This window comes from Garra rufa, chromosome 12, assembly GCF_049309525.1.
Source record: "Garra rufa chromosome 12, GarRuf1.0, whole genome shotgun sequence".
In the NCBI taxonomy this organism is placed as follows: domain Eukaryota; kingdom Metazoa; phylum Chordata; class Actinopteri; order Cypriniformes; family Cyprinidae; genus Garra; species Garra rufa.
The window spans coordinates 31,208,912-31,281,000 of NC_133372.1; the positions used below are offsets into that span (position 1 = coordinate 31,208,912).

The 72,089-nt window shown below is 36.3% G+C and overlaps 2 protein-coding genes across 3 annotated transcripts; both read right to left on the bottom strand.

The window, feature by feature from the left end:
* Positions 1–15,774: 15,774 nt before the first annotated feature.
* ptger3 (prostaglandin E receptor 3 (subtype EP3)) lies at positions 15,775–23,161 on the bottom strand. The gene is made up of 2 exons (XM_073852491.1): positions 22,256–23,161; positions 15,775–20,602 (listed from the first exon to the last, which is right to left on the bottom strand). Exons 1-2 carry the CDS (start codon positions 23,105–23,107, stop codon positions 20,246–20,248), a joined length of 1,209 nt encoding a protein of 402 aa, XP_073708592.1. The 5' UTR covers positions 23,108–23,161; the 3' UTR covers positions 15,775–20,245.
* Positions 23,162–26,295: 3,134 nt separating this feature from the next.
* Positions 26,296–34,293, bottom strand: zranb2 (zinc finger, RAN-binding domain containing 2). Of its 2 annotated transcripts, XM_073851437.1 has the most exons (10): positions 34,052–34,293; positions 33,430–33,482; positions 33,187–33,295; positions 30,467–30,549; positions 30,309–30,385; positions 30,006–30,140; positions 28,605–28,747; positions 28,154–28,219; positions 27,454–27,606; positions 26,296–27,233 (listed from the first exon to the last, which is right to left on the bottom strand). In XM_073851437.1, the coding sequence occupies exons 1-10, from the start codon at positions 34,105–34,107 to the stop codon at positions 27,179–27,181; spliced, it is 930 nt and encodes a 309-aa protein (XP_073707538.1). In that variant the 5' UTR covers positions 34,108–34,293; the 3' UTR covers positions 26,296–27,178. The 2 variants fall into 2 exon arrangements, with proteins under 2 accessions (XP_073707538.1, XP_073707537.1); XM_073851436.1 differs by having other exon boundaries at positions 26,296–27,606.
* Positions 34,294–72,089: the final 37,796 nt, after the last annotated feature.

Below are 72,089 nucleotides of genomic sequence, written 5' to 3' on the forward strand. Positions count from 1 at the left end.
AGAACAAGTGGGTAGTGAAACTGAATACACAACAGTTATTTTAAATTATTAATCATGGCTGCTGCAGTAATGTTCATCCTTGAAGTAACCTGAACATGAACAAAGGTTTGCAATCCATTTCCCAGTTTGTGACTACACTGAAACAAACGTGGTGTACTAACAATTTTCACTCAGAAATTGCAAGTAAATTTCATAAATAGCCTATTCATAAAGAAATAGCAAGTTACAAAACATTGAATTAGACTTGAAATAGTATTTTTTTGTAAATTATACTCCAGTAAAGTTTTGTGTCTTATTTACAACTCTTTACAACTTTTACAGTGTAAATAAGAGTTATTACTATGTGTATTTTTGCGATTTGGAGCCCTTTAAATATAAATAAATATATCACAATCGTACCTACAGTGAATACACGTGTATTTGTTGTTGCCGTAAAGTAATCGGCCCTTTAAAACATACATGGTACATATTCCCAGAACAGATATTTTTTGAGGGAGAGAGGAAACTAAACAGAAGCTGTTTGTTAGTGTTTTTATGACGAGTCATCAATTGTTCATATTGGCGGCACCAAATGTAAACAATGCCACTGAACCGAAACTGAAACTTGCATATTTTGTGAATTATTACTGCTGAAAACGGCCAGTTATTTTCATGTTTTTTGCTGTACTGATCAGTCGTACTGGGAAAAACATTTAGAGTATTATAGACAGCCAAAAGTTATAACAAATCAAGGAGAAGAGTGCAAAAAACTGTCTAAGGAACAAAAGACGTTTGTGGTTGGCCAAACTGAACCAAGATTTCCAGAGCAAAAATCTTGACAACACTCCTGTTTATTCTTATCATTTCCAGTCAGGTAGGCACATTTATTAGACTAATATCTAATTAATACTGCTTGTATGTATCTTTACCCCCTATTAACTGTAGTTTGTCAAAATATTGTGCCCTTTCCTGCTTACTAAGTCCTTCTCTATATGATTTAGCAGCATCCACATGTTTTTTTCCGTCATTTAGACAGCATAAATTAGGAGAACAAGGAATTTAGTATTACATTAACTGTGCAATCCATGCTGTTGTTGGGTAACTGACCAAGTCATTATGCAAGTTCAAACCCTCTATTAGATTTCAGCGTACCTCAGAATGATTTGGAAGCTGATATTTTGCAGTAAAAACTTACATACAGTTCCTGTAACTTGTGTTTATTGGTTCATTTTGTTTGTGAACTTACATACCAGAAAAACTAGGCAGAGTCTAGTTTTCAGAGCAATGATTTGCTGAATTCACACTATTCCAGTTGTAAATAGCACCTTTCAGTGGTTCTTGCAGCCTGACTGATCTGAAGAAGCTGCACTTGTGTCTCAGTAGTCTACATCTAATTGCTTGCAGGCCTCTCAGCAGCCTGGTATTAATTCTTTCTGACCCCCTGAGCCATTGATTCCACTCCATTTGTCCTTTTCCTTCTCATTAGTGTTACTTTCTAATTATGTAAGACTTACTGGCAACTGAAGGGCTTTTAGTCCCTCCAGAGAACCCTCCAACAAAACATGGGTTTAGCAAATGAGCTCTCAGGATGTCTGGGGAAGCATTGTAACACACAATACTGAATTATGGAGACTTGGCAAAAAATTATACACATGTGCGCACAGTTCAAATGCCGATCTACCACACAGCTGCAAGCTCTGACAGCAGGAGAGAGCTAGCCGCGAGGTCTGATTAACAAGGTCAGCCGAGGCGCCGCTATGGTTTGTGGGCCCCCTGAACATCATATATTGACTTGACCCTCTCAAATCGCATTTTGGGGTTGTACGTGCTCAAAAAAGACCTCACCTGTGTGGAGCAAGAAAGAAAAAATTAATTCTAAAGGTCTCTCCTGAATAAGCTCAGCTGGTCCCAATTTGAAATCTTGTACATACAAGCGGGATGATTTGCTGTTTGAGGAAAGCTATGGGCTAAAAGGTCTGCTCACTGGTCTGTTTTTAGTTTACTGCATTTTCTGTGTGCATGTTCTTTCACTATGCTAATCAAAAAGTAATAAAATCAATTTTTGATAGTCCTCTGTGGTCTGGCTATAGTGGAATGTGTGGTGAATTGAGACAGTTTTTACTTATGGTTTGTTTTAAATGAGTACATAGTACATGGGTCCAACTTAAATATGTGCATACAGTTGAGGTGTAAAGTTTGCACACACCTTGCAGAATCTGCAAAATGTTAGTAATTTTACCAAAATAAGTGAGGTCATTTATTTAGTACTGACCATGTATAAGATATTTCACAATAAAGATGTTGAATTAGTAGTTGAATTTGTAAAAATTAAAAAAAAATAAAAATAATAATTTGAAGATCCGGATAAATTATCCTTATTTTGTCTTCTAGAAAACATCTTCTGTAGCTTCTGAAGGGCAGCACTAAAATAAAAAAGCTTGATAATTATACAAAATAAGAAAAATGTACACATCTTTATTCTGTTCAAAAGTTTACACCCCTGGCGATGCACCCCTTAATGCATTGTTTTTCCTTCTGGAGCTTCAGTGAGCATTTGAACCTTCTGTAATAGTTGCATATGAGTCCCTCAGTTGTCCTCAGTGTGAAAAGATGGATCTCAAAATCATACAGTCATTGTTGGAAAGGGTTCAAATACACAAATATACTGAAGAAGGGCAGAATTCTGAATATTCTGAAGAACAGCAGGCAGTTTAATTGTTCAGGACAAACAAAGGGACTCATGAACAACTATCACAAAAAAAAAAAAAAAAAAAAAAAAACTATATGTGGACTATATGTAAACGTCTTTTATGTGAAATATCTTTTTCAGATCAGTACTAAATTAAAAATAACATGCATTTTGTTTGATCCATCTTATTTTGGTAAAACAATTAGCATTTTGCAGATTCTGCAAGGTGTATGTACACTTTTTACCTCAACTGTAAATTTCAGGATGTGGTTCATCCTTGGAAATAATCACTTAGAATCTAAAATTAACTGCTTTCAAAATATGGCTTTCCAAAAAAAGTTGTCTCTTGGATTAACTTGCCCCCATTGAGTGTTAAAGGGAGAGAGTAAATTGAGCCACTTGGGGTTAACTGTGCTATTGATTATACTGAAGAAAAACTGAACATTTTTACCTCAAGCTATATGAAAGGAAGAGACATTCAATAAAATATCATTCAACTGATCAGATTCGCCTTTACATAATTGTTCAGAGGCATGAGGCCTTGAACATAAAAATCACTTTGAACAGCAAAAAGCATTTTTTTTTTACTTAAATGTAGTTACCAGTTATTCAATGGGCCTCTCTGTGACTGTCAAAGGATGAGCAAAATAGATAACTCTACATATATTAGTGGTCACATGACATTTTTTTTTTGTTTAAGGTTGCCTAGAAACAAGGAGTGGCTCAACTTCCCGACAGGCCTTCTTCTTCGTCTTCCCTATTTGCTCAATGTGGAGACAGCATTTTTTTAGGGATTTATTAAGTCATCAGTATTACAATATTGTTGTAAGCATTCTTATTGAAATCTCACGTTTCACATTTTTTCACACAAAGGATTTTGTTGGCACTGAAGGTTCCTTTCTCTTTACCCAGCCTACACAGTAGAATATATTAAAATATAAAATAAAATCTACTGTACTCTATAATGAATATATAATGAATATGGAATCAGTTTGAAAATTATGGCAAACATATCTGGTACATATCAGCTGTCATCTCATCAACTGCAAAAGTTTATTGACTGCACTGAACTGAGTCTATTATTAGTAGTTATTGAAGAGTTAATTACTAGTTAATTACTACTTTGAAGAGTAAATAAAAAGTTAACAGAGTAAAGGTTGTTTTATGATCAAACTAAAAGACATATAGATGAGAAAGGAACCACCGCAGCAGTGACAAAGGCTTCATTTAGCCCACTGTTCTACAACCCATTGTTGTTTATTCGTTTTGACAGTCTATTCATGGTCTTTATTACTGACCAAAAAAATGGCAACATCCTCTTCTTTGGAAAAGTTGTCAGTCTGGCGGAAAAACAGTAATGTGACATTCAAGATGTCAACATTAGCCAGAAGGTGGCCAGGTCTTAAACAATTGGTGTTCCATTATTTTCCGACTCTAAAGTTTGCATGTGTTGATATCAGTGGCGGCTACTGGTCTGTCAAATAGGGGAAGCTCATTTTCGGTCTACATCATAAAATTGTCTATTTATTTAAAAGTAAATTCTGCCCTACGTTCCTTCTCAAGAAAATGGTCTGTGACCCTGTCGTACCAACTAGGCGTCTTTTCCAGTGACTTTTCGTGTGCAGTTTCATATGAATGAATGATCTAAAAAAATATTAAACTCTGTAAAAGTGAAACAAGGAATGTGGTGTATAATTGTGTGAAATGTATGATGAAAATCAAGCAATTTCGCCAAGCAAATATAAAGAAATAGGTTGCAGCAGTTTTTATTTCGACTGAACTTGAGAAATCCACGATGGGACTGAGCGCAGAGAGCGCGAACGAATAGCTTCAGCGATTCCTTATAGGACAAAATCGCTGTCAGTCAAAAGGAGATGCAATCTTTCGACAGACCCTCCAATCATCACGCAGAAGCTCAGCGTCCAGGCCAGCCCACTCCTCATTCACCCCCAGAGACGCTGAGCGTCCGTGGGCGGGACATAATCGCAGCGTTTATCCAATGACCGTCTAGTTTCAAAGCACTGAAAAAAAACGTTCAAAGCAGCCCCATTGAAGTCAATGGACGCTGGGCTTCAATGGGGAAATGCACTGTGACGCTACGGGAATGTATGAGAAGAAAATCAAGTCAGCCGACCTGCTATATCTAACTGATTCTGAACGAATTCGTCTTTGAGATGAACGTTTTCTAACGCATTTTTAGTCAATAAAATGTTAATACAATAGTACGTAATTTGACCATTAATTTTGTGACATTATAGGGGAAGCTGAGCTTCCCTTGCAGTCTTAAAGAAATCGCCACTGGTTGATATACGACAGGCGTATACTCCATCCTTCTTCTAGAAGTTCACCTTCTTGCAGAGTTTAGTTCCAATGCATATCAAACACCTGAACCTGCTTATCAATGTCATTGGACTGAGTCAATTGGAAACAAATGGCAGGAAAGTGGACCTGAAAGATTGAGTACTGACACACTGGCCATGGCTAGATCTGTTTCCTCTGGTGAATGTATACTTTTCTGCCAAGTGGAAACTTGTTATATGTAATTTGGAAAGAGGTGGAGTAAAAAGTTTAGTAAAATTCAAATACTGGCAAAACTGGCCTTTGTCTTACATAACGTTAAACACCACGTAGTTGGCGTAAAGATCAAAATGGGTGTGTGTGTCCATTTTATTACCCATCTCTGGATAGAAAACACCAAAGAAATTAGTGAAGTGAAAGTGAAATAAGTGAAATAACACAATTGTCTTTCGAACAAACATATTTCTATTTGAACATAGCAGTATGCACACAAAAAAAAAACATATTTGCCTAATCTTATAGTCGTCCTTGCACAATAAGTCAGAAATGTTTGCACCTTAAAAAATAAACACAACCTCTGAAACTTTCATCCGTCATAACACAATTTGGATTGGGTTCAATTTTCTGCATGGTTTTTGCATCCGTAACAATCATTTTAAGAAGTGTTTTGACAATTCTAAACCACTGTAACATTTTGTGTGTGACGAATTTTGGCAAATACGAAAAAACACATCCAATGCAGGAAGGACGCAAGGACATTAACTCAGAAATGTACAGCCATTCAGCAACAAGTCTAATCCTTTGAGTCCTTGTCTGTTGTCTGGAGGAAAATCTGTAGAGATTATTAATACAAACACAAACAGAAGCAGTCACACCTGCATGCAAGCTCACTAGAGAGCTGAGGCCCAGCATTACTCAGATGTGAAAAAAATTGAAACAAAAAAAAAAGACACTGGATTGGCACAACTTCACACAACTTGGCTTAAACACATTTCCTTGGCATCGTCCTAACCTTCCCCTCTGTTACAGCATCCAGAGATCAGCCGCCCGTGCTTACAATGCTTACCATGTGATGGGAAATTGAATAAATTGGTTAAGTAAAAAAGTCTGAACAACAGTGAAGGAATTTCATAGCTCTTTGCAGGTTTTATTATTCCCTTGACTAAAATTGAGGAGCCAGCAGCATTTTGCTTCAATGACTGGTTTTGATTTGTAATGTTACAACTTCTCATACTGGTAAATTTCCAGAATAAATTTACCAGTATTTTTGAAAAGGTCCTGTTTACATAGATAATTACCAGTAAAGACTGTATGTGAAAGGGGCCTCCACTCATTGGACGGTTGCCTAAAATATAAATATGCGGACGTATTGGCTATGTTCACACTGTCAGTTTTTTTTGGACGGACAACCACATTTACTTACAGGTGTGAGTCTCGAAATGTCCCGTTCACACTGCAACTTACAGTTTCGTCTCGAATACTGTCTGTATGAATGTGCAATGGGAGTCATGCCAGTCTTCCTTACAAGCCTAACAATAGTGACAGTGACTATAAAATATTAAAGATGGCAACGTCCATAGAACTGAAAGTCTTATCACTTTCTGACAAGACAATCCAATCGAGTCCAATCGAGCCTCGAGTTCAAATCTTCATTAACCGACAACACTTTTCATATTTGGGTGGAGAACGGAGCATTTCAGAACACTAAACTGACAGGAGCGGCTCCAGTGGAGAAAAATGGACTGAATCTAAAACTCTCAGATGACACACGGCTCGTATCTCCATCACTGTAAGTTACCGAAAACATGCAAGACACAGTAGATGCATTTGTGCAGCACAGCAGCGGCTCTGTCTCGCATTTTATGGTGGAGCAGCTTCTCAAATGAGAAAAATGTAGGGCAGTACTTGATTTTGTCCATTACAAATTAGACCATTGTTGCTGTTGGATTGATGTCATGCCACTTTCAGTTGTCTGAGCGATCTGTTATATTTGTCATGTACAGCAGCTTATTGTAACATGGGGTTTTGTTTTGTCTTGGGTTTTCATGTTCATGTTTTCATGTCTTTTATTTTTAAGTTTTGTCATGTTTCTTGTCCAGTCTTGCTTCCCTTTCCCTCATGTATTTCTGTCATTGGTTCCCTAGTTCCAGGTGTCATGTTCTCATTGGTTGTCTTAGTCATGTGCCCTGTTTTCATTGGTTGCTATGCTCTTGTTCCTTGTTTTCCATTGGTTAATTCTTTTCATGTGTCCCTCTTTGTTTAGTATAAGTAGGCCTTATATTTCAGTTGTTTCTGGTCGCGTATGTTGTAATGTTGTAAACCTTCTGTCTGGTGAATGTCTGTTCAAGTCAAGTCTGTTCAAGTCAAGTCACGTCTGTCAAATCAAGGTTATGTCAAGTCATTGTTTGGATTATGTTTGTTGTTTGGATTATGGATTCTCGTCAATGTAAATAAAACTGCACTTGGGTTCAACTACATCTCACTGCTCAGTGGACTCATTGTTACACTTGTACAGTGAAGAAATGGTGTATACGGAGAAAATTTACAATAACAAGTATTGAATTAAAGGTTAAATTATAAATTATAATTAAATTAATAAAGTAGAAAGCCTAAAATGGTATTTTCTTTAAAAATGTGCTTTTTGATTTATTATTATTTTTTTTTATAATGACTTTACTGCAAAAAGTATCTTTTATAACCTTGCAAAATCTACTGGCCACAATTGACCAATTGTGTATTTCAGAGAGTATTATACTCTGTAAAATAGCTGGCATTGTGTGATATAGGAACCAGCAGCAAGCAATTAAATTAAAGTGATGCATGGACTGTTCAAGGCTCAGCTGCATTGAATCTCGTGGCACGTGAGTCTAATGGCTTTATATTACTTTCATTACTCATGCTCAAACATTGTGGCACACATCTTTCAAGCTGTAATCAGACACACTATACTTGAATGCATGATGAAACATGTTATTTGTTTTCTGTTTTTCTTTTAAAATGACAAGTATTGCATTGCATGGAAATTGGAATGCCAAGCCAACCAGCATTTGAGCAGGCGAGAGGGTAATGATATTCCAAACCACTGTTATGAAGTCAGACAAACAGTAATGTGATTAGTTAGAGGTTTTATCCGTTAAATGGATGTCATGAAGGTGGGGAGAAAAGCAGCAATGGCTGATTTTGTCTGTGTGTATTCCCCACAAATAATATACAGAATGCACTTGCAAATAGACATATCTGCGTAAGCAAGTAAGTGAAAAGTAACTAATACAGACAGGGTTTGTGGCAAGAATCAATTAAGGATACATTTGTACTAAACACTGAATACATTTGAGTTTCACTAATAACTGTTTCTTTTTATCACCATCTGTTTAATGAATAGGCAAAAGCGCCAAAAAATATTCATGTTTAACTATCACACTAGCGTTGTTTAGTCTACTAAGTGTCAAATCTTGTGTAGTCATCGGAAACCATTTGAAAATAAGCTTTGCTGTGGAAAAGTTGCTCAGTAACCACAGAGAGCTTCACAGGATATGCTGTTGTATAACAGATTGTTTTGGCAATGCTCTGAAAAATAAGTCCACCTTTAAAATCTTAAATCAGAACCTCATGGTCTTTATGTACCCAATCTGCCAACATTTGTACCGCAAAGAGCAAAAGAAAATGGGATGAATATTACTTTAAAACTGTACTATTCAACTCTAAAAAGTGATTTGGGATTTTTGTTAATGGTATATTTCGACTCAATTAGACTAAATTTTCTGTATTCTACAAATATGTTACTGTCTTTGCAATACTTTCAGGATGTCCAGACTGTTGTTTCCTGAGGCTAAAAAGGTGGTTTTTAATCAGTGACCAATGATGTTACCATGACAATCGATGACACTGCAGTAAGTGTAATTGATGGATGCTGTGTTCTTAGGCTACCAAATAAGGAAAATATTGACTTTTTGTAAATTTAATCAGTCTTTCCTCTCACTAACTGCATGATGATGTCCACCACTTTTAAAATCATTTAATCATTTTACATTTTTGTTGCTTGGATTTCGCCATGATATACAGCAGTTCATGTCAAAAATGGGAAGCTAAACCATTGCTTTTTTAACATGGCAATCACTAATTTTAAAGGTTTAAAGGGATAGTTCACCCAAAAATTAAAATTTGATGTTTATCTGCTTACCCCCAGGGCATCCAAGATGTTGGTGACTTTGTTTCTTCAGCAGAACACAAAGATTTTTAACTAAAACCAGTGCAGTCTGCCAGCTATATATTGGCAGTGGATGGGCACCAGACCTTTAAAAGTAAAAAAAAAAAATGCACAGACAAATCCAAATTACACTCTGCGGCTCGTGACGATACATTGATGTCCTAAGACATGAAACGATCATTTTTTGTGAGAAACTGAACAGTATTTATATCATACCTTTGATACACAGCATTGTCCAACTGTCATGAGCACAAGTTTTTCATCCAGCTTGTTGCATGTGTACGCAAATGCTGGAAAGGGAAATCGGTGAAAAGTCAACAGTCCCGGATGAGTTTGCGCAAGCAAATTTAATCTTTTAGCTTTAAATCGGTTTGAACAATCAGGTTAAGCGCAAGTAATTACCGTTTTGAATAGCCACTATACACACAATCTCTGTGCACTGTGTAAACAATGAGTGTCCTATACACGCGACAGATCGCTTTCGGTGTTTGCGTATACTATGCCAGAGCGCGTACACACGTAACGAGCCAGATGATGAGCTTGTGCTCAGTTGGACGTGGTTGTGTATCAAGGTAAAAAATGATATAAATACTGTTCAGTTTCTCGCAAAAACCAATCGTTTCGTGTCTTAGGACATCAATTTATCGTCACGAGCCGCAGGGTGTAATTTGGATTTGACTGTGCATGTTTTTGTTTACCTTTAAAGGTCTGGTGCCCATCCACTGCCATTATATGGCTGGCAGACTGCAGTGGTTTTAGTTAAAAATCTTCGTCTGCTGAAGAGTCACCTACATCTTGGTTGCCCTGGGGGTAAGCAGATAAACACCAAATTTTAATTTTTGGGTGAACTATCCCTTTAAGGAGGCATTGTATATTGGAAAATATTGGATAAGAAAAAGAAACAGCAGCTAGACTAATTTATGACTAACAAGGTCAATATTATAAAATACAACATTAAAAAGTGTATAAATCACTGTTTTTTCTAAAGAAACATTGTTTAACAGCAACACCAGCAGGTAAAGTCAGAGTAAGAGACCGCATCTCTATCGCCTTCCCTTGGTTTTTTTAGATCATTGGGGAAAATCACGTGAGAGGAGGCAGCGCCTCCATCGCGATATGATTGGATATGACTAGTTGTGTTCGGCTGTGATTGGTTCATGCGATAAATCCCGCCTCTTGTGTGCACCCGCATTTCACGTTCGCAAATCAGCCTAAATTATAGTGATGGGAAGTCCGGATCATTTTACCGACTCAGATCTTTGAGTCTCGTTCAGCAAAATGAACAAATCTTTTTTCGAGTCATTTCGTTCATTTTACCAAAATATAAAAAAATACTTCCATAACACATGTACTGCTTGTACAAACGTTGATTACACTACAAACAAAACAAAACTATAATACTATTAGAAAAAGAAAAGTTTAATTCATTGTTCACCTGGGTCTTCAGTCTATGATTAGCTCCCTCACCTCTATCTGTAGGGGTTTGAGTCGTCCGTTCATCACGTGGCAGCCCCATACGCTTTACCTATGCTGCCTGAGCCGGAAACAGAATTGATTAGTTCATCTCTCGAGTCTTCTGGTTTGAGTCGTTCGTTCATCACGTGACAGCCCCATACGCTTTACCTACGCTGCCTGAGCCGGAAACAGAATTGATTAGTTCATCTCTCGAGTCTTCTGGTTTGAGTCGTCCGTTCATCACGTGACAGCCCCATACGCTTTACCTACGCTGCCTGAGCCGGAAACAGAATTGATTAGTTCATCTCTCGAGTCTTCTGGTTTGAGTCGTTCGTTCATCACGTGACAGCCCCATACGCTTTACCTATGCTGCCTGAGCCGGAAACAGAATTGATTAGTTCATCTCTCGAGTCTTCTGGTTTGAGTCGTTCGTTCATCACGTGACAGCCCCATACGCTTTACCTATGCTGCCTGAGCCGGAAACAAAATTGATTAGTTCATCTCTCAAGTCATCGGGTTTGAGTCGTTCGTTCATCACGTGACAGCCCCATACGCTTTACCTATGCTGCCTGAGCCGGAAACAGAATTGATTAGTTCATCTCTCGAGTCTTCGGGTTTGAGTCGTTCGTTCATAGTTGCGCAATTGCGCATGCGCGACTGAACGAATCACTCCCCGAGACGACTCGTTCTTCCCGAGTCACATTAAAGATTCGTTCAAAATGAACGAATCGTTCAAGAACGACCCATCACTACTAAATTAACAAAATAATGGCGGAATGGGAAGACTAATTACGAAAAGTAAGTACACACACACATCGATTTAACTTTGTTACGTCAAAATAAGACTTAAAATGGCATAAAAACATGATTTTGTGGGAGTCTTTAGTGTGGTGAAATTTAAAGAAAATCTCTGTCATTGACCAATACAGTATATACTGTGCTTTGATGACTGATGATCCAAAGAATTCAATATATTGTTTAAATTGTTACTGTCCTGAGTTATTTTCATAAATGGCAAATGCTTAAAAAGTACTTGATGAGATTCATACATGGCTTTAATGAATAGAACATTGATTACATTGGTAAAGTAAAAATATAAAATAGAATTGTTTTCTTTTTCTTATAGTGTAAGTACTGTTTATTTAACTAAGAGAGAGAGAAGCTGATGGAATTAAGGCAAAAAGAAATTGCAAATTGCACACAACATAATTAACTTATCATTGCAATTCCTGATTATAGTTAACAACAACCTGCATACTATGCTCCTCTACTTGTACATTCTACTTGTTAATAGCGCCTGTAAATTAGTAAAATTAGTGCACTTATAACTTATAAATTATACCTATATCCTGCACTTGCTGCTTATTGCACTCCTGGTTAGACCTAAACTGCATTTCGTTGCCTTGTACTTGTACATGTGTAATGACAATAAAGTTGAATCTAATCTATCTAATTTAAATCTAATTTATAGAATGTAATTATAAAACTGACTACAGTAGATAAATACTTGGAGAACTTTTGTATAAACAAATATTTGTACAGTCCCCATGGCAACAGACTCAACCTCTTAACAGTTTTTAATGGACAAAAAGCTCATGAGGACAGAATATTAAAGACTCGGGTATACTGGGAAACTTGGGTGATAATGGACAAGGCAACCTCAGAGAATGTTGCAAAACAATATTACTCAGACGAGGCAACATAATCAAATAATCAAGATTAGCATCTAAAGATAACATTTGCAGACTCACCACTTGAAAAATAATGAACACATTAAGGAAAATTCAATATCAGAAGAAATATGAATGTATGCTGATTGACCTATAATGAAAAGTGTATTTTTTTATTTGAAAATCTCATTACAACTCTCAATACTTTAATATGTAAATTGAAGAATCTTAGATTTTTTTTATATTAATGTCTGGCAGACATCTTGGTACATGTACAGCTGCAGAAAGCCAGACTGCCAGAGGGCCATTATCCACATTAGCTGGTTGTGCAGTATGTTGGATCTTCACTATAGCCACTAATGGATTGAACGGCCTCTTTGGTCTGTTATCTTGTAATGCAGTCACTATTTTTGTTCCAGCTTCTAAAGGATCACACGAAGTGCCTGATACCTGTAGAGATGTATCTCTCTGCATTAAGTTAAAAAGACAAAATAACATTTCAAAAAGCATTCAGCAATGAGAATCTTATACTACATAGAGTATTTCAGCTACACTGCTTTTAGAGACTAGATTATAGTAATTACTCAAATTATAGTATTATTAATGAAAGCAACTCATGAGACCTCTTTAATCTCATTACATCTCATTTAATTTTAGATTGCAGTGAACAAATTAAACAATTGCTAATTGACTGGTAGATGACCAGAGGGCATGTTGTCTTGTGTTTTTCAATTACAGAAGCATTGCCAAACTCATTAACACTCAGACAAAAGACAACAATTATGATTACAAAGCTGATCAGAATTCTGTAATTAATGGAAAATGCTTTCGGCACATCAAATGTAAACAGAAAAAAAAAAAAAACAGAGAGAGAACAAAGCATAAATAAATAATACATAAATATCTGTGCCTGCAGAGATGTGTGAACTTTTGGGTCACAACACAAAAAAGGTTAGCACTTGCAATACGTTCTCACATAAATAGTGGTCATGACATGATCTAAAAGTCTGATTGTGAACCTCTGGGAACAAAATGTCAAGGAGCTGTTTGACCCCGTTAACTCCACCAATAGACTTCAATCCAGTTTCAAGCAAGAGATCTGACTAAGTGCTTGTTTTATTAGTAATTAAAAGCAATAGTTCATCCAGATAAGACAATTCTGTCATTATTTACACTCCCTCATGTCTTTGAAACCCACATGGGTTTCTTTCTTGTGTGAAACAGAGACGGAATTATCTAGCAGAATTGCAAGAAAGACATGAGGGTGAGAAAATGATGACAGAAATGTTCAGTTTTGGTTTTTTAAATAAACTGAGAGCTGCATTTTTAAAAGGTTCACTTCTTTTCCCCCCTTTTCCGTTTACTCTTGTCTTGTTTTTAAAGCAATAACTCATTCTTTGTGAATTGTTCCTATAAGGCCCTGTTTACACTATCCTCGTCTACACTGGCGATTTTATTGAATTTCAGAAACTATCTTCGTCTACACTACACAACCGTAAACACATGTCACATGACCATTCAAGCTGCATACATCAAGTGTAAACATAGCCTAAGGCCCAGTTAACACTAGTGCGAAACCGATCCTCGTCTACACAGACCTTTTCACTGCATTTCAGAAACGATCTTTGTCTACACTACAAAAATGAAAACTCATGTCACGTGAACATTCAGGCTTCATACTTCATCAAGGATGTCTTATTTAAGAGAAGTAAATGTAATAAAATAGACTATTATTCCTTGGGGTGTAAGTCTCCGTCAAAAGTAATGCATTTTAAAATTAAAACGCACTAGTGTAAATGTACCCTTAGGCCCTGTTTACACTTGTGCCTTTTCGTTTTAAACCGACGTTTTAAAATAAAATGATCCTTGTCTACACAAACGTTTTCAGTGCATTTCAGGAACAATCTCTGTTAACACTACTCAAATGAAAACGCATGTCACGTGAACATTCAGGCTGTATAAGTCATCATAGTATTTTTTTTTACTTTTTCAAAAGTCTCTGTTTTGGTCCGTTTATACTGAAACGCAACCCCGGGTCTGCAGAGTTTTCGAAAGGCTCCTTTTTAGAGGGTCGAAAACACTGGAGAAGTGTAAACAACAGGTGCAACCGTAGCAAAAGTTACGCATTTTAAAACGAAAACGCACTAGATTAAACATAGCCTGAGGCCCTGTTTACTAGTGCATTTTCGTTTTTAACCCGAATAAAACAATCCTCGTCTACACTGACGTTTTCACTGCGTTTCAGAAACAATCTTAGTCTACACTTCACAAACGAAAGTCACGTGAATATTCAGGCTTCATCGTGTCATCAAGGATGTCTTACTTAAGAGAAGTAACCATAATAAAATTGACTATTATTCCTTGGGGGGTAAATTACTGTAATTTCTTTTTTTATTATTTATACTTTTTCAAAAGTCTCCATCTTTGGTTTCGAACGCAACCCTGGAGTTTTTAAACTAAAAACGGGTCTGCAGTGTTTTCAAAAGTCTCCATTTTCAAGAGTAGTGTAAACAACAGGCGTAACCGTAGCAAAAGTTATGCGTTTTATAATGAAAACGATCCTTGTATACACTGGCGTTTTCATTGCGTTTCAGAAACGAACTCCATTTAGACTACACAACCGAAAAAGCATGTCACATGATCATTCCCTGATAGGACGCGTACATCTCTGAGATATCTATTTCACGTCTGCATTTACATCTGGAAGAGGTATTTTTTTTTGAGTGTTTGCTCATCTGCAATACATCTATAGGACATTTCTCTTCAGATGGCAAATAGACGTCTGTTAGATATCTTTAAGATGTTTATGATGTAAAATGTATGTAAAACTGACATCTTACAGACGTCTGTCAGATGTTTGGACACAGCAAATGCTTTCCAGATCAAGTAATCTTTAACAGACATCTTGCAGACGTACGCGTGCAAGATGTAATAATTGACTGTTACTCCTTGGGGCGTAAAAATTCCATTATTTTCTATTTTTTTGCCTAGCAATTTAACATTTATTTTTCTTAAATGAGCATCTGAAATTAGATGCAACAAATGAGCACTAATACCTATACTAGTGCGTTTTCATTTTAAAACACATAAATCCAGATACATATGAAAACTAAGTATTTGTTTAAAAAAATCTTCAGTGTTTTCCAAAAGTTTCTCATCCACACTGAAACGCTGAATCGTTAAATTCACCTTACTGCACATTCATACATACTGCATGCAAAACCTCATAAAATCTCACTGAGATGATGCAGACTAAACAAAGTTTTCCTTGACAGTTTCCTTGAGTCTCAGTGTGAACGGAAGGTCAAAAGATGCGTTTTCAAACGGAAATATATTAGTGTGGACATGTCCTGAAACACAACCCCAGAGTTTTTAAACTAAAAGGAGGTCGAAAGTCTCCATTTTCGAGGGACGAAAATGCCATAGTGTAAATGTAGCAAAAGACATGCGAATCAACTCTGATGAAATCAACTCAATCTGATTACTTTATTTTTTATTTTCTCTCTCACTTTTTACATATATCAATAGGGACTGCGTTTTTCAGTGTTACTGATTGGAAATGAGAAAGCTGTCTCCCTTTTAGCCAAATAACAACTATGATTTTTCATGTATCCACTAACAATCAGTGACTGGTTATGTTCTAGCTATAAAGAGAACACATAATTTGAACAATTTCCTGAACAAAACAGTAAATTGAAATAATTCCTCAGTAATACAACTGATGGAAAATGTGGCGACCATTTCAAACCACTTGTGCAAAATGTGGATGGGGGCGCTTAGAGAAGCACTTTGGTATACCCCAACCCCCTACCATATTAAATTATCATAATGACATGAAACACAGTCCATCCCGGTGAACGGAAAACACAAGCAGCACAGAATCAAATAATGATACACTTTAGAAGCACCATTACAAGGCAAGCGCATCAGAGCAGTTAGTCGACATGTCAAACAGTTGCAAGCATATGCAAACATTTCTTATCAAAAACACACAAGCAGCGCCACGACCATCTGTTGATACAAGCTTAATGACAGCTCTAGCTGTGAACGGAGTCCCAGAGCTGTACACGTTGTCTTACACCATAAATAAATGTAAAACTCGAAATACATTCATGAAACCCTGTTGTTAGTAATGCAGACTTGCCACACTTCGTGGCATCCGTAATTTGGCATCTGGCATTAGGACATTCACAGGTGGGTTGTGATCGAAAATGATTTGCTGGTGGCTTAACATGCAAACATCACCTGGCAGCTCTTATTGCCTGTACATATATTACGAATTATGTTTATGATTACAGATTGACTTACACCACTTACAGTGGCCAAAAGACATACTGACACTTAATTACACATAAAAATATATATGAAAGTCTTTGCATAAAATAATACAATAACAAGAAAGAATCAATTCCAAACTCATACATTGTACATTTCCCCCGTCTGTACATAGCAGCAGCAGTTTGGAAAATGGATAAAGGGATGTGTTTTTTTTTTTTTTTTTTTGCAGAAGAGTGACCAGAGCTTCAAAAGGTACTCACAAGCAACATGAAAGTAGACCATACAATGTTTGCATTAATTATATATTTACTCTGAAGCCATACATAGCTTTGTATGATGAGCAGATGTGCTTTTTTTACTTTTATGGTGCTTTTACTGGAACCTTAGAAGCTCTCCCTCAAAAATAAAGCCAAATGGGAGTAAATGATGAGAGAATAAAATATTGAATAAACTTTCGATATGAAAGAAACTCTCTGAACAGTATTAGTGTAGACTGTATCACTGTAGACTATATATAAATCACCGAAAGCACTGAATGGTTACAAGCCAATGTTCTTTATCAGTTCAATGCACCGTTGAGCTGACAGTAGACCTGCTTTTGTACTCACAGATACACTGGAACTTTTAATTTGCCAATGAAATATGCAGTCATTCTATTTTCCATTGCCCTATTCAGCAGCTACCCAAGCGGGCAACAACAAGTTAAGCACGACTTGGCATCTGACAGTGCAGCCTGAGCCACATTCATTTCACTATTAATTAAGTCCCATGTCAGTTTCATTAATTTTACTCTAATCACTGCCTGAAAGCATATGTCAAATGTTAAATCCCACTAACAACTACGCAATAAGAAGTCACAGTATTCTCTGATGTTTATTGGTGGAAACAGAAAACTAGCAATTTCTCATTCGCTTATGCAATCTTCTAAATGTATTTACTGGTCACGGCGCCTTTTCACATCCACCGATTTCATAGAGCTCTGACCTCTAGGAAAATACATTACAATGCCTCTCCCTTTTTTCCAAGATGCTGCCTTTGCATCTTCCTCACTCATTTTCTTTTAATCGGCAGGGTGTAAAATCATTGGCGCAAACATTTTCAGTGTCATGGGGATTTAAGCTGGTTTGCAAGTGTTTGAAACACAAAGACAGTGCTTTATATTATATATTATTATTTTCCTATAACAAATTACTGATCGTAATTATTCTTTAAATAAAATAAAAGCTTGAAGAGAGTACACCAAAAATGTTGTTCCAAACCCGTAAGACCTTTGTTCATTTTCGAAACACAAATGAAGATGTTTTTTATGAAATCCGAGAGCTCTTTGACTATTTTGTCAATGTTCTTGGTACCTTTCTGGACCTTGGACGTGGTAGGACTTTTTCTGTCTATGGAGAGTCGGTGACCTCTTGGATTTCATCAAAAATATCTTCATTTGTGTTCTGAAGACGAACAAAGGTCTTAAGGGTTTGGAACGACATGAGGTGAGTAATTAAAGAATTTAGGATTTCTCTTCATATAATGGACTTCTATGGTGCCTGCAAGTTTGAACTTCCAAAATGCAGTTTAAATGCAGCTTCAAAGGGCTCTAAATGATCCCAGCCAAGGAAGAAGGGTCGTATCTAGTGAAACAATCTGTTATTTTCTTAAAATAATTTTATATATATATATATATATATAATTTTAACCTCAAATGCTCTTCTTATCTAGCTCTGCGTATTCCGGTTCAAGACAGTTAGGGTAGGTCGAAAAACTCCTATCTCATGTTCTCCTCAAACTTCAAAATTGTCCTACATCACTACAGAAGTACCAGCCCAGTGTTTACAGATTGAACATGCAGAGATGATCAAACGTCTTTTACAAAAAAAAAGAAAAGAAAAAAGGGTAAAACAGTGATGTAGGATGATTTTGAAGTTGAAAAAGAAAATGAGATGGGAGTTTTTAGACATACCCTAACTGTCATAAACCAGAATACAGGATTGCGGTTAAAAAGTGTATAAATTGTAATTTTATTTTTTTAGAAAATAACAGATCGTTTGGATAGAATGGCCTTCTTCCTCGGATGGGATCATTTAGAGCCTGTTGAAGCTGCACTAAAACTGCATTTTGGAAGTTCAAACTCGTGGGCACCACTGAAGTCCATTATATGAAGAGAAATTGTAAAATGTTTTCCTCAAAAAACACAATTTCTTTACGACTGAAAAAAGAAAGATGAATATCTCGAATGACAAGCGGGTGAGTAAATTATCTGTAAATTTTTGTTCTGGAAATGAACTTCTCCTTTAATTACAGAATTTAATATATATAACCTGCTGTTTAGCATAAATGATGATCCATGGGTCCACTCTATAACAATGCACCGTGCAAAAATATAATATGCTAAGATCATGTTCAGTCACACTCGGTAAGACGCATAATTACAGATGTGAAACTCAAGTGCCCAATTAGAAGAACAGCTTCAATCATCCTTGTCAATAATTTATGTATGTTCAATTAAAAACCAACAAACAAAAATTAATGCATGCAGTGTTGTCATCCAAGAATGATATAAAACAGCTGCACCAGTTGTATAGCTCATTAAATATTTCTCATTAAATGTTACATAATTTAGCACTAAAAGAATGCAAAATAAGAACAAAGCAAAGCTTTAATAGCCGCCTGACAACAACTGGTATAAAAAAAGCATATTTTCATAAGTGCCTAATCATCATCTGTTGAAACTGCCTTCCATTTGAATTTTAAAGTCTTTTTAGTTTATGACGCCAATTGGTATGATCAAGAATATTGCACATAAAAAGATGCAGCACTTTGAATTACTCGGTGAGTCAAAAAATTGGCTGTTAAAATGAACACTCTGAATGGACTGTCTCAAGGCCAGAAAGTATCTCGCTAAACTATTGAATTAGTTCCCACTTTTACATTTACTTCAGGAATCCAAATGAAAAACTCAAGCATGGAATTCAATTAAATGTGCCCACGGTTGCGGTTATCAGCATAAAAAAGAGCTCTGTTGGCTTGGCATTGAGAAATGCACACAATAAGACTAAACAGAAGTTAAGAGTTTAAGAGAGAAGGTTTTAAAATGAGCCATCAGGAATTTTGAGGAAAGTATTTGAGACCATTCAGTGCTTTACTGCACAAAAAACATGTTACATAACAAACCATAAATTAGCATCAAGAAATATTCCTTCATATTTTTTCTTGGAGTTGGCAGGTGAATAAAAGAATTTGCTATGTAGTACCAACACTGAATGTAGTTTAAAATAATCAGTCTCCATGGGAGCTGTTATGATTTCGCTTTTGTTTATCCAAATTCAAATTGAAAATATTGCTGTTGTATATGCAGGATTCCCACATCTTTTGAACAATTCGTTTCCATTTGAAACTGCGTGATATTTTTAAATTATTCCATGACATGGGGAAAACCTGCATATGTTGCCATTTTGTTTCATTTCAAAGGTTGATGAGCAACCATGAACAAATTTCTTTGAGTGTGTTGACCGTGACAGCAACACAAGAGTGAGGTGTTTGCGTGGTAGCATGCTGAATCACCCTACATCAATACAATCCACAAATACATCTGGAAAATTTCCAGCTCGTTATTTTTCTGACCGTCGGTGACTATACCCTCATTTTGGAAAATTACTCCATTTTTGTACCACTCTCAAGTCACTGTTCCTCATTTCCCCCATTCAAATTACTGTTCTCCATGTTTAGGGACTGTTTGTGAACATTGCCACTCTGAATGGCCTTTTTATTTAGGGCGGCTAGAGGATACTGAGTTTCCTTTTGCGTGTCCAGCGAGCACTTGGATACTGCGCTGGCCACCTGGCAGAACTTTCTTAGGAGAATCTCTCTAAGGAGCAGGTAAACCCACGGATCTAGAATCTGATTGAGTGAGGCCAGACGTATGGCTGTGAGAAAGAAGTTGCAGTCCATCTGTAAGTCCTGGGGTGAGAGAGATACAGCAGCAGAATTGCACTGATGGGAGGATGTGTGGGTAGAGATCATCTTCAACATAAGGACCTGCAGAATGAGAGGAGACACACCACAATGGCACAATGAAAAATTGTATATGCATGTGCTTAAAGACTGCTCAGCAGATTTCTGTTGGATTCTAAATGGTAGTTTATCACAAATTTTACACCTCTTCAGGTTTATTTTTTTAAATATTCTGGGCAATTTACCAGTAAATAATCTACCAGTAAATGTTCCATGCAATGAAATATTATTAAAAAATATATAAATAATTTAATAAATTGACATCAATTTAGGATACACTACCAGTCTGATGTTTTTGAACAGTAAGATTTTTTATTTTTAAAGAAGTCTCTTCTGCTCACCAACTCTGCATTTATTTGATCCAAAGTACAGCAAAACAGTACAATTTTGAAATATTTTTACGATTTAAAATACCTGTGTTGTAGTTGAATATATTTTAACATTTAAATTATTTATGTGATTTCAAAGCTGAATTTACTCCAGCATCATTACTCCAGTCACACAATGCTTCAGAAATTATTCTAACATTCAGATTTTCTGCTCAGAAAACATTTCCTATTATTATTTTGAAAAAAGCTGAGTAGACGGTTTTCAAGTTTCTTTGATCATTAGAAAGTCCAGAAGAACTAGAAATCCCTTGTAACATTATAAATATCTTTATCATCACTTTTGATTAATTTAAAGCATCCTTGCTTAATAGAAGTATTAAATTCTTTCCCCCAAAAAATACTGACTCCAAGCTTTTTAGAGACAGTGTATAATGTTACAAAAGCATTTAATTTCACATAAATACAGATTTTTGATCTTTCTATTCATCAATGAATCCTGAACAAAATGTACTCAACTGTTTTAAAGATTGAGAATAATAATAATAAATGTTTCTTGAACAGGGAATTTATTTTATTTTAAAATTACATTTTAAAATATATTCAAATAGAAAACATTTTAAATAGTAAAATATTTCAAAATGGTACTGATTTTGCTGTACCTTGGATCAAATAAAGCAAGCTTGGTGAGCAGAAGAGACTTCTTCTGTTTAAAAACATTAAAAATCTTAATGTAAAAAACTTTTGACTGGTAGTGTATGTATTGATTAAAATTAAATATTTAATTGTGTAGTAATGTATTTCCTCTATTTTTACATTTAGATTACCTTTGTCATCATCTAACACCTAATACTGAAAAACAAAAACTGAAAAACACTGAAAATGTAATAACTCTTCAATTTGATCTTTAGCAGATCTCAAAATGATTTTCCATTTTTCATACATTTTATTTTTTGGGTCTTATTTTTTTTCTTATTTATTTAGACAAAATTGTATAGAAATGTCTGCCATTTATAATTAACACTTACAACATCATAAACAGTTTTAACCAATTCCGCAAAATTCCGCTTATTTTTTTAACTCCCACAGTCAGAAAGTATTTGCATATTCCATGTGGGCCTAGCTATTAAATGGCGCAACTGGGAAGAAATGACATTTCTGCAGAATGTCAAATAATACCCTGCATTGACAAAAGAGTCTTCTGGATAAAGCCTAGGGAAAAATTCCAGTGTAAAGTAAAGTGAAAATATAACAAGTAGTGGCCCTCCAACATGTTCAGCAATGGCACCACGCATGCTTTCATCTGATAACTACAGTAAATGTTTCTGGCAAAAGCTGATATGATACATACCAGTAGAGGTGACCAGCATGTCAACAGCACACACATAATGCCCATCAACTGAATAACAGTCTCTGTTGTTAACCTCTCCCATTGCTTGGATGACTGGGTCGAGGATGCTTTCGTTTTGCAACGTGTAACCAAAGCACGGATGGTCACAACGTTACACGACAACGTGACCAGCAAAGAAAATATCCCCAATGCCGCAAAGGTGGTGGCAAAAAACGTATTTCCCGTTACGTTCTTATCACCTGTACTTATAAAGCACCAAGTGCCTGGCCACTGCAAAGTGTACTTTCCAACCCCAGCAATGGGCAATAAGGCAAACAGCAAAACCAGGCACCAGATGATGACCAGAACCTGCTTGGTCACGTTGGTTTTCATGTAATGCGAGTACCAGTGAGGAGCAGTGATAGCCAAGGCCCTCTCAATAGCCATGGCACTGGCTAAAAACAGAGGACACAAGCCAAAAGTAGTCATGCACACCCCAAAGAAAGCGCACAGAGTTCCGGAAGGGTCCACGCGTTTCCATTTCAAATCTGCTCTGTAGACAGAAATGACTATTGGACTTGTGAGCAACTGGCCGAAAAGATCAGTCAACGCCAACGAGCCGATGCAAAGCAAAAACGACTTCTTCCGTTTGTTTTCCTTTTTTCTGTAAGCATTGTAAACTAGCAGCATCGCCAAAGAGTTTCCGACCATTCCAGTGACCATCATAGTGATGGGAAAAAACACGGACACAGAGCCACAGCTGGCGCTCTTGCCCGGGCTGTCCTGTAAAGATCTGGAGAGGTTGGACTCCCACATCATGGTTCCAGCAGTCAGGTTTTGAAGACTGCTTGAAGACTGACATTTAGATGTCATCCTTTTTCAGGGAGAGTGTTCATGTCCACAGCAGCCCTTTGAAACAGGTGGAGTCCTCAGTGAAGTCCGCTCACTTTGTGCGCTCGGCTGTCCGAGAGCGCGCTATAAACATAGAGGCGGGACCCTTATGGAAATGTAAAAGACGCTCAGAAGGACAAAAGTGTGACAAAATAGTGCAGGATACACAAGGAATATCTTCTACGCAAAGGGAAATCATATTTATATGTAGAAAGATAAATAAATGTGGCATTCAGGTTTTTTTTCCTCGCTGTTCGGTGCGGCTCACAAAATTTTAAATATTACCTTCATCCTCAAGCTGAGAGAAAACATTCGCTTCTGTATGACACGCTTGTGACCAAATGTAGTTATAAGCAATAGTGTAGCAGCAGTGTGAAATAGCTACAGCCTGCGATAACTTTCAGCAGCAGTAGCCTACATTTAATTTTTTTTTTTAGATGTTTAGGATTAACAAAACTATCGCTGAACGTTTTAACCAAAGCACTGATGATTGCAGTAATATGCACATTTCCAAAGAAGAGATAAATTACGGTTAATGTTTTATTCGATGATAATCCTCCATAGCACCAGCTCACAAATGGTTTTGAACGCAACAAGTGCCACCTAGCGCACGACAAACGATCTTTTCAAAACGTTTTCAGTGTCTGAGGTGTATTTTTGTCCATCAGCAAGGTCAGGAAATCATACACGAATAATAAATATTCTAGAAAGCAGAGAAGTAAAGCAGCAAATGTATAATTTCAGAAACATCACTAGAATCCCCACAAGTAGGGGAGACCAGGTTGTAACACGGGTCAGTTGTAACACTTCCAGTTTCTCAAATAAGGAACAATTAAGTTACAAATCACCTATCTGACTTCACACATTCTCCGTTTAGTCCTTCAATGTGAGGAATGAGAGCACTGTGGCAGACACAACAGATTTTTTGAGGAGAAAAACTGATTTTGAGGTAAAAAAGTAACTTTTTATACTTTTATTATTTTTGTGATGCAGTCCCTGCTTTGCAGTTAAGCTCATTAAAGGTAGCTAAACTATGTTTAGTGTCTGTGTAGATATTTATATATTCGATATTTAAGTTGTTAATGCTAATCAGTTGGGGAAAGTTAGCTACTATTAAAAGTAATGCATTACAATATTGCGTTACTCCCTAAAAAAGTAACTATTTAAGTTAGCCTACTTTTTATGGAAAGTAATGTTACGATTTTCATGTGTTAAAATTTGTCTTGCTTGTTTGGTTTTTTAGTATAAAAAATTCTGTTTTTAGCAAATGTAAAAGCACTTTCACACAAAACACTGAAAAGCATAAAGTAAAGTAAATTCACGTCTGTACAGAACGCAGGAGAATAAGGTTCAACACTCTTCAGCATAAAAAAAAAACAATGAAGCACAAATGTTAGTTTGTCTAAAGTCATTTTGATTATTAGTTGGTTATTGGATCATCAAAGGTCAGCAGCAAATATATTGGTGTCATATTCTGAGTTTGAATTTCACTGTTTTAATTAATTTTGATAAATACTGAATCAGTATTTTTGGAGTGAATTAATGCATGTTCACATTTAGTCTGGAACTACAGTAACATCATGTTTACACTGTGCACACAATGCTTCTGTACTTCCGATTTCTCTCAACATGGGGACAGGAGACTTGTCAGTCAACAAATGGGAAAACAAAGTAACTGGTGTTACTAATTAGAAAAAGTAATGTAACGGTCTGGGTGTCTGTCCCTTTAAGGCTCGGGTTTCAGAAAATTTCCCTTGCACGGCACTCAAATGTATATGCGGGAGGAATCATCCTCCTAATCGTTTTGTTGTTTCTTCCTTTTAAATAATAACCCCTTTTGTTAATGGTGACCGGCTTCTTGTGGTTATTAACGCACAGTAGGTTACAGTAACTCAAAAATTTTATTGTAAACTAAAAAGTAATGCTTTACTAGTTACCTGAAAAAGTAATCTGATTACGTACCTCGCGTTACTTACAATGCGTTACTCCCAACACTGGTGCTGCTAATGTTTTGGCTGTTGTAAGGTGAGATAGTTAATGGCTAAGACTAAGGGTTAATTGTAACATCAGTGAAACATGCTAACTTACTCCAAGCAATCTTTTTTGTTTTAATTTACGTTTTCTTACTTTATTTTGGCTAGGTCTTGGAAGAGAAAGACAAACTGAGCAGTGTCTCTAAAGTTTAAGTTAAATTTTATTATGGCCAATTAGTATGCCTGCTTAAAACTCACACAAACACACACACGTTATTGAGTTTTAACCTCATAATGCTAATGTAACATAAACACACCAATAATGTTGAAAAGTCAGTGTTAAATAAAAAGCTTTCAAAATCTTTTTATTTTTGTCATAATCCGTGTTGCATAATGTTACATCTCACCCCAGTGGATATCATAATGTTACAAATGCTGCAAAGATAAAAGCTACGCCATTTAATAGCAAACACTTGTAACTAATTTGAGTCACATTTAGAATGCACTGGCTGAAAAGAACTCCTGGGGCCTCATTTATAAAGACTTGCGTAGAAACCATCCTTGATTTTATCTAAGAACTTTTCTGATTTGATCGTAAGAGCGATTCAGAGAAACGAACGTACACACGAAATCCATGCGTAAGCCAGTCATTCGGTTATAAATCACAAATGATCGTGGAATTGTGTGCAGCTGAATGTTCCGCCGTCGAAACGCCCCTGCTTAATTAATTAACATATAAAATGAGCTCATTCCTAAAGCAAAAACTCTGTGACAATGGCAAGTAAAAAGGAGCGCAAGAAATCAAATTATAGTGAGGCTGAACTATCTGCAATACCAGGCATTACCACAAGGAAACGGTCGTACGCCAAGCTGGAATCTGACGTGGAGATAAGTACTTTTCCACGTCAAAGACGGTTTTTATAAATCTGTACTTTGACGTGGATTTGATCGTACGAACACTCTAAGATCAAATCAGTGCGTAAGAAAGTTTTATAAATGAGGCCCCTGGATACATACACAAATACATAATTAACAGCGTCCTTTATAGGTTTGGCTTGCAGTAAACAAAAGCCTAAGTTTAAAAAGCCAGAGATAATTCAATTTATCTCAGAAAGAGCACATCTTTTGGAAAAAAGATCTCAACTAAGACATCACCCAATGCAGTAACATGGAAAGACAAAATAGTGCAAACAAATGTTTCAGATTAACAAGCGTTTATTCATGTTGGTTACACTTATGTCATTTTTATGGACAGTAAAACAGTTTCATATTTTGTATGTTAGAAGAGGGAGGGTGATTATTTCACATGTTCCAAATTTGATTTGACCACAGAAGAGAAAACCAAACCAGTAATTTGTTATCAGTAATTTGAGTTTGTCCACATGAGTTTGTCTACTTTCTTCCACAAATAATAAATGATAAAATTAAGAACAAAGACCAAAAAAGACAAATTTCACATTTCATCCGTCTTGCCAAAAGAAAATAAATCTCTACAAGTATAGAAAAAACATACTTACCTTTAACGCACACAATTAGACAAGGCAATGTTATGCCTCAGAGGAAAAGCTCTCTATAAGATGCTGGCATCAGGTGGTTAAGTAATGTTTAAGCCATATCTTATGAGGAGTTTCATATAAAAGAACTATAAAACCAGCATCTGAGTATTTTTTTTTAAATTAACAAACATGTTTATGCTATTCTGATGGCAGTAATGTCTGACAATGGATGAATAAAACTAGTCCGCAATATAATTTGCATAATTTTCCATTAAAATGGTTGATGTCCAAAGATATGTAACATTTATAGTCAAAGACTTGATGTTATGTCTCTATAAACCCACTGACACTACAGACTTTACACCTTGAGTTATACTGTTGAGAAATTTGGCTAGATGTTTAAAAAAAAGGCAGAGAATTTGAGAAGGTTACGTGAACAGGTGCACAAGTGTTTTTCATAGAAATCAATGTGAATTCAAACAGTTGGGTAGTTGCAATAACCCAAAAAACAAAAACTGGAGTTTGAAAAATAAAAAATAAAACCAACAACATGCAGTTTTAGAAAGATTTGTTTCTTTTGTTAATCATTTCTGTTTTGAGCTTGAGCCAGAGTGGGATGATCCAGACGAGCCTCTGCGCCTACAAAGAGATAGAAAGAAAGAGACAAAGAAAGAGAAAGACCATGACCGATTAAATGATTTGGTTCTTGAAATCAAACTAAAACATAAAAAAAAATGTATAGTACAGAGAAAAGCACAATTTTGTGACATTGTTTCAAAAATGTACTGCTATAGCACTGAGCCCTGTGTATAATGCAGAAGGACGCCTGGAATCCAGGACACCATGTGTTACACCAAACCTTTCAGACGAGTGCGATCGTGCGCGTCTTTTTTTGCGGCCACCAGAGGAGGACCTGGAGCGACTTCTCTTCTGGCCTCCCTCAGGCGATGACGAAGGGGAACGAGACCTCTTCTTTGAGGAAGCAGAGCCCTTTCCTGATCTGGAGCTGGATCTTTCAAAGGGGATAAATAAGCATTCACATGAGGTCAACAAACATCATTACAGAGATAACTATAATAGCATTATCAAAGGGACTGAAATTGGAGGAAAACATCCACCTACATCTCTCTAAATACTACTAGAACTTATTTAAAAGACCAAAACTGCAGGTCTGACCAACTGATCTTTCAGAAGAACAAAGCTGAACCCATCAGAGAGATTCAGTACCTTCTAGCTCTAACTGCCTGCTAGATGTCACAGTGTTACCGGATAAATTGAGATCTGGGACACTGAATAATCAACAGCTCTAAAGAAGCACATTTTATTAAAGCACAAGAAAGCTCTTGACACCTACGCTAAGAACAAAAAGTCACATTCCCAAACAGATAAAGCTACATCTCACTGCCCCCATGGCACTCTCATTTTATTGATCATTTGTTTTATGGTGATCAAAAGTCGACTTCTGTTCAGACTCAGGACAAAGAATTCACTACAACCACTGGCTGTTTATACACACACACACACACTCTCTTCTGGAGAGTGCATGTGACCTCATTCACCTGGAGTTGGACCTGGAGCGAGAACGAGATCGTGATCTGGAACTGGATGAGCTCCTGGACCGGGATCTGCAAGACAGCGACATCAACAAAAAAACAAAAAAAATACACCACAATTTTCCAATTTTTTCAAGAAACTTAGACCCTCTGATAAAAGTGACTTTAAAAAATAAAAAAAATCAGTTTTGGCTTTTTAAAAGGCTTTAAAACACCAGTTTTGTTGATGGCATGAATTACTTATAAATAAATTGAACAGTAATGAGCATCAATTTTTATGTCAGTCAAAAAGGCAATTGAAAAAGACAAATTATATTTTTTAAAACACTAAAAGAAGGCAAAGAGGGAAAGAGAAAGAAATTAAACATTAAAACAGATTATTGCAATGAGATTTGAATAAAGATTTGAGCTGATACTGACATTTGCCTGGAGTTACCCTTGACCTGTACCCTTTTACCTGGACCTAGACCGGGAACTTGAACTGGACGATCGAGATGAAGACCGCGAGGAGCCTGAACGACTGCCTTTCTTCTCATCATCAGCATCCAACTCATACTTGGACAAATCTGCATCATCGTCGTCATCCTCATCATCCTCATCCTAACAGATGAAGCACATCATAAACTGTGATGTAGGTTCACATATCTACTAAAGCTTCAAAGATTTGTTTACATTGCACCCTATTGTAGGGATGTAATAATATCAAAATCTGATGATACAATAACGTCACGATATGAAGTCCATAATATTTATTAATTGTGATTTATTGTACATTTTGAAGTTAAATTTTTTCTATCTAATGCACTTTGAGAGTTCAATATAAGAGCTCCAACCCGTGTTCTTTACTAAGACGACAGTGAATTGACTTGTAACTGAGGTTTAAAGGGGACTCAACCTTCTTTTAATTTGTGGTATACTTTCTTAGTCTAAATAACATTCACACTGGTGTTTTAGGAAGCCAAACAAATTAGAATAATAGAAATAAACAATTTACATATTGTTATATCTATGACAGTAATAGCCATATATTGTAAAACAATTGCACTATAAAATAAATGAAATAAATATTTCATAGGTGTATTATTTTTGCTTTAAACTACAGTAGGGAAATTACAATACTTATTTAGAATTTTGACTGCATTAACGTTACCCATTTAAACCGCTAGCTGTCAGCAATTCATAATGTACTTTTATGCTTTTATTTTGACAGAAACAGCAGAAGAGCTTTTATTTTCAAGGAACAGGCTTACAAAAACGTGTCTCACTACGAATCTAGGGAAATGCTGAAAATAAAGCATAACTGGCGGCCATTACGTTCCCAAACACGCTAAACTCACGGCACATGCAATAAATGCATTCATTTACTGTGAACGGAGACGTTCTGAGGAAAACACTGGATAACAGGCTGATTGCTTGAACAAAGTGTGCACTTGGCTTTGAAACGCATAGCCAAAACAGCCTTGATGAACTGAATTAAACCTTGTTGCTCTTTCAGTTTTATGCTTTGTTAAAGCATAATGACCCAAAACACAAGCTTAAAGACCTTTTATGTCAGAATAAGAAGCTTAAATATATTTTAAAAACTACAGTTTTCGCCCGGAAGACCTATTGTTTCATGTTGTCATGCAACAATGGACTAGAGGCATTTTTGTTATCACAATATTAATAATATTGTTTTATATCCCTAATATCCATTAAAACTAAGTGAGATGTTTACATTATGATTTTCAAATCTATTTTTTATGACTGACTACTGCAGTCATTTGACAGTGTGGTCAATATACCTAATAAAATTAGTTTCAGACAGAAACAAATTAGAGGATGACTAACACAGAATAAACAGAATAAAATCTCTTACATCAAGCTTGTATTTTGAAAGATCTCCATCTTCTTCATCATCATCATCGTCATCTTCAGCTTTTTTTTTTGGTTCCTCTTTCTTATCACTGTCCTTCTTGGTTTTTCCACGATACTTCTTTTTTATACGTCCAAACTGTCCAAAAGACCAACAAAAATGTTTAAATTTAAAGTTTATCCATTAGTAAATCATATGCATTGTGAAACGTGTATACAAATTGAATAAGTCTGATCTTCTTGTCAATATCTGTCATATGTGTGTGAACTGTCATCTGTGTGAAAACAAAAAACAAAACCCACTGACCTCATCGTACTCGCCATCAGACTCCTCTCGCTCATTGTAGACTAAATTCTCTCTCTCATTGAACCCTCCACCATATCCTGTTACATCCATCAAGAATATGACATTTAATAAAAAATTCACACTGCAGTCAATATGCAAAAAAATAGACAAAGTTATACCTGTCCTTTCCTCCAGTTTGGCATACTTAGGGGTGTTACACATGTTGCACTCTGATCTTCTGGCCCAGTTTACATTGCCACACCTAGATTCAAAACAAGAACAATTACAGATATTAAAAACATCAGCATATTACAAGGGTCTCAAATTCATAAGCAAGGAAATGAGAAAAGGGCCCTTGTGTTATTTACAAGGCCTGACCAACTCACTCTAGCGGTTAGAACTATCGAGTATCAAACTAAATTTATACTAAATTGACTGAATTTATTTTAGTTTGGATGTCCTTTTAGAACTAAACAAGAAAATAAGAAAAAACAAAAACACATTTATTCTGGGTCGGCTTTGGAAAAATTTGTCAGCAATAAGCAGCTCTGGTCCAGCAGTTCCTGCACAGATTAGCTGCACAACTGCTTGTAATTTTAAAGTAATCCTGAAGATTTACGTGCCCTTTAAATGTAGTTAAAAATATTGTTCCAAGCATATGAACCTCAAAGAAAAGTAATTTTTACTTTACCAGTTGCAAACACTGACCTATAATATAGAATATATCTGTTATCCAAATATAACGCTCAGTGAGCCTGTAGAAAATAGTGCAGAAAGTTAATTACTTAACCTGTGGTTTGCTTTATGTAACAAAACATTTAGCTGTGATACAATGCATTCAAAAGTGATAGAAAGATCACTTTTCATTTTGAATTCAGATGTAGTTGCTTGGGTTTATTGTTTATAATATAATATTTTGTTCAAGCTTCTTTGGTGTTGTTTCCAATTTAAATACATGCCGTCGTATTAATGAACTGTGGTCACACTGGACTGAGCATGCAAAATTGCTATGGACACCACGTTGTAATATGACACACTCAACTGTTTCTTTTTAGACAGATTATTCAATATCCACCTTTTTCTTCCTGTAAGAGTGGGTGCTGCCATTTGTAAATTGAATGGGTCTGGCTTGTGGTCTCATCCACATCCAGATAGTTTTAGCTGTACTAAACAGCTTATTTTGCTGCTTGATATTGCAAATTGGGGTGCCTTACCATGTTATTTCAATGTGTTGCCATAATTACGAGCACATTGGTTTGTAGTGCAAACAGTTTTACTGTTTACGACATGTTTTTACTCTTCATGTTATTTCCCTATAAATTAAAAATGTATATGCAATCCACTTCACATTACTGCAAAGCTGCAATCAATCTTCTATCATTCACGTCTTTAAATTATACAAATTCACGGGGCAGAGTTCACTAAACTCGAACTTTGGAATGCAGTGGTATTTACATGAGCTTATGCTTTCTGTCCCTTCCATTCACATCTCTACGAATGGACGTGATTGCAACAAAAAGTGCCTTGTGACTGGCCTCTCAGAGGTATGACTTCACCAGGTGCACTTGAAGGCAGCATTTGGTTTGATTTCTCTAGTGAGTGTGATTAGGGATGAAGCTAAACTCTGTAGTAGCAGGTCTGCCAAAACCACAAGTCCCCATCCACACTTTCAATGCTTAACAGGAAAAAAAGTGGCTGAATTATAAGCAGCATTACACAAAAAAGCTTTGTGACATGTCACTTACTTTTTACTTTAACATTTGCAAGTAAACCGACCCCATTCATTGCCTCTCATGACAGGATATCATTACACTGTGTACATTTATTCTGCTCCATTAAGCAGGTTGAACAGTGTGGCGTTCAAATGAGAAGTAAAATATGAAGTCAGAAGGAATGGTTTCTTTTAATGTCACCGATACAAATTTAAAAGAAATTCTGTTGATGTAGAAAGGTAAGAACGGCTGAAACAATTCACTTCTTGGCAGTGAATTCAACACATACTTGTTGTGATATTAATCTAATAATGAATCCGTTTATAATGAACATTGGAAGTGTAGTTAAAGGAAAAGTTCAGTTCCAGAATTAAAATTTCCTGATAATTTACTCACCCCCATGTCATCCAACATGTTCATGTCTGTCTTCAGTCGCAAAGAAATTAAGTTTTCTGAGGAGAGCATTCCAGGATTTTTCTCCATACAGTGGACTTCAATGGTGGGCAATGGGTTGAAAGTCCAAATTGTATTTTCATTGGAGCTTCAAAGGGCTCTACACAATACCAGCCAAGGAATAAGGGTCTTATCTAGAATCTACAATTGGTGATTTCTTTAAAAATTAAAAATGTATATACTTTAACCACAAATGCTCATCTTGCACTAGCTCTTTGATGCGCATGCTCATCTTCATGCAATGTGTTCTTCGTCTGTGTACTTTGATTAAAAACAGAAGGGTTAGGGCATAAAACTCTCTTATTTTTTCCTCCAACTTCAAAATCGTCATTGTTTTACCTTTTTTTGTAAAGGGCATTTGACTTTCTTTGCATGTTCACTTTATAAACACTGGGTTGTTACTTCTACCTACGTGTGCGATTGAGGGCGAGCTAGTGCAAGACGAGCATTTGTGGTTAAAAAGTACATAAACTGGTATTTTTCTTAGACAATGGCCAATCATTTTGCTACATAAAACCCTTATTCCTCAGAAGGGATCATGTAGAGCTGCATTAAAACTGCAGTTTGGACCTTCAACCCGTTGACCACTATTGAAGTCCACTATATAAAGAAAAAACCTTAATTTCCTTTTGACTGAAGAAAAAAAGACATGAACATCTTTGATAACATAGGGGTAAGTAAATCATCAGGAAATGTTCAGTCTGGAAGCGACGATATTTTATAGCAATACCCACGTTTTGCACTGCCAATCATTGGCACTGAAGAGACCTCTGCTCTTCTCAGCCAAAGTCTTTCCGATCTCGGTTCCCCCCGCTTTCATCATCTTTGCTTCAGTTGTCTTTTCTGTTTAAGAAAAATTGGCTGATTAGTTTAGACTAATCATGATAAAGTACTGTGCATGTATTAATACTCATTTTTGTGGCACATCCCTAATATACAAAATGTAATGATTAAGCAAACAATTATAATTCACTTACCCCTGCCACATCTGTTACAACTCGTTCTTCTAGCAAAGTTGACATTTCCACACCTAAGATATTTTAAAGACAAAACTAGTTAGGTCTCCAGACATTATAAGCATCATTTAACAACAATGCACACAAAGAACAGACCAACTCACTGACACTTTCAAACAATAGTGAGACGTTCCAGTGCTGCACACAATGAAATAGATTTATAATACAACTTTTTAAAAGAAACATTTCACAAATAGCCCAAGGCATTGCAACTAAGTTACTAATAGAGAGGATATAATGGGAGTTAGCAGACTCTTGCACATAGCTGCTGACTAGCTAAACGCTTAACTTAAGTATCAGTGTTTAACTCTCACAAGCACTTGATTGCTAGTGGTTCAGTAGAAAGACATTAATATATCGTTCTACTTTTATTTATGAAAATGAAAATGAAAAGAAGGCGGTCACAGGCCCAATCACACACTAAACGTGCGCTAAAGCTAACACATGCTATGCTAACAGAAGCGTGTGATCATCTCTCAGCCACAACATTCATTTTCCCAGAGGGTTTAACTTATATGTAATGCATATACATGCTTATATTCTTCACTGGGCTTTCAATAAACCATTATACAGCAAGTCTTACTTTTTATCTGGACAAATCCAGTCTCCGTCGCTAACGCGAAAACTCTTTCCCGACATGTTCGTCCTCTCAGCTACCCCCGCCACCAATCCGCCAGAGAAATGAAGAATACCTTATGAGTATTAATATGTATTTACAACACCCACACTAGTGTTTGAACCTAAAAGCACGGCACAAACAACACTTTACAGAGTATGAAAGCGCGTATGCAGGAATACGTGCTACACCGAAAGACACATGGGTTGCGTCTCATAATCTAATTGGCTCCCTACCTAGGCGAGTTTTTCACATTATAGGCGGGATCTAGACGCCGAGTGATGCTGTCTAGATAGGCAGCTCGCTAGGTTTTGAACCACAGCCACAAACTTGACGTGCAGCAGTACTAGCTCTGATATCATACGTGCAATGAAGTCTAATTAGGTTTATTTCTAAAAGAATTCAATTTGTCTAAACTACGTGTGACAGTTTAAACAAATGATGGTACTCATAACTGCCAAAATAGACCCTACATTCGTTTCAATTCCCTGCATCATTTCATTATGGTCCATTTATTTTCCAAAGGCCTCAAATAATAATAAAACAAAATATAATAACAAATAAATATTTTGCTCAAATGCCCTATTAACACAGTAATGATACATTCTTTTGTACATGCACATGCTAAGAAGAACTAAAGACTATGAAAATAAATAAAACTATTTAGATTATATTCGTTAGTAGTTAATTTTTATTCAGTGCCATAAGAAGGTATTACATAGTTAAGAGATGTTAGACTACATAACGTTATTAATAACATTAGCTGAAAGAAAAAAGCTACATAAATTTTAGTGCTTTTAAAACATTGTATGTTTTCAGCACTAGTAAGGTTTACAGCTGAGGTCAAAAGTCAGAATCTGCAAAATGTTAATTGTTTCAACAAAATAGGAGATATCATGCAAAATGCATGTTATTTTTTATTTAGAACTGACCTGAATAAGATATTCCACATAAAATATACATACATATAGTCTGTTCCCTGTGCACAAAATTCAAAGGAATTAATGTTTAGCTTATTTAAAAAAAAAAAAAAAAAGCTTAATAAATGTAGGGATTAAATCTCTGAATGTTTTCACTTTCTCACCTGTGCCTTCAATGTGTCCACTAGATGGCAGATTGTGTTCATCACACAACAGTCTGGAGAATTGGTACATTTGGTAGCAACTAAGTCTGTGCTCACTACAGGCTTGTTCCCATGTTAACATTTACACATGCATCACAGAAAAGAGTAAAAATCACAGACCTACATGCCATTGCCATATGCGAGGAACATGCAGATATCCACAGACATATGGTGACACATCTCCGAATCTTTCCTTTCAAATGCTATCCTTATGCAATGCCTCATACGTTGTGCCAACATTCTGCAGACCTTGGTTCGGTTCGGCATGAAGGCACACGCGTTGCTGGGCCAGATGGAGTTGAGACATCCCTCCCACTGCGAGTTCTCAGTCCTGCAGGGACTTAGATAGGACCCATCCTTGCTGGTGCTCACCAAGCTAAGCCTGTCCTCCATTCTCTGCCAAACTCACGCTGTTTCAGAGGTCTCTAGCACAGCTGGTGCATTGCTTATGAGTCAGAATGCCCACATTGTTTTTCAAGTGGAGGTGTTTAAAAATATCTGATGCCCACATTTTACCATGGCTATTTACATAAACACTTTTTTGGATGGACGTTTTTTTGATGAATGTTGCATATAAATGTTAAATAACTGAATGCAAAAGTGATGTACATGACAAAGCCTTAATGGCAGATTTATTTAGCATTTACGCCTTTTTAGTTTGCACTCTTATATCAAATTGATTTCGTAAAACAGCCCCAGCCAAGAAAAGATATGTAAATGTATTAAGATTAGCTTTCCTTTCTACCATGTTTGTGTATGTGTGCATAAAAAGGACAAATACACTTTTCTCTAGGAGCTCATTGAAATGAAAACAAGAACTTGGATTATGAATAATACATTTCTTTATCAGTAGAATCATGAGAAAGAACACACTCTTCTGAGAGCGCTTTTTTCCCCTATTTAAAAGCTTAAAATAGTCTTGCAACACTTTTCGGCATTCTAATGCTTCCCCTAACCTGGTGCTTTTAAACAATCAATGATAATGTGCTGTCAACACAACTAACATCCATAATCGATCATGGGTGCAAATGAGTCTTTGGGCCTGCAAATGTCACTGTCCAGTCTAGTGCTTGGTCATCCTTCGGATGTTCCACTCAGGTGCTTCTTTGACAGTGAAGGGTAGCCAACGGAGGTTTGAATCCCTATATAAAGCCACCTGGGATTTCTGGATCTGACAGATGGTGGAAGCTATTCCTGATGGAAGGGGGGCTGTGTTACTTTGACACGTTGCTTTAACATCATAATAATAAGCTAATAACGGAAGCTTGTATTCCCCCACGCACCAATACAAGAAATGATTCCTTCCTTGTGCAATTCAGGGAGGTTCTCCGAGCAGCTGCTCTTGTCGTCGAATCAAAAGCGGGACAGCTGAGAACAGCAACAGAGATCTTTTGGTTTGCCTGAGTGGACGGTGAGGTGCTGTCAGCTTGCTGTGCTCTTATGTAAGAGGTGAGGAGTAGCTCAGGAAAGCTGGCTGCCAGCTGTGCTGGTATTTGGATGAGAGCTCCTGCCTTGTCACCTCATTGTAATCTCTCTAATGCATATTCATTGTCAATGCATGGGAGCACTTCTCATTCAGAAGGTCATCCGCAGTGGGGCTCCATTGCAATGGATTTTTGCGCGTTGAATAAGTCAGAGGGAGGACAGCGACACTGGATAAATATTCTCATCTAGATGAGTGCTATCATGTCTTCATTTCTCTTCTCAGAGGTGACCTCACGCTCGAAAGCTGAACGGATAATAATGTCATGTATAGTGTAACGTAAAGTGACATCGCATAACATAAGGCATCCTGCTTTAACGTAATGCTTGTGAGGTGAGAAAATTGCATGTCCTATGTCATAACAGTACATTCATTATACAGGGAGGTGAGAAAAAGGTGAGCTACCATTTATTAAGATATCATATTTTAATATAACAGGACGTTATATTGTTTTGTTTTTTTGAAGTCAAGTGATTTTCCCTGAGGAATAGCAATTTGTGACAGAATTTTAGTTATTCTGTTCAACTCAGTCTGAATCATGAATGAATCATTAAAGGGTTAGTTCAACCAAATATAAAAATTCTGTCATTAATTACTCATCCTCATGTTGTTCCAAACCTATTCATCTTTGGAACACAAATTAAGATATTTTTGATGAAATCTGAGAGCTTTCTGAAGCTGCATAGACAGCAGTGCAACTGAAACATTCAAATGGTCCAGAAACGTTGTTAAAACAGTCCATGTGACATCAGTGGTTCAACCGTAATGTTATGAAGCTATAGAATACTTTTTGTGCACAAAGAAAACATAATTTTTTTTGTTGGATGAACTAACCCTTTAAGGCCAGGTTTGGGAACTGGATAAACTGATTCAACTGTTAAAAAGATCTGACCCAAAGAGTGAACTAGTGATCTTTGGTCTCTACATCACACAAAGTGATCATATGGCATCAGAATACATATTTTTTGACAGTCCCAGTCCTTATTGACTTTTTTATAGTGAAATGGCCAGTAGTTCACCTTTTTTTGTCTGACAGGGGAAGAAATCATATAGGATTTCACAGACATATGCATCACTAAACTTCACTCACTGTTGCAAAAAGAAATATATACTGCATATATTGCATACATATAATTTTTTTGAGGAAATGTTTTTTTGAGCAAGTACATAAGACATCTGTGTTCAAAGCTGTCTCCTTACCTTGCATCGATTTGCAACGGTAAGCTTATGATTTATAATTTATATATTACATGGTGTTTGGACATAAATGTGTGTTGGCAGTGTGTGAACACAACCACTCTACAATGATAAAAATTCACCCACTCCTTATTTTTGAATCCCCATTAAACCAAATCAGTCGCAATAGGCATGCCGTTTTGATTCTTTAAGTAATGTGACAGCACATTGTTTAGGCCCCGCCCACGGCCACTGACTGATAGTCCTGCATAGTTTCTACAAGCCTTCCATTTTCTCAAGCAGCTGCAATGTCAATAATGTCTCGTAAACAATCCCGGTGTTCTGTGTTTGGATGTAAGACTGAACATAAGAGTCTTCATTTTCTCCTAACATCTAAGCCACTGAGGACACAGTAAATCACTTTTATTTAAAAAAAAAAAATGTTTATGTCTGCGCAAATCATTTCACTCCAGACTGCTTTGTAAATGTCATGTCATTAGAGTGCTTGGCTAACTAACTAACTAACTTTACCTGTATTTGTGCGTGTACGTTATCAAAGTATTTTAACTGATCAACGCCACTCTGGTCAGATTAGTTCACACCGCTATGTTAGTTTGGTGGCACAAGCAAACATGTCCTCCATGCACTGTCAAGTTGGTCGCACGGCTTAGTCCATTGAGCCACACAGATGACAGGTCAGCACGGCACAAGCTCTGTAACATTGCGCTATTTCATCCTACTTTCGGTGTGTTTGGCTTCCCATATGTAGAGCTGAACACCAGTTCTCTCGCTCTCAGTCATGTTGCTTCTACCGACTGTTTATTGCTGTAAGTATGCAAAGCCGAGATGTATACACTATGCCCTCCTCATATGCCGGGCAAGTGATACACCCGCCCCAAAAATTAAATTTTGTTATAATAAAAGGTCTGTGGGGTATTTTGAGCTGAAACTTCACAGACACATTCTGGGGACACCCAATCTTATCATAACATCTTGTAAAAAGGGGCATAATAGGTGCCCTTTAGCATTTAGTGCATCTGCTGTCAAAACTAAGAAACCTGAAACAGTGAAGTCACCTGACAATAAGAGAAAGCCACAGAAAAGCATGACTTGTGGCAAAAACTCTGATAGCTGGAGGAATTAAAGACTGATACAGATGGCTTTTTTTCAGCTGAACAGGTAAAGACATTTCAGTGGCTTAATAGGTAGCTAGCTATCACTTGTGCACTTGTTTGCTTGATTCAGATAGGTATTGAGCTTCCTTTGTTGTTTTTCTCATTTTGCTATGGCCAGTGAAGTAAATTACACTTATTTTCTGCAAGCTATGTGTGTGTGTGTGAGAGCAGTTCTGCTCTATGATCTGTGTGATCTGATCTGACTGAGCAATCGTTAGAACTAAACACTTATTTTAAACACTTATAAACACAACATTTATTTGGTCAGAACAAAAGCGGCAGATATTTTACTTAATTGTTTAAATTACATTTTTGGGATATAGGCTATGCCTGTAGCACGTATATGGATACAGTAACAGATCCCTTATGATGTGGTGATTAAAAATTCATCCGCACAGAGGCCTTGTGCTGAAGCACAATAAATAATAAATAAATAAATTACTCCTAAAGCAACTTGTATGAGATGGCGATAGAAATGCAAAACCTATGTATTGCAGCGTTAATATACATACATACATATTTAATTTTTATTAAAAAAATGTTTTCTAGATTCTATTTCAAGAGCCAATCACATTACATAAACACATTTTTTTCTATCCTTAAATGTACGAAACCACAAAACAAATTTTTTTTCATTATAATGTTTTTTAAAATTGTGTGCCAGTTTTTTTCATGACACCGACTAAAATCCATCCCCATTTGATGGCTTGAAAAATATAATGTGAAGAAAACGCTCCCACCTGTATAAGGCTATTGTTCTACAATCAGATCTAGTGTCGCACAGATAAAGCGTTTTACAGATTGAGAGGCAATCTTCTATGACAACATGTGCCCTCGTGCCGGTGAGACTGAGCAAAATGCAATATCCAAACCCCTCGTTCCCAAACAAGGCCAACGGATCGACTGCAGTCATAATTCAAATGTTTCTGTCAGAGCTGTCACACAAGTTCTTGTGTAATTGGAATGATTCACTTTCGGGAACCACTTCAAAAAGAAGTGAAAATCGATACGGTGGAATATGAAGCATCCTCACTCAGACAACTAGGGGAACACATTGACGCATCGCAACCTTCTTCTCTCCTTCAATCTTCATCCATCGGTCTGTCTGGTGCAACATATGTTTGTCAAATCCTTAGTTTTGTTTTAATGAGTGTTCATTTGAATGATTCACTGATATTACACTGAGGAATATTGCACTGAGACTTAAAGGCTAATGTCATTTAGCAACGGCATAGTAATCTCAAATGAATTTGTTGTAATTTTGCACGAAGAATATTTCATCATAACGTGTCTTTCCTGAACTCTGCACATACAAATCCATAGTCCATTATGACATGAAAGGTTCAGAGAGCACATTAACCTGAATTAGATTCTATACTGCACATTATATATTGAACAGTCCCTCATCAATTATGTAAACCATACATAAAATCTTTGTCTCTCTTCAATCAAATATGAAAAACAATTTGATTGTTTGCCTAATTTAGAACAGAGCATTTTAGGGCGAAGTAGCATCGTCTGAAGGCTCCCAGTTAAGCCTTTTTCCCAGATTGGTTCATCATCTGGTTCCGACAGGGCTGATTCAGTCAGTGATAAACGTGATAGGTGGGAATTTGTCCCATTATACTGACAACACTTGATAAATGCCTTGTAAACAACAAGTCACAGCTGTTAATGTATCATAATAATCCTAGATTAGGAAGAGCTGGCCAGGCCAATCAATGCAATTAAGCTCTGACAGAGCCAGCTCATCCACATGGTGCTTGCGATCGCATGCAAATAATTGCAACTGTGCATGATCTTAATTCGCAGCAACAGGTTAACACCATAAAATACCATTTTAAGAGGTCCAGCGTCAGATTCAACTCGGCGCTGAGACGTGCCGTCGGAGTTTCTGCCAAAGCTGTCCTTTAAAACCAAATTACAGGTGACATTTCAGGGTGTCTGGCCATCGGGTCGCTGAGGTAACTCTTAGCTTCATTGCCACTCTGCATAGTCATGCCCCATTGAAAACCATCCAGAGTGTCTCCTTCAATTCACATCCAAATCTTATTTTTAGCTCTCAGGACATTTAACTGATGTTTTCTGGAGGAATATCTCAACTCCCCTGCAGTCTGGCCCTGCCATTATCAGAGTGATGGTCAATTGAGATGATCAATTTGCATAATGAGGCGTTAAATTGGAGCCAGTTTAGCCACCTTCCCCCGTATCCAGCAGCTTTTACCCTGCGGATGGGGCACGGAGGCAGACAACGGTCTGGTTATCCAGCACTGGCGTCAGTCTGCTAGTCTCCTCCTTGAACGCTATTGCTACTGAAGACCAAATGACCACTTTAACATATTAACGTAATGGATGAAACTGGCAGCAAATTGATTCCCTTGTGTCGGTAGAATAAATCCTTCACTCCTGCTTTGAATGCAAGACACTCATAGAGTTAATACATTCAACAACCTAGATGCTTATCGGTATCATACTTGGATAGTGTCGGGTAATTGCTTTGAAGAAGATCACGGAATAAAAACACTTTTTAAACTTTCGATAAATATCTTCATATATCTAATTAATATTCCCTGAGAGCTTCACAGCGATAACATCATCAATTTTGTAGAGTGTTAAACAGAGAAAACGTTACGTTAGCCTTACTAAGCTGTATAAAGCCCCGCCGGTGTAGTTGAGCGTGTTGACCCCTTAAGACGCCACGGCGGAGGATTTATAACAGCACATCAGTGACACTGTGATTGATGCTGGAAGATTTTGAGGGACAGCTGGCTCACGATAGAGCCATCAGTGTTCTGTTCCTTGTCATACAGCTGTTGTTAAGAGATCTTCTGCCCTTAACACATACAGTAAGCTGTAGCTCCTAGATGTGGAGGACATATGACACATACACAATGCCTTCTGCATGGCTTAACAGCATCAGTGCCACCACTGTATGTATGCAATGACACTGCATTAAAGGATTAGTTCACTTCCAGAATGAAAATTTCCTGATAATTTACTCACATTCAAGATATTAATGTCTTTCTTTCTCCAGTTGCAAAGAAATTAAGGTTTTTGAGGAAAACATTCCAGGATTTTTCTCTATTTCGTAGATTTCTATGGGGATCAGTAGGGTTGAAGGTCCAAATTCACGCCGCGGTTTCAATGCAGCTTCTACACGATCCCAGCCGAGGATTAAGGGTCCTATCTAGTGAAATGATCGGTCATTTAAAAAAAATATAAAACCACAAATGATTGTCTTGCACTAGTTCTGTGATGTGCATGCGCGTCTTCATGCGTTGCGTAATCATGTTAAGGTCACGTGCAGTTAGTTCTTCATCTGTGTACTTTGATTCCAAAAGGTAGGGTACGGCGAAAAACTCCATCCCATTTTCTCCTGCAACTTCAAAATTGTCCAACATCATTGCTTTACCTTTTTTTTTGTAAAGGGCGTTTGACTTTGCATGTTCGTTTTGTAAACACTGGGTCAGTACTTCTGCCTAAGTCACGAGTGTGTTGGTTACATAATGCGTGAGGTTGAGCTGGTGCACAACAAGCATTTATGGTTAAAAATATATAAAATTGTATTTTTCTTAGAAAATGACCAATTGCTTCACTAGATAAGAGCCCTATTCCTCAGCTGGGACCATTTGGACCTTCAATCCATTGATCCCCATTGAAGTCCACTATATGGAGAAAAATCCTGGAATGTTTTCCTCAAAAACCTTCATTTCTTTGTAGTTGAAGAAAGAAAGACATGAATATGTTGGATGACATAGGGGTGAGTAAATTATCAGGAAATGTTTATTTTGGAAGTAAACCTAAAACCACGTACACCTCTACTCTGCTGAGAAGGTCATGAATTCCCATACTGGATCATACTGGTTAATAGGGCTCTAGCTGGTGGACCAGTGTAGGCAACGAAAATCCCACAGTTCCAGTGGTATTGTAAACAAATCATTTGTTGGGCCATTTAAAAAAAATATATATAATTGAAAACGGAATAACTAAGCTACACCACAAAATCATTGATTTTTTCATCAACGCTTTATAATTGCTTTGTCTAATTTCAAAAGCTGTGCTCTGTAGAGGTCATGTTTGTCAACCTCATACATAACTGAGGATGTCTCATTTCAAAAAAGGAATCATTAAGAAACTGACTGTTATTCCTTGTGAGATGTAAATTACTGTAAATTCTTACTTAATTTGTTTTTTTGAACGAGGCAGCTGCAATGGCGCATGCATTTGACAAATGTGACCTCCATATGGCACAACTTTTGAAATGAGACACAGCTAATAAGGGCACATTTGTTAATCCATTAGCTAAAATGAATTATCAATTCACGAATCAGTCTGAATGAACAATATGTGACCCTGGACCACAAAACCAGTCGAAAGTAGCATGGGTATATTTGTAGCAATAGCCAGCAATACATTATATGGGTCAAAATCATCGATTTTTCTTTTATGCCAAAAATCATGCCAAATCATGTACATTTTCTACCATAAATATATCAAAGCTTAATTTTAATTAGTAATACGCATTGTTAAGAACTTCATTTGGACAACTTTAAAGGCGACTTTCTCAATATTTAGATTTTTTGGAACCCTTGGATTCCAGACTTCAAATAGTTGAATCTCGTCCAAATATTGTCCTATCCTAACAAATCACACATCAATGAAAAGCTTATTTATTCAGGTGTATAAATATGACTGGTTTTGTTTTCATTTGACTGTAAATTCTGACCATGAGAAAGAGGATGACCGAGAGAGAGGCAAGGTTGTAGCAATACCCAATTTGTAACTCTACTTGGTTGTCGATTCAATGGGTGCTTTTCAATCAGAGAGCTGCATATCTCTGCTGCCACGTCATCAAGCCCAGTTGAAGGACGTCTTTGTAGCTTCACGTCCTTCACTCGGTCTATTTTGAAGAATGCATCAGGTGTACCCTTCACGTCCTCCAATCACCCACAATGCACATTACAATAAAAAAGCTATAGGCACTGAGTTCATTCTATTCAATTTGACGTAGATGAAGGTATTGTTTCCTTTTGTTTTGTTCTAAATCACATAATGCTAAACTGTGCATAATGTAAACCACTGGGAGATCTCAGATGGTTGTCATTACATGTACTGCATTAATAGAAATTAGTTAATATAAAGATGTTTAGTATTTTTGTGCTCTGACCACGGGGGCAGAAACAATGCGCTTTTAGTAGACCGTCTCATTCTATTCATTTATTGCTGAGCAATATAGCCTTGAAGCCTCAGAAGGACTGGACTTGGAAGGATACAGCCTTCTGTTTGAGAAGCACCCAGTGACTCGTTGACCTGAGAACCATCTCTCTTAATAACCCAAGAACTGTTGAGTAAGCTGAAAATTGGTTTTCATAACTTTTTATTAAAACAAGCAAAAATCCTTTTAGCCAAGAGATGAATGAACTTATACACTGATTGGGGCACACACTGGGACACAAGTCATCACAATAAAAATCTATATGAATAAAACATATTCAAAGAATGCTAAGAAAGCACAACATTTATATAATTTCTTATATACAGTTGAAGTCAAAAGTTTACATACACCTTGCAGAATCTGCTAAATGTAAATTATTTTACCAAAATAAGAGGGATCATACAAAATGCGTGTTATTTTTTATTTAGTACTGTCCTGAATAAGATATTTTACATAAAAGATGTTTACATATAGTCCACAAGAGAAAATAATAGTTGAATTTATAAAAATATCCCTGTTCAATACTTCACATAGACTTGATTCTACTGTATTGTTACTTGAATGAGTTGTTTGTGAGTCCTTTGTTTGTCCTGAACAGTTAAACTGCCTGCTGTTCTTCAAAAAACTCCTTCAGGTCCCACATATTCTTTGGTTTTTCAGCATTTTTGTGTATTTGAACCCTGTCCAACAATGACTGTATGATTTTGAGATCCATCTTTTCACTCCGAGGACAACTGAGGGACTCATATGCAACTATTACAGAAGTATTACTTTTTAACGGAATGAGGATGTGTACATTTTTCTTATTTTGCCTAAATATCATATTTTTCCATTTAGAACTGCCCTTCAAAAGCTACAGAAGATACTTACATGTTCCCCAGGAGACAAAATAAGTTAAATTTACCCAGATCTTCAAGCTCTTCATGCATCGTTTTTTCCTTCTGAAACATCAGTGAGCATTTGAAACTTCCGTAATAGTTGCATATGAGTCCCTCAGTTGTCTTCAGTGTGAAAAGATGGATCTCAAAATCATACAGTAAACCAAAGAATCCATGGGACCTAAAGACTTTTCTGAAGAACAGTGGGTAGTTTAACTGTGGATCATTCAGGTAACAACACAGTATCGTGAATGCAAACTTTTGAACAGGGTCATTTTTATAAATTCAACTATTATTTTCTGTATGTAAACATCTTTTATGTGAAATATCTTATTCAGGTCAGTACTAAATAAAATATAACATGCATTTTGTAGGATCCCTCTTATTTTGGTCAAATAATTAACATTTAAGGTGAATGTAAACTTTTGACTTCAACTGTTTATGGATTTTTGAAGTTCATTGAAATTATCATAAGCTCTGTCATAATACAGATTCCACACCTGTTATTGTACAATACAATTGAACAATGAAAATGGTTAAATTGAGCATCACCAGTGTTCAGAATCATACAGATTTTCCAAATGAGATGCATAATTCTGGACTAATTAGTAATCTACCAACACTGTAATGGTAATCTTCTGAATAATATATGACAGAATTTTCAGATAATGCATAATAATAATTCAACACTTGATGTCCCAGCATGAACCCAACATGAACCATAGGTGCCTCATTCCTTGTCAGTGCGTCAGACATTTCGTCCTGACGTGCAATGCAGAAAAGTCTTTAAGAATTAGATGTGAACATGGATGTCTGAAACATAAGTTACCTTGATCAAAGCAACCAGATGAGCAGGGGGAAAAGCAATCTTCAAATGGCAGGTGATTATGTAAAGGTCATTTTTTCCTGTGATTTGCTGCTCTAGGTAAAGAGGAATGACACATACATGGTTACATAGAGGTAAAGAACATGTGGTGACCTATCTAGAATCCGGTGTTTGCTCCTCTTGTTCACCTTTTGAAAACCATGCATAACATAAAAGCTGCCATGGATGTTTGTATAATGCAAGAGTATGATCAGAAAAAAGAAAAATCAATTATTATAATACATTTGGATGAAAAACTGAAATAAGGAAGGTGATTCAGTATATGATCATGATGCTGATAAATGCATGCAAAAATAATCATATTTTGAGATAGTTTGATATTTCAGCAATATCTAAATAGCCTTATCTTTGTCTGTAACTTAAGCATATAAAAGGGCGCTGTCTGGTATCTAAAATATGTATTATGTATTAATATTATGCATTTATCCTCAGTAACACATTCTACAGTAAAGTTCTTATTAGGAACCCTTTTAAAAATTCATAGACATTCTTTTCATAAGAAGCAATTCTTGTCATTAGCAGAATGGGTGTTTTATTCAAAGGCAAGTTCACAGAGCAGAAAGCGCATGCTTTTTGTGTCATTTAAAAATCAATGAACACTGTGTCGCTGCAAGCGTGTTGGAAGTTGCAGGTTTGTGTCTTGCTTTGAGGTTTTCTTCTGCATGACAAAACTCCCCCGCTGGAAAAATTAATTCCTCTTTCTAAACCAGAAAGAGTCTTCAGACCTTCAGTCACACAGTCTTCGGTGCAACGTGTAATGAGGACGCAAGGTCGTTTTTGATGACGAAGCCTTCAACCCACGTTCCATTAGAGTGACTGCTCGAGGTGGTGATGGAAAACATCAAAACCCACAGATACCAATAACATCCTGACTTAATGAACCTCACAGGTACAGGTTTAACTCTCTACAGCCTCCATTTAAATCTTAATGTTTGTAATACAAAAACATTTTTTAAGTTAAAGGATGAGTTCACACAAAAATATGTATAAGAAAGAACCCAAACCTGTATGACATTCTTTCTTCACAAAAGGAGAATACACAGTTCATCTTTTCCATGCATTTACAATTATGGGGGCTGGAGCTTTTAAAAGAATTCAAAGAAACCATAATATGTCTGTATGACTCATGCGAGTCATAGCTTTATGTGATGACTAAACCTAAAATTTTTACTTATATTTTCTAGTGGTCTGTTAGCCACTGTAAATGGATCACTGTAAGCTGAACTTGAGAACCAGATCAAAGGTCTGAATGAACGGACTCATTGAAAAGATCTGATTCAAAAGAATGATTTGTTGATGAATAGGATATCTTGTTTTTCATGAGCATTCATGAGGTCTTTTTTCTCTTTTTTCTATGAATTCTCAAGAACATGTCAAGCAGGGTTAAAGGGCTGGTTCACCAAAGAATGAAAATTACCCCATGATTTATTCACCGTCAAGCTGTCCGAGGTGTTTATGACGTTCTTTTTTCAAACAAATACATTTGGAGTTATATTTAAAAATGTCCCAGTCCAATAGAAGAAACTTCATCCATCCATCATAAAAAATACTTCACATGGCTTTGGGGAGTAATAAAGGCCTCCTGAAGTAAATCAATGCATTTTGTAAGAAAAATATTCACTTTTAAAATGTTATAAACCATAATCTCTAGTTTTCACTAGCTGTCATACACGCATTCATAAGAAAGTGGTGTTTCAGCAGATGGCATAGAACATAGGTGGTGTAAGCCCTGGTAAAAAGAAAGAAAAAAAGTCAAGTATATATTTAGGATGGTTTGAGGGTGAGTAAATCATTGGGACATTTTCATTTTTGGGTACACCATCCCCTTAAGGTGTATGTAACAATTTGGAGATGAAATAGCTCACACATAAATCTTTTATGATAACTGTATTTATTTATTCATTTTTTTTTAATTCTTGATAGTCACAGTAGCCAGGATGTTATTTAAAAAATCAGCCTCGTGCTTCACAGAAATAATAAAAGCATACGAGTTTGGAAGAGGATAAGTAAATGACAGATTCTTCCTTTAATAGATGCAGGCCCCAATCCAAATAGGATTGGTTGCACTAGGGGGCACTATTGATGCACCCAGTATTGCTGATCATCCCCTCTCTACTGGGGGGAACCACCCCTTTTCATCTCCAACTAAGCTTTAATATCTTATTTGATAATGTGTGAGTGTTAATTTGAGAAAGACACACACAGACACTCTATCCTCAGCAGGTTTGATGATGACATCAATCTTTATGCACTATTTATATTCAGCACTGTCACTGCAGTCATTCTGATGAAAAATGTCACGTAAAACAATATGATTGTGAGCCCTCGTTTTAAAAAAGGGTTTCAGTGCAATGTGAGGTACAGTGAACGTGGGTCTTTGTTTTCTGAAGTTGTTCAGTGACTTCGGTTAGACTGCTAAATAGCACTAGCCTTCCTTAAGGAAACATCTAAATATGTTGCCATTTCTTTGCACAATAAAACGAGTTCACTCATCCCAGATTGTGCACCAACCCCGGTATAATAGGCCAGTGACCCACTTCTCACCCTGCTCTAATGGCAAGCTATTTCTCTTTTGTTGTCATGCTCACTTCATAAGAGAAAAAAGACCTCATGAATGCTCTCTGCCCCAAGTGCCTTAGTGCAGAGAGGAGCAGTTGACATGCCGTCACCATGGAAAAGAACTCCCAGCAACAACAAAGCTATCGTGGCTACCACAGATATCCCTGGTGACTTTGAGAGATACCAACTTGGAGCAAAATGCGACCATTTTTTTCAGGACGAGCAGGGCGTTGGTGCTTGGTGCGTGTCTGTTTCTGTGATAACAAGACATAAAAATATAATAAAACAAACAGGAGATGCTCTCACGCCAATTTTGAGAGCTCCATCCTTTGATGAGGATGTCACGCTCAAGTTTTCAAACGATCGTGTCAGCTACAAGAGTCTCGGTGCTTCCTGTGGTGTCGCTCAGAAGTGATGTGAACTCATCTAATTTGACAGGAGCTTTTCATTGAAGCTGTTGCCTCCCTTGATGTGAAGGATGTAATGATTTAGCTTATAGAACAGTTAGTTCTGGTCTTATCTGATTTGGCCAAGATTAGCTTATGGTTAGTTCACCCAAAAATGAAAATTCTGTCATTAATTACTCACCTTCATGTTGTTTCAAACCTGTAAGACCTTCGTTTATCGTCAGAACACAAATTAAGATATTTTTGATGAAACAGAAAGGTAGTAAGAATATCGTTAAAATTGCCCATATGACCTTAAAGACCTTAAAGAGTTAGTTCACCCAAAAATGAAAATTAGCCTATTATTTACTCACTCTCCAGCCATCCTAGGTGTATAGGACTTTCTTCTTTCAGATTAATCCAGTCCAAGATATTTAAAGGGGTCCTATTATGCTCTTTTACAATGTCTTTATTTTGTTTTGGGGGTGCACTAGAACATGCTCTCATGCTTGGTGGTTCGAAAAATAATTTGCATTATTACAATGGCTTTCTCCCTAGGCTGGTACTCGATTAGTTCTGGGTTCCACCTCCTGAAAAAACAAAAGTATTGTGATTGGTTAGCAGTCCCACTGCATTGCAATTGGCGAACAGCTTAGACGTGTTCAGTACTGCCACGCCCCTTCCCAAAGCAGCAAACTAGATTAAAATGATTCTTACCTTTTAAATATTAAATATAAGATTTATTTTATTTATTTATTTTTTTTTTTTTACAAAAACACATCGGATCACTAAAGGAGGCTTTTACTGATCCCCCGGAGCCATGTGAGACACTTTTTTATTATGGATCGATTTATTTTGGACTGATGGGGAGAAACACTTGCCTGTGCGTTCAGTCTATGCTGTTGTATGAGTGCCAGGATTGTTTTAATATAACTCTGATTGCATTCGTCTGAAAGCAGGAAGTCGTATACACTAGGATGCATGGAGGGTGAGTAAATAAAACGCTACAGTAGTGTTGGTCCTATCGTCAGCCTGCGAGATCGCCGATACGTGATATTATCATTATTGTGCTAATGTATTTAATTATTTACATGCCCAAATACCATAAGGCTAGTGAAGCTATCTACACTGTATGATGAATAAATCTCTTACCACACACTGCCGGAGGCATTGGTTTTCACGAGATTTACGGGTGCATGCACAACGCCAAAGTCCTACGTCGTCCGCCCGGAGTGGCTTCAGTGTACAACTGTTAGTGCAAACTAGATTAAAGTGACTATTACGTTTTAAATAGCTATTTTTCTTACAAAAATGCATCAGTTCACTAGACCATTATTCACTCCCAGAGCCATGTGAGACACTTTTTATTATGGATGGATGCACTTTATTGGACTTGTTTTGGACTGATGAAGAGAAACACCCACTGAGAATGCTTTTTGTGCACAAAGAAAAAAAATGACTCAATTCAACCATTTCTTCTCTTCCATGTCAGTCATCGATATGCATTTACCAGAGTACCATGATGCACGCTGTACATAAAACATACATCTTCGTAAACATATTTGAAGATCTCAACTGAATTTTTTGCCCAGCCTTACTTATTCAAACCAGAATGTACAGATGATGAACTAAGAGAGATGGACATTCTACTTCAGAATGTGGTACTCTCGTGAATAGTGGCGGAGACTGACATGGAAGAGAAGAAATTGTTGAATAAAGCCGTTATTTTAATTTTCTTTGGATGCTGAAAGTATTCTCGTAACTGCATAAAATTAAGGTTGAACCACTAATGTTACATGGACTATTTTAACAATATTCTTACTAGCTGGGCATTGAATGTTTCAGTTTTGTTGCTGTCTATAAGGTCAGAAACTTAATTTGTGTTTTGAAGATGAACAAAGGTCTTATGGGTTTTGAAACGACATGAGGGTGAGTAATTAATGACAGAATTTTAATTTTTGGGTGAACTAATTCCTTAATATAACAGTTTAATATGACTTTTCACTCTTTCTGCAAGTTACATTGGTACATCAGTAGGCTTTATGAGTCAGTCTTTAAACCATTAAAGGGATAGTTCACCCAAAGATGAAAATTTAATGTTTATCTGCCAGGGCATCCAAGATGTAGGTGACTTTGTTTCTTCAGTAGAACACAAACAAAGATTTTGAACTCAAACCATTGCAGTCTGTCAGTCATATAATGGAAGTCAATGGGACCCACGGCTTTAATAGTAAAAAAAAAAAAAAAACATACACAGACAAAACCAAATGAAACCCTGCAGCTTGTGACGATACATTGAGGTCCTAAGACACGAAACAATTGGTCTGTGCAAGAAACTGAACAGTATTTATATTATTTTTTAACCTCTGATCTGCCTCTGAATTTTGACATATGACTCTTTCGCATACTGTTTTTCGCCTACTATATAGGGAAGTATCCATATTCTGCCACAGCCCTTCACCTGTTCCATTCCTGAACAAATCAGCATTTCCAACTGAATCAGTTGAATTAAAGAGATAAGTCATCCAAAAATGAAAAATTGATGTTTATCTGATTTCCCCCAGGGCATCCAAGATGCAGGTGACTTTGTTTCTTTTTTGGAACTCAAACCATTGCAGTCTGTCAGTCATATAATGGCAGTCAATGGGACCCACAGCTTTGAGAGTCAAATGAATGTAGTACATCCCAATTATATTCATACTAGATACATTTATACTATATAGAACAACCTCTTTTAACCAAGTAATTAGTAACTCAAAAGAAGTACCACTGTGTTTGGAGTGAGTCATTGAATTATTCACTCAATTCATGCAGCAATGCCGCTGATGTGTTGCATGGAGACGCACAGTGTTTGATTCTCTGGTTTTGTTTGGAAACTATTTTTGTTAAAAGGGCAAGAACAGACAGACTGGTACATATTGTGTCTAAAATCTGAGTTACTGAGTTTAATATTTATTGCAGTATAAAAGCAGTAACAGTGCATTTCTTTTCTGAAATATCAGCACTGATGTGTTTGATATTTATTACAAAAGCATTCCTGCCCATGTGCTATTGCTTAATTTATTTATTTTTTGCACCTGATTATTCCGTTTCACCAGCCCTCTGACATTGAGTGATGCTGAACTGTTTGTGCTGAAAATGGATGCCATAGCTTTTTTGCTGATTCTGCAAAAAGCAGCAAATAAATTGAGTGAGGTGCTATGAAAGTGAGTTCTAAGTATTTGCGAGCTCATTTTTCCTTAAGCACGTTGAAATGGGATAGAGTCCAGGCCACAGTCCAAAGGGTATTCCTTCACAAGAATATTAATTCAAGTTATTTGTGCTCCAGTTCAATCTGCAGATTTGACTGCTTGCACTTCAAGCAATCCATGTGGAAATAATCTGAGATTATCCATCCCCTCTGATGCTCCACATTTTCAAAATGGGATTTCCCGAAACAAGTGCAACCCCATTCCTACAGTGAAATGACTAGGCCATCTTTTTGTCTGGATAGCATCTGTTTTTGTCAGCAGGCTCTCTTTATGATTAAGGACAGCGGACTCGCTTTCGGAAAAACAAGACGCCGCTATGTTGGAAATATCGCAGCGAGCTGAATAAGTGCTTGCATGTTTGTTTTTGCTCTTGCCCTTCGTTTTACACAGGAATACAATAACAACCCCCACCCATGGTTTTACAAGATTCCAGCCTATGAAGAACAAGCGGGTTTTTGAGTAATCTCGGCCAATCATTGTCCCTGATGTCCTTCTAAGCTCAAATGGAAACATGTTTTACAGATGTACTGAAACCCCCTCAGGCTTTCTCTGTACTTTCAGCTGTGGAGTCCTTAAGGCACTCAGCTTCACTATCCTACAAGCACACCTCTCCAAGTACCAATTGAGTGTTGATATCAATCCTTGATGAAGTGCTAGAGGATTGGCGACGGCCTTAGGGGGAAGAGGATGCAGGGATCACAAAAAACAAACATTAGTGAGAGGATTTAAAGGTGAGACTGTGAGACCGTGGGTGGGAGTCGACTCAGATGGTAGAGAATTTCACAACAAGGTGTTGAACCACGAATCAACTAATAGATAGATAGACAGACCGACAGGAAATTAAGGAAACTGGTGTGTGGAAACAAGCTTTTCTTTTTCAATTTACATCCAATTGATTTCAAGTAATTGCCTAATGCATGGCTGCCATCATTCCTTCTCGAACACACTGCCCGTTTTTTTTCTAACAATGTCTTTAAGATTCATCATAATAAATTAAATGTAATTTTTTGCATTGAGCTTTAATAATAGTCAAACATTATTGCATGGAAATCATACTGAATACTACAGGCTATACATCAGATAAGATTAGAAATACATGAAAACCTTTCATTTAAATCTCTGAATACTGTGAAAACACTTTTCTGGAATAGAAACATTTGCCTAAGGTAGACAGTGCGACTACACTTGCACATCTATATTAAAACACAGCCAAAGGCCTGTTAAAATTCCAACTCTTCACGCTCTCTCACACATCTGACAGATAAATCTAAAATCATATTCTCTTTTTTTAGGCTACAGGGCTTACCGTGTGGAAGACCAGAGGCATCATATATTGTGTTTCTGATGAAAAATATATGTATTTTTTACATTTCACATACATAATAAAATATCTAATGATATATATTATATACAGGGGTGCACATAAGATTTTCAGTCTGGTTCTCATGAGAGCACCTGGAGATTTGTTTTGGTGCTCACACTGCACATAGTGCCACTCATAAAATATATCTATAAAACAAAAATAATTAATAATAGTGATAACATTGTTGCAGTTTATTTTATTTTAAATATTATGTTTTAAAATAAGTAAGTATTGAATTAAAAATACAATTAGTTTAGTACACTTAAAAAATACAATGCCAATATTTACTTTTTTAAAAATCAATTTTTATTTTGGTGGGTTGCCAGCAAGAAAGTAGCCTATATGTGCTGCTCTGAAACCAGCGTATAGCCAAGATGTATGCTTTCAGTTTGAATGGAAATATTATACAGTATTACAGTTAAAACAGTGACTGACAGCTGAGTACCAGGTCGGTATGCAAATTAGCGGCCTGAATTTATTTACACAGTGCATATTTTATTTTGGTCATGTATGCGCACCTGCGCACCACTTATGTGAACCCCTGCATATAATATAACACATGTGACCCTGGACAACAAAACCAGTCTTAAGTAGCACGGGTATATTTGTAGCAATAGCCCATAATACATTGTATGGGTCAAAATGATCAATTTTTCTTTTATGCCAAAAATAATTAGGATATTAAGTAAATGTTATGTGAAGATATTTTGTAAATTTTCTATCATAAATATATCAAAATGTAATTTTTGATTAGTAATATTCATTGCTTAGAACTTAATTTGGACAAATTTAAAGGCGATTTTCTCTATATTTAGATTTTCAAATAGTTGTGTCTTGGCCAAGTATTGTCCTATCCTAACAAACCATACAACAATGGAAAGTTTATTGTTGTATAAATCTCATTTCGAAAAATTGACCCTTATGACTGGTTTTGTGGTCCAGGGTCACATTTGGTTGAGATACAACTATTTGAAAATCAAGAATCTGAGGGTGCAAAAAAATTCAAAGTATTGTGAAAATCGCCTTTAAAGTTGTCCAAATGAAGTTCTTAGCACTGCATATTACTAATCAAAAAAATTAATTTTCGAATGATTTTTGGCATAATTTTTTTTTATTTGTATAATTTTGACCCATACAATGTCTATTGCTACAAAAATACCTATGTTGTTTGATCAATTCAATGCATACTTGCTAAAAAAAAGTAATAATTTCTTTCAAAAACCCATCTTACAGACTGCAAACTATGCAGAATATTCTAATAATTATATTATATATGTAATTAATATGTAATGTATATATAATGTCATATGTAATGTATTGCTATATTATAAAAATAATATACTAAAATAATGTTTTTATATAAATAATGTATTGTTATTAATAATATGTATTATTTTTAGTATATTTTCATTTATCTGACAGCCAGTGAATATTTTTTATTGTTGGCAGTTGCATTCAAATGTACTTGGCTTAAAAAACAGTTTGAATATTCATGATGTTTCTTTGGAAGACCTTTAAATACTCCATTTCACCACATGGACCCACAAAATCTGTGTGTGTCATTGATCTGGGACTCCTTACAGGCCAATAAAATGGCATGGAGGCTGTATAAGACTTCGGTATCTGGTGGCCTGCAGTGTCCAGGATAAATAAGCCCTAGATTGTTTGTTTACTCTGTGAATGACAAGTGGGAGTAGAGAGGCCGGGGGGAACAGATGGACAAGGTCTTCAGGGGGCTTCAGAAACACTTCAGCCGCAAAGCCGTTTCACCTCACTGAGGGGTTTGGCAAAGTCAAAGACACCCTCTTGTCTGCTCATTCTCCTGATGTTTGAAAATGAGCTCAGGCAGTTCCCTCACCACGCTCAGATCTGTCAGCCTGATTGGTGCCTCCATAACACCTCGCACTTGTGTCGACAGCAGCTTTCGACAATCACGGCTGGCAAATCAGGCTGTACTCTGACAAAAATGACCGGCGGACACCATCCTGTTTTTGACAAGGAGGGCAAGGCTCCGGTCGCTCACGAGCGCGCCTCATTGCTAGCAGACCAAGACCGAATCTCGCAGCGCTCCCTGGAAACACACACCTGTTTCTGCACTAAAAATACCACGGAACAATATCTAAGTCCATCTGTCACTTATGAGACTCCGCTGACATTTTTAATCAGACGGACAATGTGACTGCGGCGGAATTATTGAGCCACAAGTAAACAGGCAACTTTGGTCGTAGCGGTTGGCTATAATTGAATTCAATATGATCTTTTATGTCGGGGAAGGAAACAAAGAGAGCTTGCTGATATGAGTAGGCAACCATAAAAGGCTGGCTTCAGTGCTTTTCTATGCAGTCTGCAAAACCCTTTGAGGTTCGGCCTTGCTTTGAGATTATTAAGTCGGAAATACATCAAAGAATCAAGCAATGAATTGCCCATTATTGCCAAATTATTACTGTTTGGAGATGCGGCCAGGATTGTGTGCTGCAATTTTTCTCTCTCCACCCTTTAATACTTTCCTAGATTTCCGTCATGGGGATAATGCCTGCTGCAAAATAAGCAGCAAATGTGCAATTTAATAACAGAGCGACTGTACATCGCAAGGATCACACCCTTCGATTCAAACGTACAAATTCCTTAAAATCATAATTTAATAAACTGGCTGAGCTCTGATTTTTCTGACAAGAGATGCACCTGCTTAAAAATGACTACAATTACAATCGCAAAGATCTGCAGTGCTCTGTCACTAATGTTTAAGAAATCATTACACTTTTTTTATTCAGCATAAGAGTCAATGAAAGAGTAAGTAAGGCTGCAACCGGTGTTTGAGCAATGGCGAAATTGGCCCCGGTGTGTAAAAAGGAGGCGGTAATGATCTTAACGTCTCGTCTATAAATTAAATTCAAATAGCTATTTCAACCGCTAATGGATGCATAATTCCAGAGTTATAATTGTACTCCATTAGGCCATTTACTATCCTCTGTCCGTGAAAGAGTACCTGAAGGACTGGAAAGCTGAAAGAGGCACTGTTGTCTTCAGAGCTGAAGTACCATCATGTACATCAGATAAATTTCGGCCGTCGTCAAATCCTTTCGTTCACCTGCCGAAAGAGCACCATATAATCTCGAGCACCCAGTTCACGTTCATTCTCTACTATTCCTCCTTCTTTCAAAGCTTTGGCAAGCTTTAAGCCGTGCCTGACAGGTCTATTTCGCTGTCCTTCACAGTCAGTATGTGCGGGTCCCGGGAGCTCCAGTTGGCTGCTGACCCTCTAGGGGATTATGTCTCTACACTAACCTGTGTGAGAGAGGGTTGAGGGGGTAATTAAAACTAAATAATAAAAGTTGCTCTTCAATCCAGGGGTGAAATTTCAGATCAATGAAGCCAGAGGGAGGGCAGCTGTTTCCTGCCCTAGGCGCACACCGCTTCACACAGCGTAATTCAAACACTAGGATACCGACTCTGTCATCACAAATCCATTTTCTTCCTGAAACCATTGACCTGAAACCATTAATAACCAAGGTTATTTAATCACTCTCACCAAAAATAATAAATAAATAAAATAAAAAGAATATTGTGAATGTAAACTTAAACAGAAACAACACTTACAACAATATATAGCAACAGATAGTGCTTGCAGAAAACACCACCCACAACATTCAAAACAGCCTGAAAGTAGTTTAATGTGATTGCATTTGTTTCTTTGCTACAATTCTATTGTCTTCACAATACACCTGAAAGCTTTAATACTAAAAACAAGTGTTGGAAATGCTAATTCTGCTCTAAATATAAATGCTATGAAGTCAGTCCTGAAGTTACAACTAGCCATGTTAGTCATGATTGTGTGAAAAGAAAACAAACAAACAAAAAAAAAAAAAACTGAAAAGCAAATAATTCTTTGTGCTCAAGAAAAACATGGTGCCTCATGTCATTGCAAACACAATGATGAAAGAGAATAATATGCAGGATTAAACAAAGCTTTTTGCATAAACAAAGAACAAATCCAATAAGGAGAGCCATTGCTGCTTTGGTATTTGCTACTGCAACATGTTACAAATTGTTGTTTTGGCCCTTGGTAAAATGCATGTTTTATATTTCAATAAAGGGAATAAAGGAAAAGGGACAATGTCACACAAGGGCTGTTTTTGAAATGAAACTGACATTTTATCTTTTGTGTTACCATACAGTGACATATCTATCCGGAGACTTGTGGTTTATTATTTGCTATAGGGATATAACGAGAAGAATAACAATGTGCAGTAACCGGTAAAACAGTTTGCACTACAAACCAGTGTGTTTACAATTAAAATCATACAATTTGCAGTATCAAGCAGCAAAACGAGCTGTTTTGTACAGCTAAAAATAGCTGGATGCGGATGAAGCTACTATGCTAAAGGATTACCATATTTGTATTAATGGTTAACATATTCAGCCATTCAGAATTGAATTAAGATTAAAATTCGTTTTAAATTCCAAATTTTGATTTGAATTGACCCTTCGCAGGGAGTTTGATTGACAGGCGATCTGACCAATCATAACACAGAATCTGTCATTTTTGTCAGACAAACAAACCAGCCAGGATAGTAGATAAACATTGGTGAACCTGAAAAATGTTGTGTTTTGATGTATTTCCGTGGTTGCAATGATAGCTTCTGATGTTCATTCATGTTTATTTCATACTATTGACTAGTAAAGAGGAAGAGATAATCGTTCACATGCCGCTTGACAAACTAAGGTGCTACAGCGATCTGTCAAGACACATTAAAGAGCCACAAAACAGTTTGAATTTATTAAAAATTACAAAATGTGAAATCTGAGACTTCGTTTCATAGCTAAAGTAACCCGCTTGGTCTTGTCTGATAGCACGTTGTCGGTTCGACAAAACAGCTCAAATCTGCGTAAGAAATTAAAATGCGTTTTTATATCACTTTTGCATTTGTTAGAACCATCAGTTTAGGTTTAGGGTTGGGTTTGGTGTAGGGGATATTTCCAACACGATATTTGAATTCGTACCTCAATCAGCGTAATAAAAATGCAGCAATATGTGCCTGTACCAACATAATAAAAACATGCCACGGTCACATATTGAATGTGTGTTTTAGCACCAATCTCTGAACATTTCCATTCGAAACTGCCGCAAATGTGCATAAGGTATGTAATTACAGTGTTGCAGAAATGTATATAGAGGCACGTATTTTCATAAGCCTGGGTTGGTGGCGTGAGAGTGCCATGGCTTGTATATTCAGTATGAAAAACATTATCATACATTTTCATAAAACAACTTTCACTTCGACTATGGTGGACAAACAACATTTTCTAGATGTTTTAATTTGCCCCAAATTCTTCGAAATGCACAGCCAAACAAAATAAAGCAGGCTTACAAGGTTTGTTTGAATTGCAATTCAGTAAATTCAGACTTCAGAAGGCTTAGAATATAGAGCAAGAGACTTATGGACCACTTTTATGGTGCTTTTGAGTCCTTTTCTGAGACTTGAAAGCTTCAGTCCCATGGGGAATAATTGCAAGGAAAGAGCAACCAGTACAATTCTTCTTTTTTTGCTCCACAGAAGAAGTAAAGTCATACGGGTTTGGAACGACATGAGGGTGACAGAATGTTCATTTTTAGATAATGTATCCCTTTAATTTAACATCATATGGGGTGTGGCCAATTCAAATAGAAACATGAATCAGAATGACCATGATTTTTCCACTCCATATGCTAATCTAGGCTACTCCTGTCTCACTGGGAGATATCATTAATCCTCAATACATTTTTTCAGTGTTGCAATCAACAGAGACTGAAGTGTCATTTGCACTTTCAGACTGACCTGGTCTTTCTTCCCCGGTGAGTTCGGCAGGAGTGTGAACACAAAAGCCAGCAGTGAAGGGTCAGTTCCTTGCCTGAAGGGGTTTGCCGTTACACCGCATGGCCTGATGAGCTTTTCTTAGAGCACGGCATGGAAGGGCTGAAAACTCATTTGATGCTGGAAACCACAGAGAATTATTTCACAATGCAAGTTATCTTATTGAAACGGCAACATAAGACCTTCTATGCCACTCTTGATAACTGCTGAATGAATGAATTTCATATTTGTACAAATCATACCTCAATCCCATAATTAGTTTTGATTGTGGTTATAGGGGTTTTCTCTGTGAAACAATTTCAGGATTAATATTCTCTAGAGCAACACTTCTCATATTCATTACCTCTGGCAGCCATCCTATAATGATTACTTATTCTGTATGCTTTCAGTTCCCTTAACTTTCAAAAATTACATTTTACTGTGCTACAACAAAATACTATTTTAAAACGAACAATGCCTTTCTATGAAATGGCAGCTCCAAAGGCACTTTTTCATCAATTACTAATAATCTTTGAGCTACCGAACAATTATGCACAGTGGAGTGCAAGGATAAGTTTGTTGCGAGCTGTGTTTTATAAGCATGCAAGTGACATGTCAGTGAAATGAGATGGTAACTATGCACTCACCCTTTGCCACAGACACTGCAGATCTATGAGAGAGTGAGCCTTGTTGCTAGGATACAGAGCATGGCTCCTTAAAGGGAGCGCTGAAGAATGGAGAGAATTGGGAAGAGAGAGATTTTTTAAACTAATAGCTTTTCGATGAATTTTGAAATAGAGCTGATCAATGGAAATAATTACACATAACCATAATGGTTTATTTTTTTGTTTGCCTCGGTCTCTCTCTGACCTACAAAACACAGCATAGGAGGCAATAACAAACACTATACACAGAAACTACTGCTTTTGTCTGCTTTAAACACTAAAGTTATATTATATGTAAGGAATAATATATAGTGCTGTGAAATAAACCATGACAGATTGATCAAGATACCGGCAGCTACTCTATGTGGACATGAACTATGGATTTGGACTGAAATTATTTGAATCCTAAAGCTTCTTCTAAGAGCCACCAAGATGAACATAAAATAAATCAAGAATCAAGCAAGATTCAATAGAAACAGTGAAAAAATCTAAAGCTTAATTCTAAAGCAAGGAAAAAAATGTAAATTACAATGTACAAACCAGTCAGCTTATTGACAAGATGAACTCTGCAAAAGCATAAAAGTAATATTAATACGTCCTCTGAGATCTCTCTTAATATAATCAATAACTGAGACATAACATAAATGAGATTTGTAGGAGAGACATGAAAGCAGTGCCAGTTTCAGTTACCGAGATCAGTGATCTGATTGTCAGAATCATGTCTGTGTTTTGTCCTGTTCTGTCATGTTTTCCTAGTGTTTTCCCCCTATGTTTCTAGTTCATTTGGTTTAGTCCTTGTTTTCCCCCTTTTGATTTAGTCCTTTTGGTTTGTTCTTGCCCATATTTGTATTTCCCCCTCGTTATATTGTTAACTTGTTTGTGACCACGCCCATGTCTCTGTGTATTTAAGTCTGCTTGTGATCACTCCCCGCTGTCCGTCGATGACGTTACATGTTTGCTGTTTTGCTCCTGGTTTTGATTTGTTTGTTTTATTTTTCAAGTGTTTTATTTAATAAACTTATATGTTTTCATTTACTCCGGATCTCCTCCTCATTCTCCACTCCTCATCCACCCAAACTGTGACACTGATATCCAGTGTTTTCATCAACAAACATGTATATTAAAAGGACAGTTAATCCAAAAATGAAAATGAACCATGATTTAATCACCCTCAAGCCATCCTAGATGTATATAATTTTCTTCTTTCAGAGGAATACAATAAGAGTTATATTAAAAATATTCTGACTTTTCCAAGCTTTATAATGGTAGTGAATGGGGGTTGAGATTTTGAAGCCCCAAAAAAGTGCACCCATCTATCATATAAAGTACTCCACATGGCTCTGGGGGTTAATAAAGGCCTTCCAAAGTTTATGTATTTGTGTAAGAAAAATATTAAAATGTACAACTTTCTAAACCATAATATCTAGGTTCCGCAAACTGCCAGACGCTCGTTCACAAGAAAGTAGCGTTCCAAGCAGATGACATAGGGTGTAGGCATACCGTAAGCTCCATTAGCAACTTTAGCTATGTTGAAGCATCCCAGATGTAAACTTAGCATTTTAAACGGCAATCTCTATATTAGTAGTAGAATTCATAGTAGTTTTGTTACCTTTGTTGCCAGTTTTATTTTTAGCTTTTCCCCTTTTTTATAGAAACAGTAAATGACAAACAATATCTTAAATACCATCTCAGATATTTAATATTAGTCTGGTGAGTAAATTAAAACATTTACCAGCCAATATTAATTCTATTGCCAAGGTGTCTGTAGAGGGTTGGTAATATTTATTTATTTATTTATTCTATTTAGTGTCCATTTCATTCATTTAACATAATTAATATTGGGGACATCCATGTTATTTGACATATTTGAACATTTTTTTTTTAAAAAGTAACACAATAGTTACTTTCCCTGGTATTTAGTTACTTTTATAATGATGTAACTCAGTTACTAACTCAGTTACTATTTGTGAGAAGTAACTAGTAACTATAACTAATTACTTTTGCACGTAACATGCCCAACACTCATTCACTGCCATTATAAAACTTAAAAGAGTCATATACACCTACACTGTAAAAGGTTTTTACCAGTAAAAAGTTCAGCAGCTGCCTTAAATTTTTAAATTAAATAAGCTTAAAACTACAAGTCATTTTAACTTATTACAATAAAAATGAGTTGATTTAACTTGTGTGTTGAAAGGACTTAATTTGATTTAACTTAAAATTTTAAGGCAGCTGCTAAACTTAAGTTTTTAAGTTGAAATTAGTGAAAACTTTTTACAGTGTAGAAATGCTTGAGGGTTAGTAAATGGGGTAATAGGGTAATTTCCATTTTTGGTTGAACTATTCCTTTAAGGTACATAACATTGGCAAAATTTAGCAAAAATTTTACAGCTAAAAAAAATTAATCAGTTTTTAAATCAATGTGTGGAAATTCCTCTCCTGATTGCGCAGAATACTATTGAAACAACTGTCTTTGCTGACCAGCGTTAAATGTGACTACACATTTAGGACATATAAGATTTTTTATTAAATTGTGATTTAATTATGTCAATCAAATATCCGGTCAAGTTGCCATTTTTAATTACATGCTTACTGTCGTGAGTCTCGTGACTGTTCGACAGATTGGATATTTAATAGATTTTACATTTTGATAAGAAAAAATGTCCATGTATAAAAAATATATGCTAATTTATTATTAGGTTTATTTATATTTTGCTAGTTTGAAGGTATGACACATGAGCTTCACTTAGGCAGCTGTACTGAAATAGCTTTCTGCCTGCCTGTCAACAACAGCTCTGACCCCATAACCCCTTGTCTTAATTACATGTAGGATTAAAATGGATTGTCGTCCTTTAGAGATCCATTGTGAATTTTATTAGACAGCCTGGTTGCGAGGTCCTTGAGTGGATAATTAAAACAGAAAGGCAGTTTAGGTGATGAATTTAAAAATTCTGCCATTGAAATTATTCAAATGGTTAAACAGTTCTAGGGCATCATATGGGAGCTGTTATCTTCTTATTAATAAAAACAAATGTGGAATGAAAAAAGAAAACGTGGTGAAACATGCCTTGGCGAATCAATCTTTGGTATCCCCCTGGACACTTTGAAGGTTCTTTTGGAGTGCAGGTGCTCCTGACACTTCTGTATCATTTATTCTCCACCTTTCGGCCATGACATTTAGTTTCTCCCCAAGTAACAGCAACGGGGCCAATCAGAGATGAGGAGAGCAGCTGTGTTGAGTTGCACTCCCTTGCTCGGAGTGGTTTGTTTTAAATGTTTGTGTGACAGGAGCGGGGCATCATTAGGGAACTTGCACACACATGAGCACTGGCTGAGAATGCAAAGAACTGCTTATTCTGACAAAAAACAGGATGGCCTTCTCACGCACCCTGATCTTGATGTCTTCGTCAGCCAGATAATCGATAGATCTGAGGAACTGTAAGGAACACTTGCCACCACTGAGACGTGGCAAAGAGCATTGAAAACAGCTTGTTAGTAAAACACATTTTGCCCTCTGCTACATTAAAAAAGCGAGTTTTATCTGATGAGATGAGCTCACAAAATTACAGCCATGTCGAATAATCTTCAGTTCTACTAAATTAGCAGAGGCCATTTGCATTTTGGAATGCATAAATATACCCGTGAGATTTTCTCAGATGATGTTTTGTAGGAGGCTCTCCAATTTTCCATGCAAAATGCACTGACCCTTCTAACCCAAGAATGGAAATGGAATCATCTATAGGCTTAAAATTCTAATCATTCTGAGATGATTGAAATTGGCAACACTTTCATTTATAATATTAACACATTTTAAACGATAAAGGGCTTAAGAGCTCATTAGTTCATTCAAATAGTCAGAGATGTCACAAGAAAAACGTTATATGAATCTCATTTTTTATTGGTCATAACAGTGGTTTGATATTTCTGTATGCTCCTGGATGAATTGTGTTGTGTTTTGTAATTGTTTTACAGTTTAAATATAGCCGAAATGCTTATAATTGACAATTTAATAGCAGGTTCTACTGTGACGACTTACCCTGAACAGTGCACCAGCATTTTCTTCTACTGAGGAATGTTTTCCTAAAGTGTTAACCTCTGTTCAATGAACTCTGTTTTCCTGAGCAATAACAGTGGAAATGTTCAATAGTATTTTTAGAGTCAATGTATGTAACAATAGAAAACTGACCTTCAAAAATAAAGTTACCCCGAAATATATTCACTGGAATAAAAAGGGTGAAACTTGTCTTTGTTTTGGTGGAAATAAAATGGAAACTATTTGATAAAAGTTCACTAATTACAGGGCATTATTTGCACATTAGAAGGATTGATTGGATTACTTTGTAAATGCTCTTGGTGTAAACATTTGTAAAGCCTTTTTTGCGAGTAATGATACATCAGGTTTTAATGTCGCAGAATCCTAAAGGCAAATAAAACTGAATGGAAATGCTACGATATAATGTGTCCCATATATTAAACAGGCTAAATAAAGAGAATTACAATGTGGTTTTCAGGTTTCTGTTCACTGTTGGTGTAATCAGTGTCAGAGTGGTCTGGATGACAAAATTACAGCACCTCAGCACTAAAACTAACATTTTAAATGTCATCGATTTTTCCGCACATACTACTGTGGCTGTCTGATTAGCACTTCTTAAGAGGAAGACAAAATTGGCAGCTTTCAAGAGAGCAAGTTTGATGACTTAAGCATCTATAAAAGTCAGACATGCACAGTACTTCTGAATGTTACATGACAAGCTAACATAATAAAAATTCTCCTCTTAAGATTCAGTTTTGCAGAGGATTATGTTCAGAAAATGACCTGATTAAGTGAACTGAATGAAAATGCAAAACCTTGTCGAGTACCTTGTCAGTGCTGGACAGATTTATCTCAAAGGACACAAAAGCACAGAATGTCTTTACCTAATGTATTTTCTCCAACAAATGATAAACATATTTTTATTTAAATGTCTGTAAGTAGGTAAATTAATAAATGCAGAGAATGTATCTTCTACACCCTACACAATTTAAGACAAGACTGTGTTCAGTCTCACACATTGTATGCATATATGTATATGTACAGTATACGAATATATAAGCACTTGATATATAAGCAATATCACATGAGTAGCTGTGTGATACGGCTGTACGTCTGCATGGCTGTGATTCGGCTGTAGATAATCACAGCGTGCTAATATACAGCCATATCACACAGCTGCGTGTGTGATATTGCGTTTATACAACAGTTTGACAGCATGAGTGTGTAAACACGTAAGAAACAACAGAGTGTCTTTCAAAACCCTCTTTTGTGCGAATTACTTCCACCATGGATTCAAATCTCAAGTTGACAGATTTACAGCTGAGCCCAAGTCTCTGTTACTAACTCCAAAACATCACTTTAGAACTAGTAAGGAAGGAACGCTGAGTTTCTTCATTGAAAGCTTATTGTATTCCTGTATTAAAAGCTCAATGTATTATGTAGAGTCATGTATTATGAGGTGAGATATGGAGTGAGTGTGAATAACTGCATCTGATACAGCATTCATTCTTCAGCTCAAGGTCATATTCAGCATTAAAACATTAGTTTGAATGTCTGCTGAGGAAAGTGATATCTTTGTTGTATTATCCTTTCATCTGTTAAGAGTGATTTCCGATGATAGTGCTGCTCAGTGCAATTATTGGCAAAGAGTTGTTAAAAGTAAAAATAACTTCCTTGCTTAAAGCCCTGTTTCAGTCTTTTTCAATATAAAAGTCTATAGGTCTACTGCATTCATAAAAAAATCTCTTGTCACCATCTAATAGTGGAACAAGGTAACTAAAATCACCATCACGAACACACACACTGTTTCAAATACTAAATACAATACTAAATTTTGGGCCTCAGCCAAAAGTATGTTATGGAGCAAAGAATAGATTAATGAGATCAAAGATAGCCCGTTAAATTTACCCAAAATTAATGATATCTCATGTTTAACCACTATAGAAACTATATTGCAACACTATAGGCTATAGGTAGCAGCAAATTCTCAGCAGGTTAATGAGTGCTGAAAACATGGAAGCACATTTTTTTATCATTATTAACAAACCGCATATTTGAAGTCTAAACAAATACATTCTAGCCTAAAAAAACTCTTAAAACTATATTCCGTGACACTAAAACAGTATTATTCATAAAATTAAAGTGGATTTGGGCATGTGTCATGACACTCACTGTGACAAATACTGCAAGTGGAGTGATGCAAATGGTGAAACAGTTGGAGTTCCGATATCACCAGAATATTGCACTCTTATCAGCCAATCAGATTCGAGGACCAGAAAGAACTGTTGGATATACATAATATTGTATATAAATAATATAAATATTCTTTAAACAATTATATATATATATATATATAATTGTTTAAAGAATATATATAAATAATTAAAAATAAGGAAATTATATAGAGGTAAATTGGCTAAATGAAGACTAGTTTAGTGTCCACTGCAACAGTCTTTATGTTGTTTATCAGTGTAATTTAGATTCTTTAATAATTTAAACTGGATCAATTATCAAATTGATGCTTGTTGTCAGACCAGAATATGCTAAGCAGCAGCTGCAAAAGTCTTCAGGTTAAACAAATGATCATGAATTTATAAGAGGAAAAACCCTCCAAGAGCTTAGTGGCCATATTGAGTCATCATATTTCACTTAAAGATAAGAAAAACTAGGGCAAAAGGGCAAATAGTTTGTTCAACTGCACTGAAGAAAATAGAAAAATCTGGTCCGACATGTTTTACAAATGCTTACGGATTTTTAAAAAATACATATTGGCACTTATCTCCAGAGGACAGGTGCTCAGGTTTGCAGTAAATAAATGCTACCCAAGGCAGTTTTCTGTGAAATTGGCACATGTTCGGCATAGCACTGAAAATATGCCATAAAGCAATTGATTTTAACCAGGTTGGGGCCTCTAGAAGGCAATCAGATTGTTGTTTAAGAGACATTTATATACAATTGCCTCAGATGATATTATATGTAACTGTGTAACTGAAAAAAAGATGACTGATATCTCCACGAATAGCCTGAGAACGTGTCTTGAATGTCCTTCACCTAATAACAAACTGGGTTCTTCCAGCAACACAGCACATAGTATTACTAGCTAAATAACCTTGTTGCATCACACATTACAAATTACATGTCTGTTTTACACCGAATACCATCCATCAAGACAAAACTGATGCTTGTACGAAATCCAAGCAGACATTTTCTGGTGGTGAGGTATGATAAGATGACAAAGATGTTTTATAAAAAGAATAGGGAAAGCATTATTCTTTCTGTTCATTTTAATACACTCGACTGTCTTTTATGTCGAATGTGAGAAATATGACCGGAAAGTGACAGGGGCCATCGTGATGAGTTCGGTACATTCCCAGCCCAAGAGGCCATGATTCACAGCGATTTAATTGGAATAATGTATGAAATGAGTCATGCTTGCAGCCAGGAACGTTAACTCCCAGCTTCGCCAGTCTCGACAGAGATCAATGCACCTAACCTCAATTCAAGAAAACATCCTTTAATGGATACCCTGGGGAACCATGCCGAGCTTCTACCCTTCACTTATTTATTTATTTTTTAATTTGCGCGACTGTAGTGCACACTTTCTAATTACCCACCGGAGCACAAAGGAGCTTGTGTCAGAATGCAATTTTTAAATCCCATCACGCTAAACAGTGGCGTTTTATCATCTTCAATTCAACTTGTGATGTTCAGGTTTATTGTCTCTTTCATGCCTTGATAGTTATGGGGGAACATGTTCAGACAAGAGCTGTAAAGTTACTTGTGCTGTGGTGAAGATGCTCTCAGACTAACAGCACAACATCTTGCATTTATAGGGAGCCTAATGCTTGAGATTAATGAGGTGTTGCAATGACGGCATAATATAATGGAGTTTTAGTACAATAAGTGACATAGTTTTAATCTCTCAGAAAATTGCTAAAACAAGTGTGACCTTTGGAGACAGTCTTCACTTCTCACTTTCTTTCATTTCAGAAGGAAATTAAATACATGCTTTTAGCTCGTTTGGACAAGAGGAGACTTTTTTCCCCCATTTTATAAGGCGGCTTTCTCAACCTCTATAAAAGAAAGTGTGAATTCCAGACACACCGTAGCTGATTTCTGCAGATTACATTAAAAACCCTGATGAATGGGAGCAAAAAGCAGTCAGAATAGGAGGCCGGCATTTTACATCTGAGCTTTTATGTGAGATGTAATTTTGTTGCCCGCTTCTTGCAAAATAATAAGAGATGAGACTACGAAAAAGCTTTTTTTAATGGCGAAAGCACAAAAAGGTCTTTCACTTGATGTTTTCTATAAACCTAAAAGATATATCTTCAGGATTCAGTAAACACAAACATCCTTAAAATCTGAAATATTGTAATGCTATCATGAACTGCTTATGTTCAATCATTTATTAAATTATTAACATGACAAAATTTTGGGGTAACACTTTAGAATACGGTTCCATCATTAATGAATAACTACACAAGAACAAATGACTAATGCACTACTAACATTAAAATACTATTAACTAACAAGAAATTCAGATTAACGAATCAGTAAGTTATAGTGCTCAGTTGAAAGTAGTAGTTCACTATTAGCTAATCAGTAGCTATTATTTTTTCATATCTCCCAGAGAACTATACATGTTCATAATTAATGTGAATGATGCAAAATGTATAATTAGTCCTAAAGTAAAGATCATGGTAACACACTTGTAATAATCCATTAGAAGGAATTATTAATTTTATTAATTATTTGGATTCATATTCCAAAGTGAAAATCATGATAACTGCATAATGACTAAAGTCATTAAAAACTATTGAGGTTTTTGTAAGGTTCTGAGTAGTAATACTGATGGCTTTAGTAACACTTAAGTCGTTACTAGTGGGTTACCGTGATCTTCACTTTACAGTCATGGCCAAAAGTTTTGAGAATTACATAAATATTGGAAATTGGAAAAGTTGCTGATTAAGTTTTTATAATAGCAATTTGCATATACTCCAGAATGTTATGAAGAGTGATCAGATGAATTGCTTAGTCCTTCTGTAACCCAGAATACCAAAGATAATAAGATGTCTATATATTTATTTTATATATATATATATATATATTATTTCATAGTTTTAGATTTAAATATGAATAAAAACAACTAAAATGTTCACACTTATGAAATCGAAATTGCATATATCTAAATATGTAAATGTGAAAAGCTGAATGTAGCCCTGCCCACTGCGGATTACATCATTTCGCAATCATTCATGCGAAGGAGAACGGTGTTTTCACGTAATACGCCTTATTCAGCCAGCCGCCATTTTGAATCGAAAACGAGGCTGTGAGGGATAGCAGTCCAGCAGCGCCCACTGTGGCGTATTGTTGCGTACCGGTATGTAGATTGTATAACCGTAAAATAATACGTCATTTCACATTTTTCCACAGGACAAAGAACTCCAGAAAACGTGGATTGTTCGACAGGACATATAACCTAACTTTCAGGTAACAATATTGCATTTATTTAAGAAAATGACTGTGGAAAGACTGCTAATTTCTAATGTGAGCATGTTTATCTTCCTTTAAACGCTTATACAGAGTTTTTCAAATGATGTTATATAGATTAAAATGCTTAATGGTTTGTGTTAAGAGTCTGCAGCTAGGTCATAAGCGTCTTCCCGACCTTTATTATGAAATTACGATAAACATGATGTTTTCCTTGTCTAAAGCAAAACAGAAACAAAAAATAAATGTTCTGAATATCATTTTGCGATTTTAAAAGGGGTTGACCCCAAACTCTACACGGCAAACTAATTAATAAATGTTATCTTTTGATCGCTTTGCATAAAAATAAACTTTCTACCCACTGTTTTTTGTATGACTTAATATGTTCTCTGAAAGAGGCTTACGATCTAACTGCAGGCTCTTAACACAAACTATTAAGCATGTTAATTTTTAAAACATCATAAAAATAATATCTTTTTCATTTACGATCGCAAGGTTTTCTTTTCGTGAGGTCTTTGAGTTCAGGTAAACACAGACGGAGCTGAACCCTCCTTAAGCTTCCTAATTCCAGTCAGTGTTTTTGAAAAACAATCCTGAGTAAAATGTTAGGAGCACACTCTTGTGTTCTTTGTAATCTATACAAAATGTAGATATTTAGTTTAGTTGTTGTAGTAAAACATAACATTTTAGCTCTGCGTAAACTTTTAAAGGAAGATAAACATGCTCACATTATAAATTAGCAATTAGCCAACCGGCTAGTTTCCACAGTCATTTTCTTAAATAAATGCAATGTTGTTACCTGAAAGTTAGGTCCTATGTCCTGTCGAACTTTAATAATACACATTTTCTGAAGTTCTTTGTCCTGTGGAAATTAGTGAAATTATATTTTCTCTTTATTTTTATGACTAAACAATCTACGTCCCGGTACGCAACAATATGCCACAGTGGGCGCTGCTGGACTGCTATCCCTCACAGCCTCGTTTTCGATTCAAAATGGCGGCGGGCTGAATAAGGCGTATGGCGGACAGAGAAGTGGTTCGTCTCAAATTGTGATTCTGGAGTGGATATGAGAAAGAGAACAGTAAGAATTAACTTAAATGCTGTTATTTCAGTTAAAACCGCTGTTATTAGGAAGAAGTTGTTTAATGAGTTGTATTGTTTCCATAAAGTAATCGGAAAGCTGAGAAACTGCATCTGAAATCAGTGTAAAATAACCTCTCTGCGTTGCATCAAGGATTTGCTAGTTGATATCACTTTTCCTTGGTAAGTGAGTTAATAGTTATTTCATATGAGTTAATATTATTCACTCTTTTGGATGGATTGATTGAATTCAAATGACATCACGATTTATATGTTCTATAAAACTGTTCAAAAACGTGCAAAGAGGTATAATATGGGTTTATATATTAGTTAAATTTACGAGTTGCTGCTTTAAAGGTGTTTTGTTAAATTGCTTGGGTAATAAATGTGACGTTTGTAACGTAGTACACACGAGGGATTAAGCTAGCCATGCGGATCCATGTGCTATTAGCTGTAAGTGTGTATTAAGTGCCCTTGGATTAATTGAAAGTGTTATTTTCAATATTAATGTGATGTTCTGTTAAAAGAATGTTTTAGGAAAAAACAGTGAGCATTGATAATTGCACATTACTGTGCTTTACATGTGGAAAATGTATAGTTTAAATGTTAAAGTTGTCAAATGGGATTTGTTTAATTCTAATTGTGCTTTTGCCTTGTTTTTGCAAGGTTGGGTTTTTTTTCCCCTTCTCCTTTTCTTTTCACCACAATGTAGTTCCTGTATCTGAGTGCATCACTGGAGTGGATGAGAAGTTCCAGGACTTCTTAATGCGTGTGTATGTGTTTCTGCCATCTACAAAGAGCATCACGTTGGCAGAAACTGGCGAGCCAGGCCGTTTTCTGAACTTGGACGATCGTTGTAAAGCATCAGAGTGGTAGAATTATTTCATGCACTTTCATTGGACATTGTTGCGGAAGACAGGATCGGTTTCCCTTTCCTACATGGATTTGCATTCAGTAAATGGACTTTGAACTGAGTTAGGCTTACCTCAGTAAGCTAATTTATCTCAAAACACTCAATTGAAAGGGTTTGGAAAATTGTTATTTCTGTTGTTTTTTTTTGTTTTGATCATTGTTTTGTTATAATTGCTATTCTGTGTTTGGGTTTATTCACAACAATAAGACGTTTTGAACAGAAGCAACTCAAAGGGTAAATTCAACTTATATTCCTGATACAGAGTATAATTTGGTGTACAGCTTTTATATAAAAAGTGAAACGAGAAGTCAAAAGCTAAATTTGAGTTTAATTAAGCAGTGTCAGAAGGAAACACTCAGGAGTCAATTAAGTTGAAACCGATTTATTTCAGTTTTTCTTTTAAAGAAAACAACAACTCATTGTATTGTTTGTCGATATTTTATTTGTTTTATTTTGTACAATCAAATACAAATAAGGAAAATCCTTAACTTTTGA

Excerpts from the sequence above, each read along its gene's own strand:
- ptger3 (XM_073852491.1), bottom strand. The coding sequence starts at position 23,107 with ATGACATCTAAATGTCAGTCTTCAAGCAGTCTTCAAAACCTGACTGCT. Across the intron at positions 20,603-22,255 it reads CATGCTGGTCACCTCTACTG|GTCCTTATGTTGAAGATGAT; the intron begins GTATGTATCATA and ends CTCATTCTGCAG.
- zranb2 (XM_073851436.1), bottom strand. The coding sequence starts at position 34,107 with ATGTCGGGAAAGAGTTTTCGCGTTAGCGACGGAGACTGGATTTGTCCA. Across the intron at positions 33,483-34,051 it reads TGGATTTGTCCAGATAAAAA|GTGTGGAAATGTCAACTTTG; the intron begins GTAAGACTTGCT and ends AAAATATCTTAG. Across the intron at positions 27,607-28,153 it reads CGCTCCAGGTCCAACTCCAG|ATCCAGCTCCAGATCAGGAA; the intron begins GTGAATGAGGTC and ends CCCCTTTGAAAG.